A 60,948-nucleotide genomic window follows, 5' to 3' on the forward strand; every position below is an offset into this window, starting at 1 on the left:
TACCTCCTGAGCCACTGCCGCCCCTAATGAAGCAAAAGCGAAAACTTTGGTCTTGCCCCATCACCGTTCTCTGATCATCTTTTCAGAGGCAGTGGTCCTTTCCAGGACCACAGGAGAGACAGTGAGAGAGGGGGAGGTCGGGGGGAGTTGAGCCCACTTGGCTTTAAACGAAGTGAGCAGTGCCAGTGCTATCGCTCTGATACTGGGAGCTGTAAATTGGGAAACACATCTCCCTGTGTGCAGCGGTCTATCCGCCAGCACAGTCATGCAGAACCAGACAGCAAATAATACAGAGAAAACCAACCGGAAATTATTAATTTAATTAAATAATCTGCAAAGTGCCCTTGACAATGATAGTGTCACACATCTGTTTGGAAACACGCCATCTGCAGAATATTAAGCGTAACGATGTTCATGAACAGACAAATGGATATTTATTAGGGAATCATATGCGGTTAATTAATTTTTATAAAGAGTGTGCCTGGCTGAAACAAATTGTTATGTTGGAAATGTGGGCTGAGCATATTTGTTCTGCTTTGAGTGTGACAGTTATTCTATTGAAAATGATGGTTTGTGGAAGTCAATCACCTCAGGACATTAATTTAAAGTTTCAACCCGGTGGACTGAAGGTCAAGATCTACGTTAGGTGAATGGGGGTTGTTTGAGAGAGATATAGGCAAGAAAAATAAGATACTAGCACTATGCCTTTCAAATGTCCTTTTCTTGCCTTTGAACTACTATCTATTATGCAAATCTAAAATCCAGCATCAACAGACAGCGTATGGTCCCGGAATCATCAAATCACAGTGAGGGTCCTACGTCATCATTGTCTCTTTATGCAAAGCACGAATTCAGACAGTTGCAGCAAATGGACTACCATCTGAAAGACTTAGCACAGCCTTATCATCTGACATTCATGTCACCTCTCCTGGCCTGCTATCAAATGACTGATCAGCATGTACTCTAGGTGAGAAGAATAGACAAAGATTTGACAAACATCCCAAAAATGTGAAATGACAAAATCTTCCAAGTTGTAACTTGGAACGAACACACACACACACACACACACACACACACACACACACACACACACACACACACACACACACACACACACACACACACACACACATACACACACACACACACACACACACACACACACACACACACACACACACACAAAAGCGTACAGTATCTGAAAAGCATCATAAAAACAAAAGAATGTCACATGGCTTTCAATGGCAGCGATGTGCTTTCATCTGTCACCTCTGCGACTGAATGGAAATCAGACATAATCTTTTTGACAGTCCCAGTGAAAAACACCAAAGAACTTATTAATGCTATCTGTCTTTCTCCAAAGGCTTTACTTCACCCTCAAGAAGAAGGCAGCCATGATGTCTGTGACTGTCAGCCCATGTGATCTTCCCATTGAATGGAGCCTGGCTGCCCGCACCCTCAAGGACAAACCACTCAAGACTCAGCAGTGTGAGTTAACACAACAACTAAAAGGCCACAGAACTTCTAGCGTGGCATAGCTAGACTGATCACGTGGGAGGGAGCCCGGTCATGCTAGGCTAACAACCTTCACACATTTTTTTTTTTTTGTGTGTGTTTTTTTTTTTATTCTTCATTCTTTATTCATTATAGATGCTCAGCGCCATGTCAAGCTACAGGTGTTGCAAGCTAGCATAACGGAAATATGCAGCAACTCAGGCAAGAAAACACATAGTGGCTCTCGCAATGCCAAATAACTAAGTTGTCAATAAGCAAGTCACATCTAATAAGATTCACTGTGCATCAGTGAAAATAATAAGATTCACAACGCACATTTCTACTGCAGAGCCAGGTATTTGAAAAGCCATTCACTCTAAATATCTTCAACACTCATTTTGAGAAAGGAATCAGTGATAAAATAAGGAATTCCTTCAAAGCAAGGCAGACGCCTTTCTCCCAAATATCATCTGCTATCTATTTGACAGACAAGGAGATGATGACTGCCATTTGAATGAGATTAGCACTGATCCAACCTGAGTCATACTGAGCACTTTTTAGATTTGAATAGTAGTCAAGTCAAGTACCTACTAGACAATGGCAGTGGCATACTGTACATAATAATTTAGCCAAAATGGCTACTTATTCTAGATGTGGATGTTGAAATAAATAAACCATGGAATTTACTATGCCAAAAACAAAGAGTGCACGATAGTCTCTAATTTGTTGTACAGGCAAAATAGTACATTACAATTTGTAGAAGCAAAGTTAAATATTGCCAGACATATCTGAAGTCTATTTAATGTTTGCTTCACACAAACAAAATAATCAGATTTCTGCTACAGATTTTGCAAACCTACTCCTTCTCCAAAGGCACCTTCTGGCTAACTGAACAGGGCATGCTACAATGCAGGGCTGGGAAATTATAATATATAAATATTATATCAATATCGTGATATGAGACTAGATATTGTCTGGGATGTTGTCTTTTCCTGGTTTTAATCACTCAAGTCTTATTTTCTACTTTTAAACATTTTCAGAAATAGTGAAAATATCCGATCTACAAGCTCACAATGTTACATAGATCGGCTATTTTTGCTATTTTAGAAGAAATGCAATAAAAAGAAAATATATTGATATCATCTTCACAGTACAATATTATCATCATCAAGGTATTGATATCGAGGTATTTGGTCTAAAAATATCATGTTTGATTTTGTCCATATCGCCCAGCCCTACAGTACTATGGAAAAACATGGTTATGAAGTTATAAAGTGAAACATAAATCATTCAGACCCTCGGCTCAAGGTTCCCCGTTGCCAGCCTGAATTATTCACTTTGATTGTGTAACATTTGGTCTCATTTGAGGAAGGATTTCTGGGCTTAAGGGAAATGTAATTGGAAATTAATTTAAAAACTTTTTATTTTTTTAAGTAAACTCAAAAACTAGCACTGACAAATGTGCTTGTTTACTTGACCAAACATTGGGCAGAAATTAAGAAGACATTGTTGTTACTTATTAAAATGTAAATTCTGGTGTTTCGTTATGTATTAATGACAATTTGCATAAATGAGTCATACTATTGATATGTTTTTCTTTCCACACAGGGAACACAAAAAAGAGCATGCCAGAGGTTTGGTGGCGAGGACCTGGGAATGAACAAAAGCTACACGCCTACACGGGCAATGCTGTGAACACCTACATGGGTCCTACCTACACCCCTGCTTCCATCTACATCCTGAGGTTGCACTCAAAGGAGCAGGACACCAAAGCTTCAGTGTATCTTCATGAAGGCCCAGGGCCCTCAGGGGCCTTCCCGATGCTCCCAGCGGACCCCAGAGTTCACACCCTGGGTGTGGGGATGACCAGTGTCACCCTCAGTTGGGCGCCTAGTCCCTCCCTAAGCCAGCTCCCACACACCCTTAAAAGTTATGAGTACTGTGTCCTTGTCAACGCGAAGCACAACTACCCGAGTCTCTGCGCGGCCCGAGAGGGCATCAGCAAAAAGAAACAGAAAGATCTCAAACGGGAAAAGAAGGAGAAGCAGAGAAAAGTGACAGCGTGGCCAATTCTTAAGGACTGGTGGTGGAAGCAGTGGGATACGTACTCTGAGCCTCAGGACCCATCGACCCCTGACCCCGTCGACGAGTACACCGACCTGCAATGTGTTTGTCGAGGGACGGAGAGTGTGTGCACCGTCTCTGAGCTGCTCCCAGACACCCAGTACTACTTCGACGTCTTTGTGATCGACAGGCCGAACGGAACCAACGCGGCGTACACGGGGACGTTCGCTCACACCCACGAGGAGGCCCGGCCGGCCGTCACCGCGCTCAGGGAAGGCGAGCTGAGGTGGGTGAACTTCAGCGAGCGCGGCTCTCACTCTGAGCAGTTCTTCAGCTTCCGCCCCCGGGGCTGGCAGCAGAGTGGCCTGCTCACCCTGCAGAGCTGCGGCGGGGGTCGAAAGGTCAAAGTCACTGTGTCCAGTAAAGGTCAGATCGTGACCTCTCAGGCGGTCGGTGAAGAGCTAGCCCAGATCTGGCTCGAGGGCAGCCCTTCCTACCTCATCCACCTTGAGAGAGAAGGAACCGCCGCAGCCGGAGAGCCGGCCTCGCAGGGGTCTCTGAGGGCTTCGGTCAAGATGCAGACCTCCTCGGCCTACCACCGCAGAGGAGTACCCTCGCTGCCCTCCACCCTGCAGATAAAGTCTTTCAACCGGCTGCGGAGCTGCAACAGCGTCACCCTGGCCTGGATGGGTACGGAGGAGCGGAGCCTGTACTGCGTGTACCGCCGTAAAGTAGGGAAGGGTGAAGGAGGCACAGAGGGAGCCGCCACCGCTCCCTGCCTGGGGCCTGAGTCACGCTCCGACACCGAGAGGGTTCTCTGTAAATATTTCCAGGAGCTGAACCCTCGACGGGCCGTCACCACGGCTGTGATCGGGGGCCTGGAGCCTGGTATGGCCTACGTGTTTGATGTCTATCTAATGAGACGCTGGGGGATCCCTATCAAGTATGTCAGCAAGACGGTCAGGACCAGGAAGGATTGCTGAGCTGCTGCCCCCTACAGGAAGCTTTTAGACTGTCCCCAGTGTGGGGTGGACAGGGGGAGTGTGGTCGGGAGGGGGACACCTCAGCCAAGGACATAATATAAAGACTGTTGATTCGCCGAGATGACAAAGCCATTCGAATGATGTGGAGAGACTGTTGAAATAATGAGGTTGGTTATATTCAAACTCTTAGAATGTTACCCACAGAGTGGGCAGGGTGTGGATGGAAAAGCATATAGAGGGACTCGCACACCAGCAAAACCAGCAAACATTTACAATACAACCTGTGCTCTTGTCCTTTTATTTTATTTTTCATTGTTGATCATTATAATGATGTGCCAGTTGTCCAAGTGCTTATATTTTGTGTCTGAGTACAAAGTACAGAAGAGGTTTTTGATGACAGAAAATGAATAACAGAAAAAAACAAAACAAAGACTGTGCCAAATATGCAACAGAAGCAGATGGGGCTGTAATTGGATAAACAGGAGAGTTAGGGGGTCTACAGTGTATCTTTAGCGATGCATATTGTACAAGCTTAAAAACACAGATGGGTGCAATCTACAGACGCTTAGCTCAAAGTCAGTGTGTATCCTTGTGTTCTGCTTTCGCATGAAGCAGTGAAAATGAGTTAGTGACTTGCCTCATTGTCTTTGATGTATTCTTGTGCTGCTTCCAATGCACCAATAAACGCTTAGGGTATCTGTATATCAAAGTCTATAATCAATTAAATGACTGATGCACATATTCTAAATACAATAGCCTGGGGGAATGGAATGGGATCATTATTTTGGTTTGACAGGTTGTCAACATTAAAGCTGTAACAAAACAAAGCCTTACCTGAACATGACCTTGAGCATGGTACGGTCAAAAGATGGTAAGTATTGCAGCAGAGTACTAGCCTACTATTTTACCTAACTGCCTTGGCCTTAGCCTGGCATGGCCAAACTAATATTACAGTTTGGTTTCCATTTTCCAGTGGTGGAAAAAAGTACTCACATGTTTTACTTTGTAAAATTATCAACAGGCTACTGCAATGTAGAAATACTCTGTTACAAGTAAAAGTCCGGAATTAAAAAAAATCTTGAGTAAAACTAAAAGTACAAAGGTGTTGGTATCAAAATGTAATTAAAGTACCAAAAGTAGAAAGTACTCATTATGCAGAATGTCCCATTTCAAATTTCAAAGTTTTCAAATTGCAAATACTCAAGTAAAGTAAAAAATTACCTCAAAGTTGTATTTAGTCACAGTACTTGAGTACATGTACTTAGTTACTTTACATTACACCACTGCTCTTTCCGCCTTTATCTGAGTTTACAACTATCAACCATAACTCTATCAACCAGCAGGGGCGGGGCGACGGGCGTATGCGTAACAACATAACGTAAGCACGTTTCTTTACGTGATCACACGTGACTGACAAGCCAGCGCGCCAAATATTGACAAGGAAAGCTGAGAGGAAAAATCTTGTGTTATTATTCTGTAACATTAAAGTTAGTAGATGTTTTGAGAAGGTTTTTTCGGGACTTAATTGGAACCCCTTACCCTTGGCTTCAACGTGACCTTCACGGTTAGAAGTCGGTACCTTTTAATTTAACTATCTGTTACAATGGGTCTTCTTGCCCGGTGCCAGGAGCTGTTCAGCTCCTCCAGCCTGTACGAGGTGCTCGGCGTCGCCCAGGAATCCACAGACGCAGAGATCCGGAGGAGCTACTACAAGCTGTCTCTGAAGGTTCATCCTGACAGAGCACCAGAAGACCCAAGGGCCACGGAGAAGTTCCAGGTAGACTGTGTGCAGTGGTGGAAAAAATACAAAAATGTTTTACTTAAGTGAAAGTATCAATACTGCAATTAGAAATACTCTGTTACAAGTGAAAGGCCTGTGTTCAAAATCTTACTTGAGAGTAAAAGTACAAATGTGTTGGCATCAAAATATACTTAAAGTACCAAAAGTAAAAGTACTGAAATGTTTGAAAATAGCAGATCTACAAGCTCACAAGTAGTGGTATTGCTACTTTTACTTAAGTAATATATCTGAGGACTGAGTACTTCTTCCACCACTGACAGTGTGTATCTGTCAAACACAAAGCGCTATTACGGTAGTACAGTCTGTTGGAGTACTGTACAGCTTGTTATTGTAGGCGTACCCCTACCACAAGCTGTGTGGGGGTGTGTGTGTGTGTGTGCGCGTAAGCCTACTGTACACTATGCACTTTATAATGTATTGGTACTTGTATGGTCCATTGCAGCACTGCGTCTTTTTTAATGTTTCTTCTTTAAAATGGCTATTGAAATACCAGAATTTCCCCAAGGGGATTAATAAAGTTCAATGTTTAAATCTGTTCAGGTGTTGGGGAAGTTGTACTCTGTTTTGAGTGACAAGGAGCAGAGGAAGGTTTACGATGAACAGGGCGTGGTGGATGAAGAGAGCGACAGAAGCTGGGAGGAGGACTGGAGGCTGCTGTTCCCTAAGGTGATGAACCAGAACCACAGCAAGGATTATTCATTACTGTAGAATAGGCCTGTCACAATTATTACAGAATCTCCAAGTCGCAATTATTTGAGATAATTGAATTTTTCTGTATTTTCAAACATAGTGGAAATAGAAGATCTACACATTCAAAACGCGCCACTATGTGACACGTTTTGAGATTGTAGATCGGCTATTTGCATTGCCGATTATATTATTCATATAAGGTATAAAGTTATTAAATTATGTAAGTTATTTGTCATATCTGCCCTGTGCACCTTTTGTTTACGAAGCCTAAAACCGAAACCGAAATGTAATTATTAGTCATAATGTTCCAATAATGTTCAATGACAGAAACACAATTAAATCGTTAATCGCAATTATTTGAGCGACAGTTAATTGTCATGTAAAATGACATTATCGTGACAGCCCTACTGTACAATGATCCATCACTGAGTCCCACATGAGTCAGATGCTGTACGTTCGATCTCTTTGTTAATGTTTACACATCCTCGCATTGTTGTCATCGCAGTGTTGTCACCTGAACACGCGGTCATTCTTTTCCTGGAATTAAACTATGTATGACATCAGGGTTTAGAGAGACCCAAGGTCATTGTGCATTGTGTACACTTCCAGGCTGGGTTAAATTCTCTCACACCGGATTTTACTGTGTATGGTGCCTGGCAGTAAATAACTAGGAAAGAAACGGTGTGGCTCCAAAGCAGTAGGCCTTGGCTCCAATGTGGATCTCAGACTTCATGTGACCAGCCTGTGACATCATCAGTCATCTATGACATATAATTCCAAATTTGCGCAATCACTGCCCCATTGACTTCCATTATTATACTGTACAACTAAAGTTAAATATTTGAAAAGGTATAAAACACGTGGGGGGAAAAAACATGTTGCCTACTGGCAGTGTGCATACAAAGTTTGGTGCTGACTGCTGGTTTACAGGTTTAGCTCTCGACACACACACACACACACACACACACTAGTCTGAGGCTGAGCTAATAGTTAAAAAAAGAAACAAACATGCATACTTGAGAACCTAGTACCGCGTGTCATCTGTGTCAATCTATTCTCTCTCTATCACACCAAATAAACATAAAGCAGTCACCTTCTAACATTATTAACGCATGTGTTCTCAGATCACAGTGCAGGACATCCTGGAGTTTGAACAGAAGTACAAGGGCTCGGACGAGGAGAACCAGGACGTCATCCAGCTCTACGTCCAGCACCAGGGGAACATGGATATCATCATGGACTCGGCGCTGTGCTGCTCCCAAGAGGACGAGCCCAGGCTCCGTAGCGTCATCTCTGATGCCATCCAGACGGGCGAGGTCACTCCCTTCCCTGCCTTCACGCAGGAGAGTGAAAAAAAGAAAAAAGCACGGAAGAATAGGGTGAGGGATGTCTGTGTTGTCTGTGTCGATTAGAGTTAAATACCCAGGGGACTGTTATTCCACACATTTATATGATAGAGATAAATGTGAGCACGTATTGTATTTGACTTGACACAGTTGTGTTTCTCCTCCCAGTTTGAAAAAGAGAGACAGGAAGCTGAGGAGATGCAGAGAGAGATGGGACTCGGTGAACAGGACGACAGTCTTGCGATGATGCTAAAGGTAAAACACGCATAGCTGCATATGATGGTTATCAAAACAAGAAAATAGTTTTGTTTTTGTATTTTTTACAAAGCGGATATTTTATATATGTGTGTGTCTTTTTACTCCTCACAGCAAAGGCAAAAATCAAGGGAGCAGAACTTTAACAGTTTCCTGTCTGACCTGGAAGCAAAATACTCCAAAAAAGGAGGAAACTCTCACAAAGTAAGAGGAAAAAAGTTAACACTTTGATTTTGATGACAGTAAACTAGTAGTTTACAACTGAAGTTGTGTCATGTTGGCAGACAAGCTTTTCTTGGTTCAGAATAGGCCTTAGAGCAATAGGAGCGCTTAAAATAGATTGAGATGTATTATTAATGTGCTATATGCTTACATCCAAAGCTGTTCACAGCTTGGCCTATACCCAACCTCTAATATGTGAATATGTAATAGCATTGGTATAGCATTGTATGTCATATTATTATATCAAAATGTTGCCTATATTTCTTTTATTCTCTTTGAATATCAGCATTTATTCCACAACTTCAGAGAAGACAAACTCATTTATATGTATATTTTTTTGTACGCATCTCTTTATTCTTTTGTATAAAATACAGTGTTAAACTTCAAAGGAAATACATTAAAGAACAACTTTGCATTTCAAGCTTTGTTTTTCGTGTTTGTACCAAGGCTGCCTGATGTAACAACTGAATGAAGGGAGAAACACCTTTTCTGCAGGTAGCTTGATGTTACTGTTCCAGTTCCAAGTAAGAGCATAGAATCTTCTGCCTGAAGGGACTGAGTGTCACAGGCTTCATTAAACAACCAAAGTCAACACGAGTTCTCCTTTGCAGATGAGAATAGTTTCAAATGTACCATAGTACATACAGTGCATCACACACTTGACTCTGTGCACACTGCACAGAGTGGAACTCTGTGGAATCCCTTTCCCTTAAGTACAAGGAACATAAAACATTAACTAAACAGTGTAATAACTGTCTATATTGAATCCAAACTTTACATTGTCTGACTGAAGACCTGCTGCAATGAATACAGCACCATGGCTTGTGCTACAGTGCAGTGTCCTGTCAGTCTGTCACTGGGTAATGCAGCATCAATATTCCTTCTCATGCCTCCAAGGGCTTAAACTAAGCCATGATCACTGACGGACAGGGAGTGCATGTGGGAAAGGCAACTGGAAGCTTTCCATTTAGATGGTGTCTAATCCCACTCGTGCAACGGTACGGGATGAGAGGTTCTGTCTATGCGTCCGTGCTTGTCTTTGAAACACAGAGGCATTGAAAGTTGTCCTTTTATGAAAAAGACAGCCTGATGAAGCATTGTCAGTATTTAAAAACGGCTTTTGTTGTCCTTTTCTGTCCCTGTTTGTTGAGGTGTGTCAATTACTGCTATGGAGATGAACCACAGAGGACAGTGCGCATCATACAGTATGTTCAAATATAAATACGAAAATATACACCATTCTAAGCCATACACGCATACAAATTCACACACATCCAGCATATACTTAAAGTGAGAAGTTAACCGGACAGTTACCGTCTTTGGCAGCTGCGTAAGCTGAATTTCCAACATAAAAAAATAGGCCTCTAGAAAACAAAATGGTAATCGATTAATTACAGTATAATACAAAAAAAGTATTCTGCTACTGCTGAAAAACAAATCTGAGGGCACAGGTGGGTGTAGCAGAGTTGTGCTTAATTTGTGCTGTGTTAAAATGGGGCCTGGAGGTGGAGGGGTGAAGCTACACACCAGGTCTGCTGCCTCTTGATGAAATACCCCCGCGCGTGTACGCCCGTGGTGGGACTGACACGGGCACCAGTCGAGCTAAAGAGGATCAGAGGTGTGAGAAAGACATGTTGTGAGTTAATGGACTCGTCGCACTGCACATGGCGCCATGCCTCGTGAGTTGTGTGTATTCTGAGTTGTAATTAGAGATAATGTATTCAGATCTCAAAATAACAGCAATACATTCAGTGGGAAACCATCAGCTCGGTTCCTCTCCAATAAAGCCTACTCCACAGCCAGGAAATGATATTGGGAATCATGCTTCAACTCTACTTACCTGGGATCGGAGCTTGTGGGTTTGGCTCCTCTTCATCCTCAATGGGTGAGTGGCCCAGGGGGTGATGGGAGAATGAATCCAGGAAAGAAGAACTACTGATGCCCAGACTGATGCCTGTCACACCAATGCCAAGAGAGTCTGAAGTAATACACACAATGGAACACATGTATTGGTGCACTGAGAAATGTCACATGTACAGAAATATTTTTACCAGCTTGTGGAGCAAGTCGCTGCACTAGTAGTGATTTCTTCGTGACTTTCTCCTCATTGGCTGTCCTTTAAGCCAATGGGGAGTCCACAATGCCATCCCATACTCTGAACGGGCGTAAGAGCTCTGGTCACCAAATTCAGTGCAACACTTGCTGATTTACTGTCGTGACAAGACCAAATGCTAAATGAACAAGTGAAACTTAGAACTACGCTACTAGGCTTATAATAAAAACAGCTGAATAAAATATAATCCTGAGCGCCTTCTCACTAGTGGATGTATTAATGCGCTCTTCCAGGCACAAACAATCCAACATCTAACTCAAACTCAACTCTAAACATACAAAAATAACAACTACTAGGCTTCTACTAGACATAGCAAATTTCATTCTTATTTATCTATTCATTCTTATCTCTCACAATCCTGACCTGAGCGCCTCATTGCGGCTGCATAGTTTTTTCAAGGGGTTTAGCTTGGCACAAGCTGGTATAATATGACTGTGTCATCCTTGTTTTGTTTTGTTTAGCCTGTCTTAACAACTCAAAGCATTCAAACTGGGCTTGCATGACTGCTGCCTTATGTGTTATATTCTCTCCACGTGGCAGACTTTCTATAAGTGATATCTAGATGGAGTAAATGAAGGGTAGATACATCAGAGCTGAAATGCTGACCTGTGGCCACAGAAGCCCTGCCTGGCCGCCCCTGGCCGATGTTGTCCAGCACAGTGAAGGAGCGACGGTATGGGGTGTCTGACTGGAAACAGAGGTTTACAGTTCAAACTCACTGCCTTTTTGCAAGGCAAACGTATACATATTTTTATAGTACATTTCATACACAAAGAATAAAAAAATACATTACATAAATTGATTAAACATTTATCAAAACTATTAATTAAAGCCTACCAGGCAGAAAAAAGATACTCAGCATAACAATGATATCAGTATCTAAATGTATGTAGAACTCGTTGGTGATCATTCAGGTCAAAATGTTGCCTCAACCTCCAAGCTGTTACTGGTTTGTTTAACTGAAGCTTTCCAGCTATATACGTAGAAGGGTACATTACCATTGCCTTTCCTCTGTGCAGTATCAGTGCCATTATACAGCATCCTACCCTGTATGTATGTGTGGTGTTGGGACGGGAGAAGACGTCGAATACATGGTGACGATCCCTTGGGAGTGTGTTGCCCGCTTCATCTGTTACGGCACTGTGGGCACGGCTGGATGAGCCTTTCTGACGCTACACAGAAACACACAGACAAAGCACCTCATGCTTCTGATTGTTGTATACAAAGAATCTGTTTTTAGCAATGACAAGATTTTATAAGATGCCAACTGCAGATAGTTACACAACTTTGCTCAGTCTAAAATCCTAGATCCTAATGACATATCTCATGGCCTAAACAGTGAATGCATTAACCACAAAACAGCAATGTCTTAGGTTCAATTCCCACTTCAGGATAGTATTGCATGTCATTCATCCTCTCTATGCACTTTTCAGTCACTCCAGTCACTGCCCTATCCAAACAAAAAGCAACAATGCCATTAATGACAGTTTGTCATTCCTTTACTTTTCCTGCGCTTTAACAGTGCTTATCAATGTGTTTTACTGTAAATATAGTTTAGCTGAGTTGTGCTGTACCTGCATGGGTCTCAAATGCTGGCCTGAGTGGGAGGACTCTATCTCTAATGTACTAATGGGGGGTAGGAGAATGTTCCTGCTAAGAGGCATCAACGGAGAGGTCATGCGGTCATTGGCCGTGGGTCTGCGGAAATGGACAGACAAATACACACATTTCACACCATGTACACCCCACTAAAGAGCAAAAACATTAATTGCTTTTCAACTTGTAAAATATGCGATCGTACATTCAATACATCTAACATTAATAATTTCAACAACCACTGGATTTTGGGCCACAATTACCACGGTAATCACATGAAAACTGACATACTTTTTCCTGTTACTCGTTCACCTGTGGTTCATGACAAGTTCACATCCTACTGTATCAGTACCCCCCCACCCCCCCCCCAACACACACAGACACACAGTCTCTCTGCTTCTGAGCAGAGTGCCACCAGGCACAAGTTGAAAGGCAAACTTCTGTCAAAGTAATCTCTCTCTGGCACTTCAGAGACCACAGGGGAACGAGAGCTAGGATGAGAAGAAGGGGGTGGGGGGAGTGGGTTAGTGGAGGTTAAAACCGAGGAGAACCGGGTGCTCCGGTGACGTAGCACTCACAGACGTGTCCCGCGGACGACCTCATCCATGGATCCCGCTGCACTGGACTGAATCAGGCTAGGACCCAGCGGCAGCAGCGTGCGGGGCGGAGGGTTTCTACGTCGCGCCGACTGGGCCGGACGGGACAGCGAGGAGGAGCTCTGCTCCAGGGCCCGGCGGGGGCGTGGTTTGCTGGAAGGGACCACGCTGGAGCCCGGTCTATGGGAAACCCTCTCCTCTGGCTCCCTGCCGTGTGGAAAGGTCACACATAATGGACAACAAGGGATAAAAAATGGATAACTGGTGCCCTCACTCCTGCTGCCAACTGGCTGTAGTACCCCTATGAATGACAAGGTATTTTTACAATGCGCGTGACATTGGGAGAAGCAATGTCCCTTTCTTTTTTCCCCTTTTGTTTTCAAATTAAACGGTAGCTATGCAATGTGTTATTGCCTTGGTTTCAGCCAATAAACCACTGTGTTAAACATTTCCCGACTACTACCGGTACAGTTTACAATTTAGAAATTTAGCAGACATTCTTATCCAGAGCAACTCACAAAGTGCAAGATGGGAAAGTGAACCCTAGTCAACCAACAACAGGGTAAAGCAGTCAAGTAATTAGAGTGCTAAGAAAACAATTAGGCTAAGTACCACAAAGTAACTAGGACAGCATCAAACCTAGCAGCATCAGTCTAAACAACATCTAAAAAACAACTTAGCATCTCTAGCTAAATAGCTAAATAACATGCATGTGAACAAGTACACAACATACATATGAATAACATACAATAATATACATCTAAATAGGCAACACGTACAGATACATAAGGCTAGGGGCTTAAGGGGAGTCTTGAAGAGGTGAGTTTTCAGACTGTGGTGGGAGAGTAAATACTGAGAGTGATCTACTGTAGCCTGGTAAACCCTCCCTCCGGAAATCTCATGTCCATTTGATTTCAGGAGTGAGTCTGGCCTGATCGCCCATTGTGGGAGTTTCTAGTGGAATTCCCAACTAACCGAGCCTATCAGCGTCGTTGCTCATCGTTCTGTGATTGACAGCGACAGTTGGCCAATCAGGTGGCGAGTACGAGTGAGCCCGACCAAGTGCAGCCGACAAAAATGGAACGATCCGCCATTGTTTCTGTGGCCAGTTACACGTTTTACTTTCGGTTTTAAAACGCTCTCAAACTTCTTTTTTGAGGCACGGAATTTACTTATAAGATATCGTTTGGATAGAATTTAGTTGTTTAACTTCATATATGTGGTCAATTAATCATGACAGAGCCTATTTAAAAATACAAATTTAGAGAACCGGGAGGGGCGGGTAGTGCCACGCATGTATCCGAATAAGGCAACCTATTTTGGGCATGGCCGTCTCAAAAGTCCCGTTGCGTCACATTAGTCTGGAGGTCTGCTGATTGGCTGGAGGGGAACAACGATCATTGGCTGAAGGGGTTGTCAGCCAACGGTATTACTCCCGCCCAACTCCAGCCCACAGCCAATATTGCAGAATGGGCGATCAGGCCAGACTCACTCCTGAAATCAAATGGAAATGAGATTTCCGGAGGAAGGGTTTACCAGGCTCGATCTACTGTACATTGCATTTGGGTTTTTCTTCCCCCCTACCCATTACGAGGTTAAAATAACACTATTTCTGGTATGTATTTCTACGACTGTGTGTTACGTGTACGGTTTGTACAACAGACGTCATAATACACAGTTAAAACCCCATTAAAACCAGGAAAGCATCTGTGTCATTTTAGATGTTTTGCGTTGGCTATTCAAAAATAGCAGATTTACAAGCTCACAGTCACGAAACATCTGCTATTGTTGAACATTTTTGAAAAATCTTGAAATTGTGAGAAATACTCATTTAGAAGGCATATGTAGAATCGGCCTCAGGTCTTAATGGGTTATGTACAGCACTATAAAAACCCTTGCTCATGTGGTGTGTTCCGTACTGGGCTCTGTCCAGCATCCCCAGGTTCCTCTGCTGTAGCGGGATGCCGTGGATCATGATGAGGTCGTTGAAGTTGTGGTGGGTCACCACTGCTCCAGTGCCTGGTGCCCTGCTGCCCTGCTGGGGGACGAAGGGAGAGCCAGTGGGGGGATGGAGAGAAAGTTGAGAGGGACAGAAAGAGGGTGTGTGTGGGGGGTGGGGGGGGGGGGGGGGGGGGCAAAAAGATCCAGAGTTAGACAGGTACAACAAAGGGCCAGTGACCAAAGTTTTGTCTCGCATAGCCAAAAGATCGGAGAGCTCTACCTACCGATATGATCTAAATTCAATGTAGTTACTAAAACTGTGTGGAAAGAAATGTGGAGATCGGAAAAAAAGAAAAAAAAAACTAAACTGCATTGCAGCACCAATACAAAGACTTTAGGCCGGTCCTTCATATTGCAGGTTTGTTACTGGCTATTCTTACCACTGTTCTGGCAACTACATTGAATTTTAGATGTCAAAAGTCTCGTCTGGCTACGGAAGACTAACCCAATTTAACCGTACTTCCAAGTGTGAAGTCGGGAGTGCTACCACACCACCAGCCAACACTGACAATAAGAAGACATGATCAAGAAAATATATTCCAACATTGTTGTTGAGAGATGTAATTAAGACAAAGTACTTAAAATCAGAAAAGAACATGTAGAGTAAACTGATTAATACCTTAATGACACCTTTATACCTTAAAGGCACATTTATACAAGCAGATTCAGACGGTGTGCATACACTGCACTGCCATTTGGGCTCTAAGTGAGGGAGTTACAGTACATACAGTGGGTGGCTTTTTCTGCTTTTTCGATTTCCGCCTGGACTTGTGCTTTGAGCCCCTTGACTTTGTGCTCTTTGAGAGGGAAGAAAGTATGACCACAAGACAGGAGACAGGAGAAAGACGATATGAAAGGAAGAAAAACAAATGAGAGAGAGAGTGTGAGAGAGAGAGCGAGAGAGAGAGAGAGAGAGAGAGAGAGAGAGAGAGAGAGAGAGAGAGAGAGAGAGAGAGAGAGAGAGAGAGAGAATAAGATTGGTTGAGAGAAAGAAAGAAACTTGAGAGGGTCAGAGAAAGTGACAGAAAACGACCAGATAAAGGGAGGGAAAGACAACAGTGATACAGGTTAATGATTTGGCAGCACTGAAAAAGAAAGAAAAGACTATAGACAGGAGTGAAAAAATGTTGGCCATCAAGAGTGTGGATTGTGGAAACGTGATTTGTGAGCAGGTGCTAACAGACTGCATCGCCAATGGCACTATGAGGTGCTTTATATATATGCAACAGCTATCAACACCAAAAAGACAACTTTCATTTACATATCAGCAGTGCTGTAGTCTAGGTTTTTTCAGACGGTATACCATAATTATTCCCTCCCGCGCGGCACATGCAAGCGTACAGTACATATAAGCGAGCGGTCACAGAATGAGTTATTCATATCAGTGACTACGGTATGATACTATTTCCAGGTCTTTGATTAATAATAGATTGGAACAATACAGGAACAGCTTTCATTAATCTGGTCTAGTGCTTGCCTAAAGAGAGACTGTAAGTGCAATGTAATGTTTATGTGTCCCCCAAGATTGGTGTTCATTCACTTGAACACAGTCTTCTTCAGGAATCACTATTAATAAATGTCTAAATCACTCCTGAATTACAGCCGGCTTAGGTAGTCCATTGACTCCACTGAAGATGAACTGACCCTCACACTCACAAACTTAACAGGACCACTGGCCCGTCCACTGACCTGGGACTGCAGGCCGGCTGTAAGCTGAGGTACCCTGCCCTGGCCCAGCTTGGGCAGCAGTGTAGGCAGGGTGGACAGAAACATGAAGGGGTTCTGTGCATCCGGCTGGGCGAGGCTGAAGGTCACTGAGTTTTTCTCATCATCTGTAGATTACACTACAGTTAGAACTACTATGCATCAATGAAAAGCTCACCATAGAAATGTGTGTAGGTAATCAAGGGAATTTGACATAAATTAAAAATAACTCGAAAAATGGTTCTGCTCTAGCCTCCAGGGAGTGTGTGTGCAGTTTCAAGTTGATTGGGCCAACGGTGCCGGAGATCTTATAAATAATGTTCAACCCTAAGATCCAACTTGGCAACCAAACAGAAGATACTAAATACAATCCGGTTCAACACATCCCTGTACCTGAGACGCAGCCTTCCCAGTACCGTTGCACCAGCTCTTCCATCCAACCAACCAGTTGTCTCCACACGTCATCAAACAGCAGGTCCAGGACGGCCTGACGCCGGCAGCGGTACGGTGAGACAGGAGGCAGACAGTGGCGCCTCGGGCCCGACTCCGAACGTTCCCTCTCCGATTCATCATCTCTGCACACAACAGCAATGAGGGAGGGTCAGTAATCACTAGAAAGGAGTTTACAAGTTATCTACTGTATATATAAATGCACATAATCTATCCTTTTATATGTATACATATTTTGTATTAATTTTGTATCTTTAATTTTATGTCTTCATCTCTTGGGGTGATAATGTCATCCGTATTGAGCTTTTTTATTTTATTGGCTGCTTTAAAAAGCTTTTCTGTACCTTGTTATATGCATTTAATGCTGAAAACTGCTATGGAAAAACCCAATAAACAAAGTTTAAAATAAATAAATAAATGCACATAATCTCTGTGTATTTGTCTGTGAGTGTGTCCCCACATATCACGAGAACCACCTGACCGATCGACTTCAATCATGGCGTGTGTATCGCCTAGGACCTGTGGGAGTGCAGTGCTGAGAGGATCAGCAGTTTTCCAGAAATATCTATAAATCCACACGTCTCTGTATCTGGGGATATGGAGATCCCTGATCACATCACATTCACGATACTGGCCTCCAAGAACTATGATAATGTCTGTGTGTGTGTGTGTGTGTGTGTGTGTGTGTGTGTGTGTGTGTGTGTGTGTGTGTGTGTGTGTGTGTGTGTGTGTGTGTGTGTGTGTGTGTGTGTGTGTGTGTGTGTGTGTGTGCGTGCGTGCGTGTGTGTGTGTGCGCAACAATATGAAAATGCGCTGGCAGTCTGGTGTTTTCCCCAGTTCCTCCTTTTGAGGAAGCCATTGGATTCCATTTATGTAAATAAGGTATGAAAATCAACTTGCAGAGACTTGCTGGAGACAGGTAATCCGAGACTAAATTTGAATGTGCACTTACTTAAGCACAGACTGATTTGAAAAGTCTTGACTAAATTATTCATGTATGTTCAGTAACGCTCAGTATGTTTTCATGACTTTGGACAAAATGAAGACATAAACAAATTCTAATTAAACTACTAATACTAATTCCAAGTATTGTGATGATATTCAGTGACTCACAGGTCCCTGAAGTCAAAGGCCAGGTATTCCTCCATCAAGCCCTCTGCTTCAATCACTTTGGGCCTGTCATGACTCTTAATGCCACCAGGGGCGCCAGGTGTAGCATCTGACTCCACTGATGATGATTGGACCATTACAGCTCTCCTTCCCTGCACATTCAACCTAACCCAAGACACGGACACGCACAGATAAGTAAGCTATATTGTTCACTGGTACACTTCTGTCGAGATTACACACACAAAAGTCACCAATTAAGACACATACAGATATAAAACACAGAAACAACAAAATAAGACCAAAGCTAAAAATGTGTAAGTTAAAAACAGTTACATAGTGAGGTAGGGAGATTTAAGCGCAGGTTATTAAATTGTCCATAGGATATTGGGGCATTCATTTTTAGCGTGAGTTGTAGATTCTTCTGGAGCATCATGGAAGAAAGCAGATTTTCCCAGTTCAGACTGAACACTTGAAGGGATATGGTCAGAAAACAAAACATGAAAATCTGTTTGACATTAGTATAAATTCTAATATACAAATGATCAATTGTGCATGTATGTCACCATATAATATGCTTGTACTGCAAGGTGAAACTATGCAATAATTAGTTTTATAGACTGAAATGCCACTGGCCAGTGGCCACGTCATCTGATTAGAAGTTTTTAGTCGGTGGCATTGACTGCTGTGCTTCAAGCAAACGAGGGAGTCCCAGAAACCATTTATCACAGCCAACCCACAGGAGGTACTTTGGCTAACTGACTTGATCCTTTGACAAGCCACGGTATCTAGGTCACAAAACCACAGAGCCAACCAGCGGACATCCATAATTGATGTGCTAACAGCAGTCAGCTGTCACAGCAGCCAGTAAGACAGTCAGGGTAGAAAGATGTTGCAAGATTTGTTGTGACTTTCATGAACTAATTAAATGCCCTAGCTGTCACACCCACCAGCCATTTCAGTATGCCCTGAGTATATGAAATTAACATGAATAAAGTTTTGCACTTTATGTATTTGTACTTTTTACTGAAAAGGTTTCCCTATCTAATCCCCATTAAGCAGTCCAGAATATTTGATAAGATCAAAGACTGTGTACAGTTTGAGCAAATGCTTCAACATTGAAGTTGAACTTCCAATTTCAGTCAGTCAGTCAGTCAGTCAGTGGTAGTGCTGCTTACTCTGTGCCACCGCCATCTTTCTCCTGGGCTTTGACACCGCTGTCCTTGGGCGTTGATGGTGGACCAACGGAGGGGTCCATCCCTGAGGTGGCATACCACTGGAAGCCTTCATCACTGGAACACACCAGCTGAGTCCCAAGGATCCTGGAGAACAAAGATGGAAATACACATACATCTTTACTTAATTACATCCAATAATAATCTAAATAATAATAATAATATCATTATTATCAACATCATTATACATTTTTATTATTGCTATTATTATTATTATTATTATTATTATTATTATTATCATCTTGTTATATTGTTATAGTGTATTGTTGTGTTAGTATGAATGAGTGACAAATAAACCCCTCTTGATTTTTGATGACGCCCAAAATCAGTGTTACCTGTAAAAATGTTACTCTCCTGTGTTTGTGACTTTTGGACACAGACATCCAGTTGTCTAGAACCACCCATCCGACCAACATGCCCATATACATATTGCATAACAGGCTGGGTCATGCATTCCCAGCTTGCATCGTTCCCACATTGCATCTTTGCTAGTAGGCCGGTGCCATTCTAGTAGATATTCAAATGTATAATAGTGGGAGGTTCTGAGGGCAGATCAATATGCAGTAAAGTAATCACAGGGCTTTGCATATCTGAAAACAAATATACTGTATTTACACTTCTAAACAATAGTCTGGCCTTTCTGGCCTTTGCCTCTTAACTCATTCCCTGCCTAGAACGACTTAAACGACTTCTGTCCCTAAGCCATGCCTGCCTAGAACGACTAAAACGACTTTAAAAAAAATAAAAAAAAAAATAAATATTATTATTTTTTTACATTTTTCTTTTATTTCACCCAAGGAGATATGATTTTTCGAAGATCTAGACTCCCATCCACTTCCTTGTTAACTTAAAACTTAAAAATGCTGTATCTCGGCTCCTGAGTACTTTTTTTTTCAATGAAAAATCTTGGCAGTGGGCAAACGCGGCCAGAAATAATTCTGGCAGTGAATGAGTTAAGGATAAGGAGGGAGAAGTGGATTCATAGTGACCTACCGGAGGTGTGGGAACCTGGAAGCCCATTGCTGACACTCATCTTGCAGCCCGCGAAGCTGCCCTCCTCCTCCCTCACTACACGTCCCCTCGTACAGCTCTCTGTCGATCTCCTCAAACATCTGCTGCACCTGCCGTGATGCTGCCTTGTCAAACTCCTGTGGGACACAAGAAAAGATTGGGGGAATAGGGGAATAAGAGAGACAGAGAGACACTAGTCATTACTGCACTCAGTGTCACATTGTGGTGAGCCTTTTATTATTCGAGCTGTCGTCAATTGTTGGCACCCCACTGCTGAGCTGTGTTTATCTTACTGCAGGCTATAACATGCATAATGATGAGCTCTAGCGATATAAAAAGTGGAAGAAGATGACGAACGAGAGAGAAAGAGAGAGACCGACAGACAGAGAGAGGGGTAGATTGGGACTGCGAGTGTGTGTGTGTGTGTGTGTGTGTGTGTGTGTGTGTGTGTGTGTGTGTGTGTGTGTGTGTGTGTGTGTGTGTGTGTGTGTGTGTGTGTGTGCGCGCGTGCGTACGTGTGTGTATGTGTGTGTGTGTGTGTGTGTGTGTGTGATAGGAAGTCTCTTGTTTTGCAATGGCAGTCTGGAACTACATATAGCAAAATAAATAATTTTAGAGTTGTAGAAGGTGGACAGTACTGTACATAGGTGCATTAAAGCGATACGAGTTCAACTTAACATTGCCTACAGGTCTGAACAAAGAGGGAACATACAGAGTGAGACATTCTCAAACTTTCCCATCAGGTTAGTAACAGATGGTTAGCCAATGGATCTGAATCTAAATGTCGGCATTAAGCATTGTTCTAGGCAGAGACTGAGGGACTGGTTTTTAAATGTTCCAAATTTTGAGATATTTATTTGCATTTTTGCCATCTATGAGCATCTGAACTTGATTTATTGTGAGAGAAGGATACTGGAAGTAGGAAAAAATAGCAGCTAGCCAGTAGCATTTCAAAGAAATGTCACATTGATATAGCGTCAACATAAACTTGACTGTACCAGCTGTGGTAAGATGGCGCAACTCAAGCCTCTAAGCAAGCTGAAGATGACGGCCAACATTCATGATAATAGGAACATGTTGAAGCAACAAAATGTTGTTGTGGTGAAATTCACCCCATGTATGGACGAGTACAAGACAATACATTTTATATATTGTGTACTGTATGTTAGAAGACCATTCTTTTCTTTCTTTTGGTCTACACAGGATGTGCATACATACTGTATTTACAGTATATGTGTTCTAGTTCTGCGATGCTGGAAATACTTTATGGTAAAAAGTTTATACTCTCAAAGTTAAATTAGCACTCGTGATTTGACTTTGTATGTGTTCAACCCGTTAAAACCGGGAAAGCATTTGTGTCATTTTAGATTTTAACTACATACTGTATATAGCACATTAACATTGGTTCTCAAAGTTGTACTTTATACTTTGGCTTTTAAAAAATAGCAGATATACAAGCTCATAGCGCGTCACTTCGTGCAGGGCTATGAGCTTGTAGATCTGCTATTTTTTAAAGCAAACATTTTTGACTCAAATCTTTGCTTTTGGGGGTCCCTGGAACACAAATGTTTTGAGATGGGGGTCTGCGGCCAAATACATTTTGGGGGTCCTTGACATGACAACGTTTTGAGCACCACTGATATAGCAACATACGTTTTTCAGAAAACTGTTCAGAAGACATTTGTAGAATGGTTAATTAATGGTTTAATCCCATGGGGGATCATTCAGTGAGGGAACGGGCTGAGAGGGACACTCACATCATATCCCCAGGAGAACTCAGAGCTTCTCTCTGTGGAGATTCCGGTGCCAGTATAGCTGTGGATGCCCGACCAGGACTGGGTGGTGTCTCCTGTGATGACAGTGGGACAGTCAGACCGGCCTGAGGCAGCTGATGTCTCCGAACTGAAGGAGAAGGGGACAGGAAAAGTCATGCAAGGCATTTAGAAGTTTATATTAAAATCAGCTGCGTGACCATGGGGAGGGTGCCTTTACCTCAGTGGTGAAAAAGTACTCAAATTCTTTGCTTAATAAAAGTACCAATACTGCAATGTAGAAATACTCTGTTACAAGTAAAAGTCAAGAATTCATAATTTACTTCAGTAAAAGTACAAAAGTATTGGCATCAAAATGTAATTAAAGTACCAAAAGTAAAATGACTAAAATATTTGAAAATAGCAGATCTACAAGCTCACAACGCGTCGCGATGCGACGCGTTGTGAGCTTGTAGATCGGCTATTTTCAAATATCCTATGTATAAAATAGGGCTGAAGTGGTTAATGTATGTTTCATAATATCATAATTTATATCTGAAAAGTAACTAGTAACTCAAGTTTTTCAAATGATTGTAGTGGCGTAAAAGTACAATATTTGCCTCTGAGATGTAGTGGAGTAGAAGTAAAAGTATTGGAAATTGGAAATACTCAAATCAACCCCACACTGTATGTTTCAATGACAATAACAGATGGTATCATGAAGGAAAGGCAATTATGTATAAGAACATTTGCCATGTGGCTACTGGCTTCATCTCGGTTTATCTAAAGAACGAGAGCATGATGTTATTTTCACACTCGATTTGATGGGCGACAGCCAGGGCATCTGGGTAGCGAGGGGTAAAACACTCGTTTTTCTGTAAATACACTTTTACTGCTCCTAGTATTGATGATTTATTGTATAGTATTATATGCCTTGATGAATTGAATACATAGGACCACAATGGAAACAAGCTCTCAGGGCTTTTTGTGTTATCCTTTTAGCATTATTGTATAACTGTACCTCTGTACTTTTTGAAAACTGTTAATAAAGTATTCAATCAATCAATCAAAAGACCACTGTCTACAATCTGAATCGCTTCCAATGAATACTGTTGGCATGCAGTGTTTGCTGATGGGAAGCCAGGTTGGAAGCATTGACGCTGCACTAGGGACTCCTGCTGGTTGTTAGAAGTTCAAGGAGAAGATGGTGTGAACCTCTGTGCGTGTTACACTCTCCCTTGTGAAACTCCATGCTGTCTGGTGAAAAGAAGCAGCTGCCGACTCCATGTTTATCTGAAGAGGCATGTGGTTTTATACACCCTCCCCAGATCAACAGTGGGATTTGAAAGTGACGAGGACCACGGTATAGATGGGGAGAACTGGGAGTAAAAGTGAAAAATAAGTAGTTGCTCAACACAAAACATTTGCGATGATAAAGGCATGCGTCTTCCAAGTGGAAATCAAAAGGCAAAGGTAAAAGTAATTGAATATTCTAACAGGCTGACTCATTAAATATTCTTTTAACTACACATACGAGCGTCTGAAGAAGGCAATGTGATATCAATTAATCCACTGCTCTTAGGCATCTGGTTTCACATGTTCAGAGCTTTGAGAATCATTGGCCTCTTCCAAAAGGTGTTTAGTTACAGAACACCCAGATAAGAGCCAGCTGCACAGAGAGAATGCATCTATTGTCTATCCTTGGTTGAGAGTAATTTCAGCTCTTAGGTTTAAAATCAAGCAAGGCTACAATTGTGTTTAGAACAATTGTGAATGTTTTACTCAGCTAAATGGGCCTAAGCATTCTCTCTAGTCAGCCTGTTTGAACAATACAGCCAGTTGTAGACAGTTCTGTGCCTTTATTGTCCCAAGGGAACTTCGATTAAAAATATCTAAAACAACAACAAACAATTCACATTAACCACTTGAACCCCAGCATCCATATTCTGGGGGAGACATTCCCCAATGCGTCGCATTGTGAGCTTGTAGATCGGCTATTTTTGGCAAAGAGATTTGGTGTAGATGGAAACAAATTGGTCAAAGTACACGTGTAAATCAAGTCCGATTCTCAAAGACTAGAGGGCTCAAGTGGTTAATACCCACACACCTACTTCAAAGTTCAAAACTTCAAAATAATAATTTGCACACTGAAAAGTGTGCAAATCACTTTTCATCAAGAATTTCATCATGTCTCCGACCGTTTGTCTCCACAGCAGTCCGGGCGTGGTGGTCTGTCTGTCTATCTGTCTCTATATATGATCCACGTCTTCATCTGCCAAGCTCTGCTGGCTAGTCCGTGTATATAAGTTACCTGGATTTGGTATATCTAGTGGACTGCCTGTACAAAGAGCTCTTGTCCCAGTTACCTGGGAGCGGAGACAGCTTCTTGGAGATCATGGAGGAAATGCTGAGGGACCTGGTTATCATCTGCTTCCTCTGGGAGAGGGTGGTGGTCAAGACTGCTTCGGGACAAACCACGGCTGCCCAATAAAGAGATTGGGGACATTGATGAAACAATGAGAAGCAGGTATGTGATCGCAAACCTTTAGGCAAGGATCAATGTGAATTGTTTGATATAAAAGTAGTATTAAATAAACTTCAAACTGAAAAAGCCAACACTGCACACCAAAAATTTATGTTTACAAGGAGATTAATTATTTATTTTCAGTGCTGAAAATATATTGCCATCACACTGTACGGTGTGCTTGTGTGTAAAGCCCATCGACTGACCTAAGTATGACAGATGGACTATACTAACACTAATGGAATCAATACAATTCTCCTTTTACACTGACACACGATAGTGGTCGCCAGTGTTGTCACCATAGACTGTATAAGGTTGTCACTCATCATCTCACTTTCTCCCACCAGTGAGCGACAACAATCAGTCAGACAATGCAGCATCCACTTGTTTTTACAGAACATGTCCATGTGTTACTAAATGGTAACAGGATAGGTGGGCACCACCAAGGGAGAGTGGGCACCTCGGTGTTAAATTGGTTATTTTTTCCAAAATGTTAAAAAATGTAATATTTGGAAAATGTTTTTAAGTAAAGTAAAGTATACACGATTAGAACGGTCTCATATTTCTACAATTGCTACAAATTGCTTCAAAACCCGTATATCCAGTCATTATGGGGCGTTAACAAGATGTTGAAGGATGAAATTAAGTCTGATAATGACGTACTGTGCATGTTCACATCATGAATACTTTACATTCAGTGGTGGACTCACATTTTTTACTTAAGTAAAAGTATCAATACTGCAAATGTAGATATACTCTGTTACAAGTAGAAGTCCCGTAAAAGTGCAAAAGTATTGGCATCAAAATTACTTAAAGTACCAAAAGTGAAAGTATTCATTGTGCAGAATGTCCCAATTCACAAGTTCAATATGTATAAAAAAACCTTTTGAAAATAGCCGATCTACAAGCTTACAATGGCTGAAATATACTGTATATACGGCTTAAGTGGTTAATGTATGTTTTGTAATAATAATCAAAATCTAGAAAGTAACTAGTAACTAAAGTTTTCTAATAATTGTAGTGGATATAATATTTGCCCCTGAGATGTAGTGGAGTAGAAGTAAAAGTACTGAAAATTGGAGATACTCCAGTAAAGTAAAACTACCTCAAAGCTGTACTTAAGTACAGTACATTTACTTAGTTATCTTACACCACTGCTTAAGACAATATTTTCAAATATTAATTTTGGTTGACAATTTGGACAAAATAGCCAATTCTACATTGAGGTGCCCAGATATCCCTATGCCACCTATCCTGACCTGGCTGTATCCCCATAAAACACTGTTCTAAACAGCTCTCTACTCACATCTCGAGTTTGTGCGAAACAGGCCGTCTGTTGTATCTAGAAATCATCCTCTGTCTGGGGGTTTAGAGCCACAAGCCCTCCGCTCTCATCCCACTGGCCTCCTCCAGGTCCACGACACAGAGGACGGACATCTCCTCTTCTACACCCCGACACCATTCATCCCCTGTAGCCTGCTTTGAGCTACGATGCTGTTAATTATGGCAGGTAATGTTATAATGAAGCGTATTATGATGATGTGCTATTCTACCATTAGCTAGCTAGCTGACCGTAAGATTATATAGAGATGTATAGCCATATAGGGGATTTTTTCATTTCTCCTCATCAATTCGTCCTATAAAGTATCTTTAAAAAACGTCATGTTTTCCATTGTTCCAGTTCATTGAGTACATGAGAATATCTATGGTCTATCACCACTTCACTTCAGAGGAGAAAAGGCACCACAACAACACCAATCAAAACGGCTGTCATGGATACCAGTGTTGCCACATTCCGCGAGAGGAATAAGCACCCAGGTCTACGAAAACAAGCCCAAACGAAGCTGCCTACGGCTATTTGAAAATAGCCAATCTACAAGTGAGATCTGCTATTTTCAAAAATATTTTCTGGGAATTTTTGGAATATTTTTGAAACATTTTCAACAACGCAAATCTGATACGGGAGTCCCTGGGCTGGCACAACATATTTTTTTAGAAGGGGGGGGGGCACGGCACGGACAAATACATGTTAATCTTGGGGCCCTTGCCAAAATATTTAAGAACCACTTGTTTAAGCAGCATTAAGATTATAAGCAAAATAACAAAGTCGCTTATAATAAGTGGACATGGCAACACTGATGGATACCTTACTTAGTTTTCGCATTGCTTCATGGGAAATGAAGTTCAAACCACAATTGAGGGCCCTTTGTTTTGTTGCAATATTGACTACAACTCCCTACTTCAGTCGCGACTGGTTGCGCTTCTGAAATCTAACCGTCCATTCCCGGGAAACGTCTATCAGTGATAAACGTTCCTCTCCGCCGCACAAACATATTCAATTCATTAATAAATGTCATTAAAATAGTGAAAATCCGAGACGTATTCTAAACACATATTTTCATAATGTGTCGTGTGTTTTCTAACCAAGCAGATCTGATCTACACATATAGAGTAAACATCAAACCTAGGAACTAATATTTCTCATGTTGGTTGCTAGTCGAAAGGATTTCATGAACGAACGAAAACAAAGTAGAGCGGCGTGTTAAAGACGTTTTGACACACTTCATTGTTCGGTGTTATTAATCCTCGTTCTGTAATAATCTATATGCATTAAATTCAAATCTTTCGAACTGAAAAACAAGTCCAGGTATGACAGACTATTATTACGTATATGAGCATTCACTTGATACACCTAGCCTTGGATCAAGACTATCAAAATGTATTTTATCGAGTCTGACTTTTGCTTTCATATCTACGATAGTCTTGGCTAGCACCCCACCAGGGCGTCCTGCACTTTCACCAGTAAAGCCCGTACTTCAAAATCAATAAAATACATATATGATAGTCTTGATACCTTGTGTGTGTGTGTGTGTGTGTGTGTGTGTGTGTGTGTGTGTGTGTGTGTGTGTGTGTGTGTGTGTGTGTGTGTTATTTATTACTGTTGAATGTGGACAATGACAAGTGATTGTTGGACATAGAATATATTATATCAACAGTCGTGTTAATTTAACTCTCATATGATAGTTAAAAATTCACAAATGAACACAGGATTTTTACTGTGTTCCATGTTCACCAATATTTTTCTTATTTTGGACTATATGACAGATCATTTGGTTGAGTGCCACCATGGATCTATTATCAAGAAGAATGGTGCAGGAGGATGTGGTCCAGTACAAACTCTTTTTAATCCAACCCGATGGTTCAGATTCCAAAACCATCAAACAACGTCTAACACATTTAGTCGAGGAGATTCTCGCCAAGGTTGCCCCGCTCTTGGTGAATTACATCTGGCAGCATCAATCGTTCAACCTCAAATACAAGCCAGAGAAAGGTGAAGGAGTTAAACTATAAAATTGTGACCTTACTTTGGCTTGCATTTTTTTTGCATTCTGCTGGCAACTTTGCCAGGGAACCAAACGGATAGTAAAGCACAATGACACTTTGGTAGAGGTTTAAGTTGTGTAATTACCTTGTCATGTTGTAATAATAGTCCAATTGGTGAGATATCTTGCACTAGTGCTCCACTGATTAGAAATTGATATTCCCAAAATATTCAATATTTGAATTGCACAGTGTAACAGCTCTCAAAGTCATTATTTTAGCCCACAAATGAACACAAACAAAGCAGATTCTGACAATATTTAACATTACAAAACCTGGTAAGGTCATCTTTTAACATAAAAATTACAACTTCCTGTTGATTGTAATATTTGAAGATCCGGATCTGCGGATCCAGTCCCGGTCTTCTACCTAATATAAATAGCTAAATCAACATTACGTCTAAATCTTCATTTTATTTGAATGCTGTACTGCGTTTTGTGATGTTATATCATATCACATATTTGACATCATCTGCTTTATATGTGTTTGTACATGAGCTAAAAGAGTGACTTTGAGATCTGTTTCACCATATTGCAATTTAAGTCAATGAGGAGAGTCAGGAGACTATTCAAAATATCTAACTATTTGGAATATCAATTCCTAATCAACGGAGCAAGATATCTTGCCAATTGGACTAGTTAAATCATTACAAGGTAACTACTCTCTCCCAAAGTGTTACTGCGCTTTAAGTCAATCATTTTCCAAATGTGGCAAATGCATGGGGGAAAAACAAGATTCCTGTCATGCACAGCCAGCGTCCTCTGGGTTTGATTGATTATACTGATGATGAAGTGTTCTTTATTGACAGGAGATGTTCCCGCTCACATTGAAGGCAACACTCAATTTGGGGACAACGTTGAGGATGAGTGGTTCATCGTTTATCTCCTCCAACAGATCACAGAGGCGTTCCCTGAATTAGCAGCCAGGTGAAACTGAATTCTCTGGGGGTTTTGTATTTTTATTTTGTCACCTGCAGGTCATATTATGGGGATATTTGTTAATCTGTTTAGTTTTCCTTTGTTTCTAGCTCATACGTGATCTTTTTGTGCACAGGGTTGAGGACACTGATGGAGAGTTTCTTTTGATTGAGGCAGCAGACTATCTTCCCAAGTGGCTGAATCCAGAGACCAGTATGAACAGGGTGAGATTTCTATTTAGGTGGTAAAGAAAATTGTGATGATCATCAGTGTTCCCATATGTTGTTTGTCAATCTGTCCATTTGTCTGTCAATTTAGCAATTGTTGTGCCCTCTTGTCAACAGCTGCATGTCAGTCTAAGTATATTTCCCCCTTTGAATGTCTCTTGTCAATTTCCCGTTCAGGTGTTCATTCATAAAGGAGACCTGCACATCCTGCCATGCCCATCTGGGTCCAATACAATGGGCCTTCCTAGGGGTGTGGTCCCCAGCATGGCCCAGGCTTTAACCATGCTGTCTTCTTACACTGAGGCCTGCCGTGCAAGCCCCAAAATTAGCTCGGCCCTGAAGAAACGGCTTGATGGGTGAGGGGAATACTCATCATCATAGGCCTCAGATCACTGGAGGACAAGATGGATAATGAAGTCAAATCCAAATTAATCGTGTGACTCATTTTTATAGACAATGCTGTCTTTAAAAATTTAAAGAGTATCATCTCGTGTATTTGTTATTTATTTCATCCTCTCAGGTACCCAGAGAAGATTACTGTTAGCCTTCACCACGCCCGCTGCTTCTTACCGGCAGGCATTGTCACGGTGTTGGCACAGAGACCAGACCTGGTGGCACCGGCGGTGTCAGCCTTCTACCTTCGGGATCCAGTGGATCTCCAAGCCTGTAGGAGCTTCAAGACCTTTCCCCCTGATTCGCGAGTCCTCACCACGGTACTCCCTCACAGATCATTATGTCCCCTGTACAACATAGTAATCACATTCATTGTAGGGTTGGGCTGATAATCTAATGATTAGATTATATATAAGAAGATATATAATCACAATTGTCAGTGACCTGTTTAAAACAACATCAGTCAGATTATAAAACGGAATATCCACTGAATGATCGTAACCCCTTATGCTACATCAATTTACAGGTGAAGTTTACCCGTTGTCTGTACGCCCAGCTACAGCAGCAACCCTTCACCCCAGACCGGAGGAGTGGCTTCACCCTGCCTGCTCGCTCTGACCCCCAGCACAAAGCCCACGAGCTGGGTATGAAACTGGTGAGCCAAGCGATGCTATGCACTTCTAGCATTGACTTACAGTAAAAGTGATTAGAGAATTCCTGTACTAAATTCACTGTATATTTCAGTATACTAACCTATATATTAATATATATCCTATAAGCTATTGGTGTGAAGCCGCTCTTTTAGATAATGAAACAAATGCAACTAACCAGTGCATTCATCTATTTATGTATCTCTTCACACCCACAGGCCCATGGCTTTGAGATCCTGTGCTCTAAGTGCAGAATGCCATCTTCAGAGCCTGATGACCCAGTCACCTGTAACCCTGAGTGGAAAGGCTTCCTGGAGAGCCTGAAGAGAAATGAATACTTCCGGGTGAGTCACCTAATTAGTCACACATTCACAATTAGCACATCTGATAGATTGGATTAACCCTACAAGGGCAGGTCAGCATAAATGTTAAATGTCTGGAACTTGACTAAAGTATTCTAACTTCTTGTGGTTAATGAAGGGATTAGAATTAGATTGTGTTTGTCTGTGTTAAATATCGCTGAGCTTGACGAGCTGAATGTTGTGGTTGTTGTGGAACCCAGGGGGAGCTTGAAGGCTCAGTGAGCTATAGAGAGCTGATGAGGGCAGCAGAAAACTTCTTCAAACAGTCAGTCTCCCCATCACACAGGTGAGGGTGTGTGTGTGTGTGTACATTGTATGATTGATGTGTCCGTGTGTATTTTGTGTGCATGCATGCGTGCGTGCGTGCATGTATGTACTGTATGTGTGTTTGTTTGTAGTTCCAGCAGCAGGTCGACAGGTGAGGATATTCTTCAGCTACTGCAGAGCTCTCCTTCATTCAACCTGGATGAATTGAGGAAGCAAGAGTCACAACTCCCCCCAGAGGATAGTAAGTGGAAGTGCACATGCCTTGCATAACTTCACCTATTTCACCCCAGTTCAAGTAAAATACACCAGGCCAGGGCTTCCTATATTATAATTAGTTGTCTCCACCAGGCTGGATGGCCTAAGGCCGGAGACTAGGTTTTCGCTCCTGTGTGTGTGGTTGTGTTTGTGTGACAAACAGAGAATAGAATACATATTATTACTGATTTACAGAGTCTAAAGTTGATTGTTCTGATATGAATAGAAATGAATTTACCTGTCTCTCTCTCTCTGCTGCCTGCTATTTTCTCTGCCCTCTGATTTCCATCCTCTCACTGTCTGACCCTTTTATTCTTTCGATCACATTACACTCTCTTCTTTATGCCTCTTTCTGTCTCTTGTCTGTCTCCAGGCGACAACTGGTTGGATATTACAGCTCAGGAGTTGGACCGCATGTTAGAGCAGAGAATTGGGGGAGGCGCGAGTGGCGACAGCCAAACGTCAACGTCCACCAAGCAGGCCAGGGGTGCAGATGAGAGGAGGAAGGAGACGGAGGAAGATAAAGAAGAAGAGGAGGCTGGCTACAGCTTGGTAGCTGTGAGCCAGAGCATGAAGAAGTTCCTCAATGCCATGTCTTCACATGAGGGGGCAGAGTTACCCTGGTGAGTCAGACTCACCGGCCAGTTCAGTCAATAATTCACATACAATGTGTGCAAGGTGTTTTATCAAAGGATAAAAGTGGATGATCCTGTGCATGGTACTAAATGGTTATGAAAATAACTCACTCTATCACTCTGGTGCAAAATGGATGTGTACACTATAGTCTATCTATTTAGCAGACCAGAGACAGGGCATTTCTCCATTAACACTTTTAACTCTGTCCACTCTTTAGTCTTTATAATAATATGCTTTTGTTATTCAAATATTGAAAGTCTTGGTGGTTCTACATTTTTGCACATACATTAAATAGCACATATCCACACAAACTGAGAGACGTTTTCTTCTTCTGAATGTTTGCCCAGCAATGCTCTGTTTACTCAGTCACTACTGCCACCTACATGGGAGGAATGTATTACAGCTGCTGGTGTATTTATTTTAGCAGAGCTTCAAGAGTACACATACTATATTAATTAACTATGGCAAATTATCTCTTTAGAAAACATATTTAGAGATAATTCACTAACGCCCTGGACCAGAGCTAGATAATTGAAATACTCCTGCCACATTAGACATACTCATATGCCAAATATTTGGTTACTTGGTAACTTGCTTAAAGGTAATGTGTACTGGTAAATGTGGCAGTGAAGACATCTCTATTCCCTTGAAGACATAAATATTCCACCTTGTTTTTCCCCTGTATTCCAGGGTCCACTCAAATGAGCCTTTCAGGTTAGATCCAGACTCCATGGCCAGTGCCCTGGACAGACTACTAGGTATGTAGACAATAGAATGGGATTGTGAAAGTAATGTTACTATCACAAATTAAAATACCAAAGTTACCAAAACGTACAGTCCATGCCTCTATGCACTGAACATGCCCTTCACTTGTTTCAGGAAGTAACGAAGACGGGCTTGATTCAGATGATCTTGAGGATGATGATGATGATGATGATGATGATGATAATGATAGCAATGACGAGGGAGAGGTAGAAGGCGGTTCCTCTGGTTCTGGGGGGCAGAAGGGGGCTGAAACTCTGGACAGTCTCAAAAGATACATGGACCAAATGGACCAAGAACTGATGGGCACTAACATAGGACAAAGCTTTACTCAAAAGGTAAGATTAGAATTCCTTCAAAGTCACTGTGTGTCTGTCTATCCTGCTTTCCTTTTCTTTTCTTTTTTAGAGTGAGGCACTTCGGGAGCAAGCCATCTAGATGTCGAGTCTGTGTATCGTCCAATGGCTAATCTCGCAAAGAGCTGGACCGATCAGCTGCAAATTTAATGATAATTAGACCTATTTGATAAGAGTTCAGTTCATTTTTATTTTTGGATATTGGACATATAACATAAAAAATTTACAAAAAAATTGTAATCAAACCACCACGTCCATTTGGAGATTCACATCTGCTACTGCAGACCAATTGTCCAAGTGCCCGAAAAAGGGATAGGGAGAAGCATTGAGCTTGTCGGGCACTATCCCTGGAAGATAATAAGACTGTTATTGATCCCGCAAGGGAAATTCAGTCAACAAAAGCAGCACAGCAGCTTAAGATACAGTTACAGGGCAACAAACGTACTGCAGGGAAAAATGCATACTGTACACCACCAGGGCATGCCTTCTGGTGGACATTCGCACTCTTAGTATTTTGAAATAAAGTCACTACAAGATGAGAAAGATTTATGCTTTGGATTTTCTTTTTAATCATCCATGACATAAGTAGTAGACGTATTTTTCAAACTTGCTCTTCCTTCCAGGAAAAGAGTGACGGGGCAGGCTTAGTCAATGGTTCCCCCCTGAACAGTGAGGGCGTCTCGAGGGAGGGAGAGGCAGAGGACCCAGAGATCCAGCCTCTGGACGTGGACCTCAACCTGATCTCCAACCTGCTGGAGTCCCTTAGCTCTCAGGATGGACTGGCTGGCCCGGCCTCCAGCCTGCTGCAAAGCTTGGGCCTCCACCTGCCCCCCAACGCCGACCGCTCTTAAGGGAGGAGGCTGAGGAGATGACTCCGCTAACGAGGACTGACAGATATTTACCGAGCATCTTTTCTTCGCCGGAGGGGATGAAGAATAGTTGGCCAAAGTGAATAAGTTCATTAAACAGAAGCTTTCATCAGACTTATCAGAATAATGGTCTAAGTGTGCTGATCTAAGATAATGTTTCAAGTCAGCTTTGTTCTTGACCTGAAAGAGACCTGAAACATGCTGAGAGTCTAAAATGATCTTGGTTTTGGAGATGGCATAGATTTGTGATGTTTTAGTGCTGAAGGAGAATGAACGTTGACCGGATGAGGCCTAGACTTATAGGTTAGAAGAGACAGTTTTGTTATGTGTTTATTGTGCACAACAGTTAAAGACCCACTCCACCAAAGATTTTGTGGGGTTAATGTTTTTTTGGAACTTAACCATGGTTCTTACACTCTCCATATCTTAATTAATATGTTTATTTTACAACCAAAATGTGTTTTTCAGACACTCACTGACAACAGGTTTGACTCGGGGCACACAAGCCCTGAGTCAAAGGGAATCAGGTCCTTGTACCCTTTCCATCTCTCACTGAGCAGCCAGCTCCACATGATACACTTTGTCTTACCATCTTCTCACCTTCTCTGGTTCTCTCACAGAAGGTGTTTGCATGGTGTGATGTGATGTCACACAGTCAAAGCCTCATCAAAGACGAGCAAATAACCTGGTATGCGTGCATATTACTAGGTCTCTGATTGGACAACAGACCCATGTGGGACAGACACATACCAGGTGTATTTGCTTGGCTTTGATGAGGCTTTGATTGTGTGATATCACACCACGCAAACACCCTCTGTTCCCTGAGTCAAACCAGTTGTCAGTGAGTGGTTTTGGTTGTAAAAGAAACCAACACATTAATGCTTAAGATATATGCAGAGTGCAAGAAACCACCAGGGGTTTTATAGTTAAGCTTCAAAAACACATTAACCACACAAAAACATGATTTTTGGTGGAGTGGGTCCTTTTGGAAGCTAATTAATATCTTAAAATAAAATGGTATTTCATGTATTAATGTGGATGTTATTTGAATTTCTGGTTCCTGCAGTTTGAATTTTTCGTTGGGCAACTGTTTCTCACAGCTGGGCAAAGAAATATTTTAATATTGAATCAACACTTAACATGAAACTCTGTGTAACTTTTCAATCCACAATCTATGCGACTACATTGCTAACTGTCAATTAGTTTCATAGGCTGTACACAGGTTGCATTGAAATCAAGGGAACACATTTGCAGCATGCAAATATGTGCATGGTAATGCCAACACTTGGTTAATGATCATAGCGTCATGGGACCTTGACTAACCTTAGCAGTCGGAGTCATCCAGGGGCATTCACAATATGAATTCATTGTCTAGAATACTGTTATTGAAATCTTCAGGTGCACTGTACACACACTCACACAACTAAACCTAGTGTAATATCAGTCATGTTACATTGCATTTGAAGTGTAATGCAGGTACTCTACAGCATTAACCATTTAAAAGTAAAATTATAAAACATTCCCTGCTGAATGTTGTCAGCCCAGTTTTGACAGCATCCCTTGGCAGCAAGTGCAATGTGAACATGTTTGTGAAAGTAATGTAACAAATACATATTCAGAGAGGATTAATTGTAATTTATCACATGCCCAGAACATATTTTACCTGGTTAGAGGAGAGGACCAAAAAGGACCAAAAAGGTAATAATAACCTTATCGTTACTAGGCTAATCAATGCATTCTAAAGCTATATCTTATCTATGGGTTATATGGCAGCTGACCACTCTCAACTATGGACAACCATGGACTATGGACATGTAAAATGGCAACAAGGGTAGGTCCGTCAACAAGAATATTCCAGAAGCAGATTTGAGCAGCTGCTAGTATTCCATTTCCTCAGTGTTGTTAGGCATTGTTATTGACACAAATGGCAAAGCCTTTCGACTCTGGTGAGTAATGTAAATCTAATAACAGCAACTTCATTCATCATCCCTTGGGCCCCGGTAGGCCCTTTCGGTAATCTATTCATGCTTTTAGAGGTAATTTATCCAGAGCTGCCATGGACAACAGGTGTCTGTAAAAAAATATCTCTGTCCTTTAAAAATAATACAGCAGCTTGAGAAGTGGTTGTGTCAGCTCCCGTGCCGAGTGGAGGAGTGCAGCAGCAATTGGTGAGACACATAATGCGCTCATGCCAACCAGGAAATTCAGCAGCATCCCCAACAAGAGAATAGCCAACAGGTAGCCATGGAACAGCAGCGTATGCCAGCTGCCCTGACTCAGAGCTCGCCACAGGCCGTCCGGGTGCATTAGGCAGAGGAGGCCCAGCACCCAGCTCTGGTTGACCAGCTGGGTATAGTAGATGTCAAAAACAGACATCTGGGAATCAGGGGAGTGGTGGAGCTCTGCCTCAGAGACTTTGGCCAGCCAGGTCAGGGAGAAAGCATGGAGAATAAGGCTCAGGAGAGCATACAGGCACTCCAGAGGTTCTACACCAGGCATTCTCTGGGAGGCTGAGGAGAGAGTGGAGGTCATTCAGTTTTTTTTCTCCCTCCCCCAAGTAAAGTGACTTTCAGTACTTAGAAAAGCACTATATACATTTGAAATAGTATTATAATTATTAGTACTATAATGATAATAATTATTGTTATTATTATTCAGTTACAATCCCTGGCACTGACAGGAGGGTGTATTCAAGATGTAAAGTTCTGACTGGAGGGTGGGTGGTATTACATCTACGGTGCACACCAACTCTGCCAAAGTGCTATAGAGCAAGGCACTGAACCCCAAAAATTCTCCAGGGGTGCTGCACTGCAGCTAAACCTGTCCTTTCTCACCTCTGATGTAATGCATATGTGTAAGGAACTGTTTATGTGTATCTAGGAGGGGATATGCAAAAACACATGACAAATTCTTCCTCTTTCAGGTTGAATTGCCGGATGTAGTGGAGATATCAGCCTAATACAAAACACAGTAGCCCTGGAATGTAGGTGGAGTGGTGGACGTTGTAAAAAAATGAGACAATTTGTCTCAATTAGCACCATATTTTCTGAACAGATCAGCATATCATTCTAACACTGTGGGTTTACCTGTGATGATGACTGATGTTCCACTAAGGATGGAAATCAGAACACTAATGTGGATGGAAGGGGGCACTGCCAGCTTCAGGCTGTAACTCCAGCTCACGGTTAGCAGTGGCAGCAGGCGAATGGTGAGGGGGTACAGGCCAGAGTATGAACAGCTGGCCTTGGCCCACATGCCCAGCACAGCCTGGGCGCTCTCACAGATGGCAGGGGGCAGTAACCTCTCACCTAGGGACTTGGAGTACGACTTCAGAGGCACCAGATCTAGGGCATGGAGTAGATTTAAGGCTAGCAGCGAGATGAGCACCTGGAGAAGACAAGATATTGACTTTAGAGACAAATTAATGTAAATCTGTCATGTAAAGCAGCTTCATCTAAAGCCTGTATAGTTCAAAACTAACTAAAACGAACTACATGAATAAAGAATATAGTATGTTGAGTATGAAATAACATGATTCAATCTTGTCACTGAAAGCAATATACAATGTTCATGAAGCTTGTCACAAATGTCGGGTGTATATTGCACAGTGAATTTAGTCTAGAATGACGAAAGAACATAATTTTTGAACACCTTTCCCTGAACATTGAGTTTCATGCAAAACAGAAGTCCTAATCAAATATTAACCCACCAACACAGGTTACCCCATTACTACTAGTTTTAACCGTGGGACAAGGTCACATTTAGCTCAGGGTCATTCAGCCACTCAGACATTTACATCCATTATGCTCACATGTTGACTACCACAGTTAGTTTTCCAGCAAAGCCCCACCCACGACTACTAAGATGAATAGGCTACGGCTGAACATTAAGCTATTTAAAGATTGTAGGCTATTGTAAGCATAAATTGTATATTCTTTGTTGTTAGCCTGTATATTCTGTATATTCATTCAGTTACATGCATATACCATGTGATAATGTAAGGTTTTTGAGGCCTACCCTATTTTTAAAATAATATCTTATTCTCATGAAAGCACAGAGTAATTTCCCAAAACAATAAGACACAGACAGCCATGGGTGTATAAAAATGACTCTATTGAGAGAACCAGACGGTTACAGTACAGTGGTAAAATATTCTCAAAGTGTTCTCTCTCCCGAAGTACAGAAGGGAGAGTGTTTTAAAGCATTCTTATCAATATTGGTAACCAAGGCAACATATCAAGGTTTCACAGATATGACACAATTTGTTTACATATTAGCGGCTCCACGTTATCTTCTTGGCTGGGGGGAAATTCTTCATTTGGGTGAATAGTTCTTTAGACCTATCACCACCATGCTTCCTTCATATACAGCAGACATAGTATGTTCATTCATATTCATCGTCTCCATACATGGGCATGTGACGTCATTCCCTGTAGAAACCGTTGCCTAACAATGCCGTTTTTGCGCTGATGTCAGGCATGTCCATATTACGGCATAATCCACTCAATTTGTGCAAGGTGATTGGCACTGTTCCATGTGTTGCCTAGCAACGTCAATTAGCGTGGCTGTTGGGCCTGGGCATGTCCATATTTAGGCCTAATTCAGCTTCCCGCCGGCCCCAGACAGCAGCCGCCACACACAGCGAAACAATTTGAACTTTATATAATATAGTAGATGCAATTGCTATTACCAGTACACCAATATTTGCACTAGTGCACTGCTCTTTCCACTAGGTTGCAGAAAGAGAAGAGCACTAAGCAGCAGGTACCAACCTGTGCAAAGCAGAGAGCCACTGCATATGGGTAATGGTACTGGGGGATGAAGATGATGGCCACAAAGTTGCGGAGCTTGTCAACAAGGCCATAGATTACCAGCACCGCTATACAGAGGGTGGGCACTATTAGGGGCTTCCATGCATCGTGAGCGGAAATGCTCTTCAGAACTGTGGAACCCCACCTCCTCCATCTGGCACTGCACCGCACACAGGTGGAGGCCAAAATGGAGTCATCATAGAAATGAGGAAGGAGAAAAAAAGACAAGTCAGTTGTACACCTTTGAATGATGTTCATAAGATATATTAAAATGTACAGGGAAAGTGATGAAATAGGTGAAATAGGATTTGGGGATTTTATTGTATTTATTTGGCATTCAATTGATAACAATACACATTAAATCATTATGGAATCAAAAAGAATGCCTGGATAACCTATTTATATTCCCCATGGGTCCATAGAAAGTATAGAAAGAGTATAATATTTGACAGTGCAGGAAAGGAAATTGAGACAAATCGTCTACATTTTTTACAACGTCCACCACTCCACCTACATTCCAGGGCTACTGTGTTTTGTTAATAGGTAACTGATGGAAAGTGACAATAACAATGGACAATTGGTATAGATCCAGAACGGGAAGAATTTCCAAAGATGCAACATTTTTTTAAAGAAAGAAAAACGTGAAAAGGGCAGATGTACCGTAACCTTTTGAAAATACTTTACAGTGTAAAATATTGCTTAAGTTGTTCTTGCATACTACACTCTATACTGTAGCTTACTTTCTCATCGTATTAGTTGGCAGTATAAATGTAAACATATGGAATCCACTCCAGTATGACTCTTACATAAAATTAAGAAAATATGATTTTGTGCTGGGGTGGCTGCTGTGAGTAACGTGTCTATCCCAGGGAATACATTTCCAATTATATTTGATGTAAATAAGCATGAGTGCCTATTGTCGGTGATAGTAAAGCATAAACAATTGTAAATGGCTTCCTGTACCAGTGAGGTTAGAAAATGTTAGTGGCACAACAGCGCTGTAGATTGAAATATAAACAAAACCATGAAATTGATGTCAGAAGAAGAAAAAACTAAAATAAAGAAAATAAAGAAATGCAAAGTTACTCACCATCTAGTCATATTTTATCCCCAGCCCTTCATGCCACAATCTCTACGATCCTCTTAAACATTCCCACTCATACCACCGATACTCTTACTACAGTACTACTACAAATACTACTACTACTACTACTACTACTACTACTACTACTTATAATAACAATAATAATAATAATATGAAAGATCCCTTTTTTCTAAATAAGAATCTATCTCTCTTAGGTTTGTTACCTAACCCTCTGAGCTGGAGACACTGAGCTCATTTGCCTCCCACTCTGATGTACAGACGGACTTTGCACTCAGTGTGTTTGTCTAACCATAATTAGAAAGGGACATTAGAAAAGGGTCAATGCAGATCTGGACATGTGCACTTCAGGGGTGTATATAACTTGAGGATTCCTTTATGACATGCTGTAATCACAGAACAGCACATTTTTATTGTACAGTAAGTGTGATAGGGTCATAACAGTCCTTATTACAATAGGTTACAAGCAGATCATGAGCTATCAAGCTGTAAAGCTTATCTTTACTCACAGTAATAGGTTGATAAGGCTCAAGTACAGTAGCTATCTTGAGTGGGTACTGGAAGGTAATAAGGCCACAGATCCCTCTGGTTCTAGCATCTGCTTGTAACATTCCTGACAGTTGCTCCCCTAGTTCTCTTAACCTCTAACCACCCTCATGGTCTCTCACTCTGCTTTCATAGCAACTACAGTGGTTGGTAGCCACATGGTCTTATGGGCGAAGCCACTTAAGTACACAGATTTGTTTTAGTTGAGAAGGTGGGGGGGGGGGGGGGGGTTGTTGTTGTCCGTTGAAGCTCAAACACATTTGCAGGGGTAGGGCCTCATTCATTGATCGAGCTCACAGGACTCTGACCTGAATACAGACACCCACTGATTAAAGGTGGTGTCACCCAGTCTGGCTAATAAGTATCCAATACAGGGGTGCCTGGTGGCACAGCCAGTTAGTTACTGCATGGATCACAGAGAATGAACAAATCCGACCAAATGGGTTACATTTGTACACACTCTCAGAGTTAAATTAACAATCAGGATTATGAGTATGCTCCTTGTGAGTTGCTGCAAGGACCCGAGTTGGAATCTGACTTCTGTCGTGTTTTGCCTGTTAACGTTTGGCACGAAGACACGCTCGCCTGCCAGCTCGCTCAGTGGTGCCTCTCGTGGCTGAAGTCCACTTCAGACGGTGCACCTCTGTCGTTTTAACAGTTGTTTTGCCTACCGTAACTACGTCCTAACTTAACATTAGGGGCTTGTTATGGAAATAATATATATCCAGTCGAGGTGAAGCTGATAAGAAATATGTTTATTTGTCGAGTCCAACTGCATCAAAAACAAGCATGTTTCTCTTAAATGTCCCCCCATAACCCAAGAGGGCCGGTGCCCTGAGTTCCCTCTAATGCTCCTTCCCGCGTGGTGTCCCCTCCAAGCTCTCTTAAAAGAACTCCCCCTCATATCTTTTCTCAGTGTCTTTATACCTCTCTCCCAAGAAACAACAATAGGTGTGGCAGGGCCTTTTACATACGTAATAGCTTGATCAAAAGGGTTGCAGGCTTGGTCTGCATCTCTAATGTCTTCTAAGTTCTCACTCAGCCCATCTCCTCAAAAAGCCCCCCCCCCCATTTCTCTGTCAGTCACTCTTATATCTTAATATCTAAGCAGGAATAAACACATAAAACAAGGAGGTGTCTTACCTTTGTGTTACTCTTGGCTAGGGCCAGGGGGTATCAGGTGGGGTGTGGCTTTCTCCTTATCAAAGGAGAGACAGTGGGTGTGAAGCAAATGGAAAATCTGGAATACATACAATCATGAAATAATAGATAAATATTTGACAGTCCAATAGTGCCATAACAGGCTGTAGTCTGTTCTCACCAAGTAGGCCGAATGTTCCGGGGCTGATCGAGGGCGAGCGTTCCGCGGCAAGCAGGGAGAGTGGGTGCTTGGGTACGAGGCTACCATTTACCTGAACAAGATATATTACATGTATCCAACTACATATATTTTGAATTATTATTTAGATAATTGCACTATAGCGTAAATATTTCATATTTACTGCACAAACCAATTTCATCCTCTTCCTGTTTTGTTTGATATACCACAAATAATATTGTTTTTTATTTGCTACCTCCTCTAATGTGATGTTTTTACAGTTTTACTGAGTGGCTCTGCAGGAGTCTATCTGTCTAGAAAAGGATGTGTTTGTGTGTCTGTGTGTGTGCACGTGTGTATGTGTGTCTGTGTATGTCAGGAGCTAATCTTGCAAACCACTGGACGATCAGTGCAAAAACATGTGTGCACGCTGCGAGTATGCCACAGACCTAACTCCATAATATTTGTTCCCTTTTCTCTTACATCCTAAAACGTTTTGAATGCAAATAACACATATTTTTTATCCAATAAACTAGAACAGGTTCTTACAGTAGGGATAGGTTCAGGGTTAGGCATAGTTTTACTAAGGTTTAGTTTAGGAATAAGTTTAGATTTGGCCATAGTTTTACTGAGGTTATGTTTAGAAATAAGGTTAGGTTTAGGCATAGTTTTACTGTTTAGGAATATCTGGTCGCGACCGTTACGAGGGCGCCAGATTTGACCCAGGGCGAGTGTTTTGGGGCGAGCGTTCTTGTGTTCATAATTAGCATCCATTGGACTGTGTAATGTGGTCTACTTTGCAACTGTGGGCCTACAGGGCTGAGAAACACCTGTATGTCATCTGGGCTTTTGAGTTAATAGCATTGTTTACTCCCATCAGCACCTCCCCCAGAGAACCCACATACTACCAATGCTAAATTTTTCACCTACTGTAGGAGGCCCAGGTGAAGAGCTGGAGAGGCTTCACCAAGTTAAAGTATGTATCTGTTACATACAGTATGCATGAGGAGGGGGAGGGTAAGGTGGTCAGGAGCTGAAATGTGGATTGGGACAGGACAGTAACTGGGACTGGCACAGGTTTAACAGCGCAACCCAGTGGCAACCCCACACACACACACACACACACACACACAACTTTGCAGTTCTACAAATCTACAAACCTTGCGTCTCCCTTTTTACACGTGCAAACTGCAAACTCTACTCTCAAGACTGATTCTGCCCTAATAAACAAACTAACTATCAATCTGGTTCCCAGATTGCATGCAAACAAACACGCAGGGCTTTGGATTTCCCACACTCCCATACAGTCACAGTACCTTGATGCACACCATGACATGATGTGCAGCATTGGACTGATCTAAACTATCAGACCACAAAAAAAAGCAGTGAAGAACATAGCATGTTGGTACATGCAATGCACGGCGGCGACGGCGCTATGCGTGGGTCAGAGCCTACGGCTATCTGGCGTGCGTTAACTAACCAAAATAAGCATGCATGGTCGGGTCGCTCCCATACACACCTCCCCCATGGCCGGGCGCAAGTCCCGAAAACTATCTGGTATAGGCTCCAACTCCTCCTTCTCCGCCAGGCCAGACAGAGTGTGTGAGATTCCGCACGTAGCATTTTTAACTTGTGGATAAAAACCAGCCCAAACCGCCAGATGGCGAACAGTTGCACCGAACCGGAGGTGAACCCGACCGGTCCCGACGTAAACGTTTAGTCTCGTATCGATCCATCCATCCATTCAGAGGGAATCGGGATCATCATCGAGCGCACAGTCACACATACGAACACACCAGTGGACAGGTTTCACAGCGTCTGCAACTTCATGATTCCATAATCACTGCTGCCTTTACAAACCCTGATCACTGGAGTGGAGAGGATCCTGTACCGGGCCATCATCATCAGACATCAGAGACCCAACATGCTCTCGTTTCGGTAAATGTCGATTCACAACGTATTCGGGGATGGATTAAATAGCATGCTGGTGACGTTAACGGGCTGTTTGGGTCAATTTAGCCACATGTTCGAGTGTTTATTTAACGTCCTAAACCAAGTTAAAAGACGTTTGAAGCCGTGCTTTGACTTGTTTTGGTGCTTTGGGACTGCAGTCTGGAATTCCGATGCAGCGTGTGGGCATTGCTGCTGTATAACAGTAGCCTACTGTTGTGTGGAATGTTAACTTTTTTTTAAAAGTTTTAGTCTCGTATTATTAATTACACAAGGCTGTAGGCCTACTTATACTTAAAGAACACTACTAATGTTGCAGCAGTCGTTTGAGTTGTGGTTCTTAGGGATAGCTCGTGGTATTTAGTTTAAGCAAGTTAAAAACAAACAATTAAGAGTTAGGGCTGTTACAAGTTACGACTTCTACACACTAGTTGTTAGTAAGTCAAACTACTTATTTTGTATATTGTCTCATATTATACAAGGCTGTGGGCCTACTTATACTCATACTAAAGAACGATACTGAAATGTTGCAGTAGTCGTGACTTGTAGTTTGAGTTGTGGTTCTTTTAGGGATAGCTCATGGTATTAAGTTTAAGCAGAACAAACGATTCATTCTGTTAGGACTCGAGTTACGAGTTAGGACTTATACAAGCTAGTTGTTAGTAAGTCAAACGAGCCCCTTTCCTGATGTTTACCCCTCTGTTCGGGTTCGGGTCGGGATAATGATTAGTGATCAGTGAGTTAACCGGGGATCGACAGTCTCCATCATGGATGGATGTATTGCAGTGTTGCCAGATTTTGTGAGAGAAATAAGCAACCAAGTATATGCATCGGCTATTTAAAAAATCCACATTATATTGCAAGAGTTTTTGAAAATAGCAGATCTACAAGCTCACAAAGCGTCGCAATGCGACTTGTAGATCTGCTACAAGCGACTTGTAGATCTGCTATTTTCAATAAAATGTGGAATAATTTTGAAACATTCTTTAACAACACAAATGCTCCCTGGGCACAAAACACTCATGAAAATATTTGAGACACTGGTTTAAATAATAATTTAAAAAATTGGAAGCAAGTCTAAATAAGCAAGTACACTTTAGAAACAAGCCCAAATAACCGCAACTACCAATATTTACAAGCAACTTTACAGAAAAACAAGCCCAAAGTCGCTATAATAAGCGGACATGGCAACCCTTGATGTATTGGTCTTCATGCGTAGCATAGTTTCCCCTGCAAGGGAGGGGCGAAGACGTGGCAAGTTCTATCCAGCCACATCCTCCTCTCTGGAACTCTCTTATTCTAGAACTGTCACTCCCACAAACTTTCTTTCCTTTTATTTTCCTTTTGATAATTTTCCAGCAGTGTGACACACACACACACACACACACACACACACACACACACACACACACACACACACACACACACACACACACACACACACACACACACACACACACACACACACACACACACACACACACACACACACACACACATCAGAGCTCAGCCAGAGTTGAAGAGCATCTTTGGCTCAGCCAGAGGCCTTCAGGACAGGAGTTAGTAGGCATAAAGTTGCCAGTGCTTTATTAGTAGGGTTTGAATTTGTGTGTGCCTCAGTTTAGTTGACAGTTATGGTGATAATAGGTTGTAGTATGACTTCTATATGTGGAGAAATGTGTTTGGAGAAATACAGCAATCTATCCCTAAACGTTTTGTTTTCCTGAAAATCTTAAGCTCCTGACTGACTCCTGCAGTTTACTTCTTTCAGATTCTGCACAATTATGGCATTGGCTTCCTTAATCAGCAATGCAGCTACATTGGCAGATTAAGATCAACATTTTGGGCATTAGTGGCTGTCCCCCAAAACCCCAAAACCCAGCTGTATTATAGGGTTCCATGTGTTTGATGATCGAGTACAAGTTGGTACAACATACATTGACTATAAGTCATGTCTAGTTGTAGTTAGTGATCAAACTAAACCCAGCGGTGTAGTTTCTGTGCTGTCTGTCAGATGACAGCTGGGAGCACTACATTAGTTCCGCAGTAGTTCACCTCAGGCCAAGGGGTAAAAAGACGACTGAACGGAATCCCCCTATATGAGGTTCAATTATCACAATTATTATGACAGGTCCAAGCCTACCGCAGCCCTGTTTTTTCACTGCTGGAAAAGGTCAGGGAGAGAACTAGTTTAGGCAAATCTTGTGAAAAATATGTTCTCTAAAAGGGGGGGGGGTTACACAAGCATGCAAATACACGCATGCATGAATGCAGCCAGTCAGACTGATACATTAATGCATGTACACACATACACTTGCTGACTCGCTCCCAATTTACTGACTGTTACGAATGTGGTATAACAACAGCCACCTCAATGGTAATCCTTACACATAGTGACAATGTAGCTGTCGGTAATCACATGTTATAACTCAATAATAACATCATCGTCTACGTGGCTTAGGCTATGACAATGTTCTTGCCTATTGGGACAGATGATCTTGGCATATGAACAAGCCAATGCTATTGTGTCACATCCTGCACTGTAATGTAATATTCATTTTTGCAATTTTAAATAGAATTCAGATTGAATTAACTGAATTGATTTAAAATGTTGTGTATCTGAGAGTTTAGTTTTCTAAAAGTGCTCTCCATGTCTTCACTCTCTGTGACCTGAATGGAAGTGCCATATGCTGTTTTTTTTCCTTCATTTTCATCAAATGTGGGTCTGGCCTTGAGGCCAACTCCATCACGCAATTATTTATACAGTTGGCATAACCATTCCACTGTTCGCTGTGCTTGTTGAATTATTTGCTCACCTCAAATAACTCTATTCACTACAGAAAAGATATGTTGAAAATACAGGGTGAAGTGTATTATCAAACTGCATTCTACTGAATATCATCTATATATCACTTGACCACAATATCCTTTCAAGCCTCCTGACTAATAAGCTGTTTGTTTTCAGTCCAGAGATAATTTCTATTTGTGAATGAAGCCTCCTCCGCCCAGACGTTAACCCTGCCATTTCCTGCCCTCCTGTTTTCTGCCCTTCATGCAACCCCAAACCCCCCCCTTCTCTCAAACCGGGTTGTAATAAATACAGCTGTGTTTCTCGAAGCAAGTCAGGCTACCTACTGCCCACTGTGCGTAACATATGAACCTATGCATGTACACACGATGTGTGCACTTAGCCATCCACACACACACACACACACACACACACACACACACACACACACACACGCATGTACGCGCGCGCACACACACACACACACAGTGAATTGAGGTATTGTAGCCATATCTTGGTCAGTCACTACTAGCATCAATCGAAAGAGAAGATGGCAAGAAGGAGTCTGCAGTTCTGACTGCAATAGGGTGTTTTTCCCACAATTTGGGAGCCAGGGGGGAGAAGAGTCTAGGACTTGTGGAGCGTTGTCCAGTGTATTTTAGGGAAGGCTCAGTCAGCATTCCTGTGTTAGCTGATCGAAGTGAACGGGAGGGGTTAACACACGCACCTCTTTCTGTCTGTCTGTCTGTCTGTCTGTCTGTCTGTCTGTCTGTCTACTCTCTGTGCCTCTCTGTGTATCTCTCTCTCTCTCTCTCTGTCTCTCTCTCTCTCTCTCTTTCTCTCGCTTTCTCTCTCTCTCTCTGTTAGCATAATAATGCTACACTTCACTGTACAGAAGCCCAGTGACAGGGCATGGCTGTGCCTGTCCTATAGACTCAAACCAGGCACAGTGGTCACCACCAACAAGTTATATTTGGCCTAGTATGGTGGGTGGAAGCTTGTGGTTCTTTACGGATTATGGATAGCATCACATTTTGGGTTAGGGTTAGGGTTTGGGTTAGGGTTAGGGTCTTTTCCCCCCCTAAATGTTTACTATTTTCCCTCTGCTTTCTGTGGAAGCTTCTAGCTGTCTCACATACGTACATTGACATGGCTTCTGCTGCCTTGTGTGGTAGTCTTCCTTCATCTACACATCTACATGTTTCAACTTGCTTCCTCAGAATGGACAAAGCAGAGGACAGAAGCAGCTTAGGGCTGAGAGGTCAGACACTTGGTAGAGAGAGCCACATCAGACAGACTAGGGCTAGGCCTCAGTGACTGTCTTTGCCTGTTTGTCTGATTCTGACAATAACATAAACCTGTTTAGGGGTCCTGGGGGGGGGGTTCTAGGGGTTCCCCAGGAAAATTAGTTAATAGCGTCAAAATAAGTTTAACCACTTTGTCCATATTCTACTATATATAGTATAATAGCGTACATTTTTTTAAATAATTTTGAATTTTGTAACAAGTCTTCTATTCTGGAGGTCCCTGGCACAAAATATTTTCAGATGGGGGTCCACAGCCTAATACATATTAATTTGGGGGTCCTTGACATGAAAAAGTTTGAGAACCACTGGCAACGTTGCAATGATTTGATCAATGCAGTAAGCATTCACACAAGGTGCACCCAAGGCCTTGATTCTTTTGACCGCTTTCTATCTTTTTGTAACTCCTAGCATTTCCAGGATGGCGTTGCAGTGTTCGTGGTGCTTCCTGTTGCTGAGCTGCCTCCTACAGTCTCTCTTGGCCGACAAAGACTTCTTCACTTCCATCGGTAAGACTGCATGAAGACCTGTGAAATATGTGACTTGTTTGTCTGTCATCATCATCTCTGTTTTGAATTCTAGCCACATTCTTCCTCAAAGCTACGATCTTAAAATAATCAACTCCTCTAATGATCCTATACAGCTTGTGAAAAATAAGATAGATGGAAATAGAAAACCTATTAGCTATTTAGCCTTTATTTTATCGCCATATCTTGTCTTCACACAATCTTGGATCTGTGGATCTGTGGATCTTGGGATCGGCCTTGAAACGGTGTTGCTCCAAGGTGGATCTCAGACTTGTTGAGATCCACTTGAGGGATGTTGTCCCTGTTGCAATTATCATTATTAATTATATATATAACAAACAAAAAACACTTCATACATGATGTCCTATACTGTGTTCTCTTGTTTTTGAGTACCCTATATATATGATGTATTAGTCTCGGGATACTTTAAATGTAAATATTTGTATTGCTATTTGGATTCAGGGATGGGTCCACACTGTTTATATTTATTTTTATTTTATGCAAATTCAGCCAATTGATGAGTTGAGTTGACTGTTGTGACCTCACTTGCCCTATTGGGGTTAGCCCATCAGTGTGTAGATGATGACCTACTGTATATAAAAGTATTTGTTTGCCCATTCCCATGTATATGAATATATAAAAAACAAGATATGACAAGTCATAATATAGCCGCCAGCGGCAGGCTTTTTTTGCCCCAATACAGTCTATCACAGTAGAACCGAAATAGCAGAAAATGACTACATTACCCATGAGGCATTCTGAACGTACAACGCGTCCCCCTCTACCATTAAGTTACAGTGTCCAAGTTACAATACACAAAATACACCAAAATAATACTTTTCAATGGACTACTTGGGTAGCACTGATAACATTAACCACAGTAAGGTTCATAAAGTTTGTAGATGAGATGTTTACATTGTTAGTTCAGTCACGGTGACGACGTTAGCATTAACGTTAGCCGCATGCTAACGCTAAACGTCCGTTAGCTTAGAAACACGCTAACGGCTCATATTAAGTTGGTTTGGCTAATAATCATTAATCCCAACTAATGCCAACACTGTAATGGATGTAAACGTTCACAGACATGCTTTGGACATTATTATCAGGTTGCATTATGAACCAGCAGTTACACAATACAAGTAGCAGGCCATGCTAGCAGCTAACAACATACCAAGGCGGGTGCTGTAAACGACGGCCGTCCATTGGCTAGGACGGCCGTCCATTGGCTTTAAAGTAGTGTCTCCCCATTGGCTGTGAAGTAGTGAAGGACAGCCAGGACAGCCAATAGCAAAAAAGTGTTGAATACATGTCGGAAATCTGTCGGGTCAGAGTCAGAGTGAATACAGAGCTTTCAGAGCTTTCAGCTGGCGGCTAAAAATCACACCCAGTGTGAAGTGGGTGGTGTGTGGTCATCACAACATGACTCACTTAAAAAAAAGGACAATGACTTTTTCCATACTGCTATTCATAGGGCTGCACATGTGTCATGTGTTTCGCTAGCCAATCACAGTCCTGAATTTGCAAAGTCAGCCAATCACATTACAGTTAGTCGTGATGACACTAGCTGTAATGTGATTGGCTGGAAGGATGGAAGGGTTAGGGGGTGTACACATTTTTTGGTCGGTGTCCAAAACTCACTTATAGGGGGCGGCTACACCGCCCCAAAAAGAATACAACAGAGCTTTTTCAACATCACCAGTGTGCTGACTCTATTCTCTTTTGTGATATTCCCTCCCTCAGGTCAGATGACTGATCTGCTATACACTGAAAAGGACCTGGTCACCTCATTGAAGGACTACATCAGAGCAGAAGAGAGCAAACTGGAGCAGATTAAACGGTCAGTTCACACACGCACGCACTTATACGCACTCATACGCACACACTCATACGCACGCGGGCTGCACACACACACACACACACACACACACACACACACACACACACACACACACACACACACACACACACACACACACACACACACACACACGCACTCACGCATTCACAGATAAAGGAGCTAAATTGCTTCAGGATTTATTAAGCAAATTCAAGCATTGGCACTGACTGTGTTTCCCCTGTTGTCTGTCAGGTGGGCTGACAAGCTGGATTCGCTATCAGCCACTGCCACACATGACCCAGAGGGCTTCCTGGGGCACCCGGTCAACGCCTTCAAGCTGATGAAGAGGCTGAACACAGAGTGGGGTGACCTGGAGAGCCTGGTACTCAAAGACACCACAGACGGTAAAGATGTGTGACAGGGGCACACCTGGATCAGATAGGAACCCTGAGCTTTTGTTCAACCACTTTCAACCTTGTGTCCCTAACAAAACATTCTATAAGCTCACAACTCGTTGCATAAATCGGCTATTTTCGCTATTTGTCGTACGACAAAGCACATAGGGTTTAAGTGATTAACCTGAATGGGGTACCATGTGGGTTGGGCGGCCATAGCGGAGAGTGCGATTATTTCCAGGAAGTTTAAAGAATCACAGGAAAGTATCTCACTCAAAGTCGGTTTATAATGGTTTTCTGTGTTTGACTTTACTTGATGCTATAAGAATTGTCCTGATGCAGGAAACCCCATCTACTCTAGTACACCAAGGAGATTAAAGTAAACCCAGGTTTAGCCCCAACAATCTATGTCATAAAATACTCTGAAATGGAATGATGTTGGGATTGTGGAACACATCTCATTGACACTCAAGCACAATCTATTGCTAGTGCTTGTACTCGTAAGGGAAAATCTCTATATATATTTCTTGTAGTTGTCTCAGTAGTGAAAGTGTGAGAATGTATAATCCTCATATCAAGGTACATTTATTGTCTACTTGTCATCATGGTTGAATGTTGCTCACAATTAATTTATACTTTGTTTGTTTCATTACCATGTCAAGTGTCGTTTAATAAAGAGCTTTATTTAATACACCACTTTTTAAAGTTCAAGCTAACCTTTTGTTTAGCGAAATGGTCATGTGATGATGTTTAAATTACTTACTGTTTCTCTGTCACTTCCTAAAATGTTCTCATCTCTCTTTCACTTCCAGGTTTCATTTCCAATCTGACCGTTCAGAGACAGCACTTCCCCACAGAAGATGACCAGACGGGGGCTGCCAAGGCTTTGCTCCGTCTGCAGGATACTTACAGATTGGACACTAACACAATCTCCACTGGAGACCTGCCTGGTGAGGAGCCAACTTGTTTCCACATTTATCGTTTTTTATGAATAAAAACACAATTTGACAGGATTTGTAAAAAGCCAGCTCTATAAATGAAGTTTTGTACACAAGCTACGGGCAGCCATAGGGGAGTCAGTGGCGAGGCCGTCTGGGAATACATTAGACACATAGACACATAGACGGAATAGGGGAGGCAAACCGGCGAGCTAAGTGTCCCTGAGCAAGACACTTAACACCTAACTGCTCCCAAGGTATCGTATTAATACCAAATATTTATTGATAGTTACTAATTAATGCAAGCTGATAATTGCGGCGCGCCACTTTCACTCCTTATTATTATAAGTTCCAGTTTCTTTGATATTGCCACCTAAAATAAAACTTTGCTGTAGTGTTTTTGGACAATAATATTTCTATTATATTCTCTTACCCCTCCTGTATAATGTTTCACTCTAGGAGCGACATACAAAAGCCCCATGACCGTGGAGGACTGCTATGAGCTGGGTAAGATCGCCTACACGGAGGTGGATTACTACCACACAGAGCTGTGGATGACTCAGGCCTTGAGGCAACTGGACCAAGGGGAGGAGTCCACCACAGACAAGGTCACAGTGTTGGACTACCTCAGCTACTCCATCTACCAGCAGGGGGACATAGATCGGGCCTTAGAATACACCAAGAGACTCCTCATACTTGGTGAGTAACTTGGTAACTATACTGTAACAAATGCAATCTAAAAAGATCTTTATCAGTATCTGTCCTGATTTTGTTCTGCTGAACTCAGAACTTTGCATGAGTGGAGACTGGGAGGTCTTTATCTTCCAGGTGCATGTAGAAAATACTGTCCCTACCCCACACATATGTTAGTGCATTGCAGGGCTACTCTGGGAGATTCTGTTTGGTATAGCCCCATTCCATATTCTAACATTATCAGGGTAAAATTGGTTGTGCATCGATAGTGAGTTTAACCCTTTAAGACCTGGAACGCATCAGTGTCACTTTAGATGTCTTTGGCTATTCAAAAATAGCAGATATACAAGCTCATAGCGCGGCACCGAGTGCCGCGCTATGAGCTTGTAGATCTGCTATTTTAGAAAAATCTTGACTTTTTTTTTTTTTTTTTTCAAGAACTGTTAGGATTTAGATTTTTTTTTATTATCGCCTCAGGTCTTAAAGGGTTAATGCATCCTGTCGCAGGAAGCGTACCTTGCAACATCAATGCTAAGAGAGTGTCTCTCACAGTTGTTCTCTTTATTAAGAGAATCACTTTGTGCTTGCTTGTTTAGGAGCCTTTTGTATTCAATCAAACATTTTGTTTCACTTCTTCTATATAACTGCTTGTCTCTCTAGACCCAGAGCACCAGCGCGCCCAGGGCAACCTGAAGTACTTTGAGTTCCAGCTGGAGAAGCAGATGAAGGACGAAACTCCAAAGGAAAAAGAGGAGCGACAGAAGAGAGAAATAAGTGAGAAGAAGCCTAAAAAGAAGGCCTTCAAGGAACCCCTTCCGGAAAGGAAGAAGTACGAGATGCTTTGTCGAGGAGAGGGAATCAAAATGGTGAGGACTGCAGGCAGATTCACTTAGATACACAGGGTCAATTAGTTAAATCAACACCCCAGATTTTACTATGCATACAACTGCACACTTGCATGAGATGCTGGCTTGCTTCCATTCAGTACATAGTCCATAGTCAGTCAGTTTGGTCCTAAACCGACATAAACATCGCACAGATGCTGCCACAGGTTATCGGCTACTAAATAGCTATTTCCCCCAGACAGTCAGTCTTATGAATGACCAGATCAGGAAAAAACGTAACAAACTCCGGAATTTTAACTCTTGGTTGGTAATCCCCACAGACCCCCCGCAGACAGAGCCGGCTGTTCTGCCGTTACCATGACAACAACCGCAACCCCCAGTACGTGCTGTCGCCGGTCAAACAGGAAGATGAGTGGGATCGTCCCTACATTGTCCGCTACCATGACATTATCTCTCACAGTGAGATACAGAGGGTCAAGGAGCTGGCCCTGCCTAGAGTAAGGAACCCCCTTACTCCCAGACCTTTAAATATATACATACATTTTATATGCATGTATTATATTATATGTCTGCAGTGTTTCCAACATGGTTATTATAGTTTTAACTTTGTTTTAATTTTTGTTTCAATTACACTTAATCTTTTTGTGTACTTTTAGTTATTTCTCATAGTGTTTTCTCAGTTTTGTTGTCTTATAGTCTGGTTTTAGTTACTTTACATCTAGTACTGTTTTACAATGCTATAAATGATAATTTACATACTCAAAGTACTGCCAGACACAACTTATGATAATAACTAGATAGACCGTGGAAGTTATGCAACTTTCACAAATTGGCATTTCAGTCTCAAGCCATGGCTTGTGACGGCGAATTGCATGCCTGCAAGATTAGCTGCAGACTGAAACACAGCCACACAGGGCGGAAAACATGAATCTCCTGGCAGAGATCCGTCCACTCAACTTAATTTAAATAATAATCCCAGATCATATACATTTTATTTGACCTAATTTTGTGGTAGAGAAATATAGTTTTGGTTTAGTTAGACGCTCCATTCATAAACAAGTGGAATTAGAAGTGGTATTTCAAAATAAGCCATGCTGGTTAAGCTGATCCTGCTGGTTTGGATTGCTACCACACATGCACACACACATGCACACACACATACACAGACATAGCCATGTCTGTGCGGGTATGTGTGTGGGTATAAATCATGTCCCTGGCTCCACAGCTGCGCAGGGCGACCATCTCCAACCCTATAACTGGTGTGCTGGAGACTGCCCCATATCGGATCAGCAAGAGGTAAACCACAAGCCAGGAAACACTGTGGAGGTAGCAGGGGGGAGGAGGGAGGAGAGGAGAGGAAATGCGCGCCGGTGTCGCACAGCACCAATAGTAGATGGTCTATTTTTGGTGTGTGACACGGGTGCACATCTATGTATAAAACAGGCATAAGACCATCTCCTTTTTCCTTCCTCCATTCACCTGTCTCACCTGTTCCTGGCCTTCGCAGTCCTTCCACCATCCCTCCATCCGTCTCTACCTTCGTCATATCATTTAGTCCTGAAGACTACTGAGCAGAAACACAAAACACAAAACTGGGATGCAAATTACAAGTTGGTGCCACAAGAGTATTCGTAATCAAGGGCTCATACACCTACATTTAATGGAGATTGATTATGTGCACCCATTGTGCCGTAATTCTGATGACATTCATACCTTATCGGCACAACTGTTTACAGTTTTTGCTCAGAAGTCAGTGGAAAGGTAACACTACAAAGGGTGAAGGGTGGTGGAAGAAGAGGTGTTCATTTTTCTGCTGCTAGTAATTAACATAGTTTCTTTTAGTCCTGGATTTCATCGAGGATCTCGCCTTTAGAAACGCTCTCCTCCTTGACATTAACATTGAACACAAGTGACCAGATCTGCTTCTTTTTTCTCTCTCCTCTCTTTCTCTCACTTCTCCTCCCCTCACTTTCATTTCCTTCATTTTTGTTCTTGTTCTCACCGTCTGTGTCCTTGTGCCGCGGGGGGATAGTTAAGGCGTGCCACGGTGCATGATCCACAAACTGGAAAACTCACCACAGCCCATTACAGAGTCTCCAAGAGGTAAGGGGTCAAATGTCACTCTCTGTGTCTGACTTCAAGGCCTTCCCATCCTCGTCCATCCATCCTTGTATTTCCTGGTCATACCTGTAACCGCCAAACACCGTGGAAAAATGAACATTTCAGTGCGCACATGGAAAACCAACACAATGGGTTGCATAAAACTGAGTTTAAACCGATGTTAATAACCTTTTCTCTAGAACCCTGGATACACCCAGGACATAGTTTAAACTGAAGCGTTGTAGCGGGGGTTCCATGTGCAGCTGAAAGTTTTCACTCTTCCATTGTAACCGTATGACTCGAGGATTTTAATTCAAGGTCATGAGTTGAAGGTCTCTTTTCCTCTCTCCAAAAGCCTGGCCCAAGTTATGTGGGAGTCACAATAAAAGGATCTTCAGGGTCCTTTCCTCTGTGCTGTTCCCTGGAATGAATATGTCCATCGCCTAGGCTCATATCTGATGGATGAGCGCATTGTGGCTGCTCTGGTTCTACTCTATGCTTCTGCCACTTCCCTGAACATGGATCCGTGTGCTTTCGGGGACACACCTATGCACGCTACTGACTGGCACATGTGCATATGAACGCTGAGGCACACAAGTGCCACAAGAGTGTGTGTGCCACGTTTTCTATCCAATCTGTTCTTCTTTATCTAAAGAAGGCACCCCCTTGTGGAAGCTATCTATTACTACTTAAATCTCCTAACAGCTTCACATAGACATGTTAAACCTAAATAACATTGTCTTGCATCCAAACGCCCCTTTGGTTTTAGCATCCCTGCTTATTACTCTGAGTATGTGTAGCATCCCTGAGCAATTTAGCTCCTTTATCTGTGAATGCGTGTGTGTGTGTGTGTGTGTGTGTGTGTGTGTGTGTGTGTGTGTGTGTGCGTGTGCGTGTGTGTGTGTGTATGTGAAACATTGAACATTGTTTTTTTAGAGTCAATGGTTGTGGGTGTTGTACAATATGTGTCAGCTGATAGGCTGTGTGCGTAGGTGAGATGAACTCGGAAGGGAAGGAAGGTTTCTGACTGACTCAACAGTCAATGTAGGAGCCCAATTATTGTTGTGGGAATTTCAGGATTGGTGAACTATTTTGCCACATTTAGCCCCTTAATCCCTTTTGATTTATGTTTGACACTCTCCCAATATTCTTTTTTGTATAAATCAGATTGACAAAAGACAAACATAGTCACTTATCTCGGGAAGTTAATAATAATCTTGTAACACAAATAGGAGTCATCTGATTGGCTGAGACTGTCTTAAAAGGCAAGAATGTAGCCAGTTAAAAGAACAGATGCTCGGAATTGATTCCACAGAGGTAAAGCTGAGCTTTTCTTGAGCCATGACTTCTGCTCGATTTAGCCCTAATACTATTCTCCATTTTATGTAGTGTAGCCTAGGAATCTTATGATGTGGTCTGAATCTGCAGAAGCAAAGACTTGACACCTTTTAATAGATTATATGACTGAATTCATTGCCATGCATTGTCATCGCCTGGCCAAGAGAGAGCCGCCCTGTTTTATGGGGGTGTTGCAGAGTCAGAGTGGGTGAGCTAAACTTGATGAAAGGCTGTAGTGTGCATAGAGGTCAATTCACAAAAAAACACGTTTATTACATTCACTGCTTTAGTCCTCAACAAGACCCTTGTGACCTGGCTAACGTCCTGGGAAGCATTCGTAGACTCAAATGCACACGTGGAGAAACAACTTAACTTCCTTAGCCAACCTCTACCTCCCTGAGCTGATTGGAGATTCTGAATCTTGGGCTATCTTGTTAATATTCTCTCTTAAAGTGTTTTCACCTCTTCTCCTTATTATCTTTGTCACCTGATCCTAAGGTATGAATGTTCCTTGCTACTGAGCTACTTGCTAAAAAAGAGCTTTCAGTTAAACTATTTTCAGCATGAAATTCCCTTGACTGACTCTTAAGTAATCCTTGCAAGTCTGTACTGCCATCTTGTGGACATGTAGTCACATCACACTGACTTCTCAACTGATGTCTGCAGTGCTTGGCTGACCACCTATGAGGATCCATTGATTGAAAAAATTAACCAAAGAATTGAGGACCTGACAGGACTGGAGATGGACACAGCAGAGGAACTTCAGGTTTGTATGAAGATCATGTTTATGTGCTATGTTTTGGTTGTTGAACCTATATAACTTGTTTATGGTGTGTGTCAGGCATGTCTTGTTCATCTTTAAAGGTTTAGTTTATTCCTACAAATCCCTTATTTGAATATCATGTCATCACCATCAAGGTTGTCATTCAGTATGACGGTTATGTCATCACTCATCACATAATTGTATTCTGTTAATGCACTCAAGCAAGCAAGCACAGTTTGATTGAAACACATTACAACAGCCTGGATCATTTGACCAATCTCTGGTGTGTGTGTGATTTGTGTTGTGAATTGTACCATTTATTTTCATCCTACCCTCTTTTGCAGGTTGCAAATTACGGTGTTGGAGGTCAATACGAACCTCACTTTGACTTCGGAAGGGTAAGACCTTTGAAATGCCACACAGGAATTGTCTTGGTAACATTACTCATGAGACTTAAAGTATGACATTTTCCTGTTGTTGCCTCTGTCTCCACAGAAAGATGAGCCAGATGCTTTTAAAGAACTGGGCACTGGGAACCGCATAGCAACATGGCTCTTCTATGTGAGTGCTTTGTGCATTCCCTCAGTTAATGTCACTTTATCATTTTTTTAAATTAATTTCTGTTTTGACTGAGATTCACAGTCATGCTAATTAACATGCTAATTAGTAATATATAGTTTTGGGACATCATAAATATCTGTAAAACTTTGGAAGAGTCCTGGAAATGTTGAAAAGACCTGAAATGATCACACACATTCTTCAAGCTGTAACCATTATCTTTCCATTATTATAGCATTTGTGATTCATACATGCAGAAATAGAATCTTTCAGTCAAAAGGAGTCTGAATCCTGGTAATACTTTCCTGAAGACAAAGAATGTGATGGTAACGATGGAAACACTGGTGTGATATCCCTGTCTCACTTTTTGCATCTCTGTCCCCGTGTCGTAGATGAGTGACGTAGCAGCAGGTGGCGCCACAGTATTCCCAGATGTAGGAGCTGCAGTATGGCCCAAAAAGGTAGGCTACCTGCTGCTGATGTTACAGTGTACCATCTATTACCATGTATATATATATTTCTTTTGATTCATTAATTTTCCCTTTGGGCGTAAACCCTTTTGGAGAATGTCACAAGCCGACACACACACACACACACACACACACACACACACACACAGTACATATATGGCTATTTGGGGGTTCTTGTCATGGCAAAGTTTGGGATCGCCTGAAAAATTGCCCCACTAACCTCTGTCACTTAATTTTAGGGTACTGCAGTTTTCTGGTACAACCTGTTTCCCAGCGGAGAGGGAGACTACAGCACGCGACATGCAGCCTGCCCAGTGCTGGTGGGAAATAAGTGGGGTGAGTGAGTCTCGCTTGTTTTCTGCTTCTCCATAAAGCAGTGGTCCCTAAACGGTGTGCCGAGGGGTTTTGTGACTACCACACATTATTATTGCAAATGATATACAATAATATAAAAGATTATGAAATGTACTATATCAGTACTTTGTGTGTAGACATGCCCCTATTTGGGGCATGTCATTATAGGTGACAATTTTTAATTACTCAAGTTCTCTTTTTTTTTGGAACATAGCTGACGGCACATCGTGATGTGATGTGTTGTGAGTTATGCACATTTTGGTATAATACATTATGTCGTGGGATTTTGACTTGCCCATTGGTGTGCCATGGGCACGAAAGGTTGGAAAATAACTGAGAACCCCAATAAAATGTGTTTGAATGGACCTAGGTAAAACTACCTTTAGGTACAGCTTCATAAGCCAGGTATCTTTCACAGCACAGATGTTGCTATTAGTCTCTCTAAAACCTCATGGTCAAGGTATTTTATAGTGTCATGAATGTTTAAGCGATTGTCAATCCTGGCTTTGGGTTTATGTCAAATCTGATGATTTGCCATTACAGGTAATAATACATAACTCAATGGCTAGAATAGGATTCTAATAATGACCTTGTTAGATGAGCCGTGCAAAGTGAGTGCCAAACTATACGTAAATGAGTCTGTCTGTCTGTGTATGTCACTCTGTCTGCAAATGTGTCCACCAGAGGTTGCTGGAAACACAGCTAAACTATGCACGCCTCTAGTTTTAAAATGTCTGTTTGCTTTCAGTATCAAACAAGTGGATCCACGAACGAGGCCAGGAATGGAGACGACCTTGTAGCCTGAGCGAGTCTGACTGATAAAAGGGGATTCCCCTGTTCCTTCACACACTCCTGTTGTACAACTCTTCCTTCCCTGTGAAGCAAAGAACACTGCTGAAGACAAATCATTTATGGGGTCCAAATGGCTTTCCACAGCAAATCCATTGCCTGTTCCATTCCCAATGCGTGTGTTCTGAGCCCAGAGACTGTTGGGGTTGATGTCTAGCCTCTGGACAGTATTAATATTGCTCTGATTGATAGTTTGTTCTTAATGTTGTTGGAGGAATGCCATGCATAAACTTTTGATCGCCCCTCCCTCAAGTCTTTATTATTTGCACTCCGTATGAACTTTTGCTCAGTGCTAAAGTAACCAAGAAGTACCCTAACGAACCATAAAAGGATTGCTCAGTTTGTCAGATTCACGATATGCCAGGGTTCCTTTCAATCAATCCAATTAGCATTTAGCGTAGATTTAGGAAAAGTTGCTAGTATCTTTTAGCAATGCTAGTGAAGGATATTGATGCTGAAAATCAATGTATGTCAAATTACATGCAGCATCTTCAAACCAGCTCACCAATGTTTCCCCTAGAGCTAACTATTCAGACAAATGCAAATATGTCTTTTGGGAAAGTTGTGCTCATTGACTTTCACTCACTTTGCTAACAATTGCAGAGAAATCCTGAGCTATCTGTTTAGTCATTGGTAGCCTGGTATGGGTATAGCAAAATTTAGCTACAATCTTATAATTCACTTTGGCTGTTACTAAAATGTTCATTGGAAAAGGTAAGGTTTCATTATTTTTGATTAATAGGTGATCACCAAAGTTTAGATCTATGTAATACATTGTTAAATGTTGGTCTGCCTCAAAGCTATAACTCACAGGAAAACAATGGTTACTAACGTATTCTAATACATATACACTCAAACATGCCTGGGTGCCTGTACACTGGCACTCCTGCATGTCGCATTGACACTCCAGTGTTTTATATTGTCAAATTATTTATCATAACCTTTACCCAGACGTTCATTAGATTTCAAAGAACATACACAAAATGTTTATTTTATTTTTGTATCCTCTGTACAATAACATTATTCAAGCAGTCTTGAAAAAAGTTTTAGTTATTTGGAGCTTGAGTGTTGGCTTAGCTACCAAAGAAACTGTGGAGCCAAATAATGTGTGGTGATTTTTTAAGGGTCCAATGATTAATTTATATTTCAAAAACCCATTTTATGTTGGATTTTGCCTTTTATGAAAGTCTTGAAATGTTTGTTTTCTACAAATAAAGTCTGTTTCATTGATGAGTTAATATGCTTTAGGCTACTTTGCCGCTGTGTGCATACTTCATGTGAGTGTGCTTGTATGTGTGTATGTTGAGTCTAATCTATAGTACACTTCATGCGACCTAGCTATGACATCATAAATTGTTTATATCCCGCATGATTTTGAGGGGGTCCCCAGATGACAGTGAAGTGACAATTTAAGGACTTTTTAGACTTATTTAATACCCCAAAA

At 42.0% G+C, this 60,948-nt stretch overlaps 5 protein-coding genes across 7 annotated transcripts in view; 4 read left to right on the top strand and 1 right to left on the bottom strand.

Annotated features, from left to right (window-relative positions):
* The window catches only part of ndnfl (neuron-derived neurotrophic factor, like), a gene marked incomplete at its 3' end in the record, with an annotated part of 9,560 nt that extends 5,019 nt beyond the window's left edge, over nucleotides 1–4,541 (top strand). The window contains exons 3-4 of the mRNA XM_084076378.1: nucleotides 1,364–1,488; nucleotides 3,103–4,541. Of these exons, the coding sequence (XP_083932504.1) occupies nucleotides 1,364–1,488; nucleotides 3,103–4,541 (1,564 nt within the window). The remainder of the gene's footprint in view (nucleotides 1–1,363; nucleotides 1,489–3,102) is intronic.
* Nucleotides 4,542–5,960: 1,419 nt separating this feature from the next.
* Nucleotides 5,961–10,657, top strand: LOC311058489 (dnaJ homolog subfamily C member 9-like). The gene is made up of 7 exons (XM_084075951.1): nucleotides 5,961–6,318; nucleotides 6,883–7,008; nucleotides 8,157–8,411; nucleotides 8,547–8,633; nucleotides 8,748–8,837; nucleotides 10,007–10,060; nucleotides 10,361–10,657. The coding sequence occupies exons 1-6, from the start codon at nucleotides 6,145–6,147 to the stop codon at nucleotides 10,031–10,033; spliced, it is 759 nt and encodes a 252-aa protein (XP_083932077.1). The 5' UTR covers nucleotides 5,961–6,144; the 3' UTR covers nucleotides 10,034–10,060; nucleotides 10,361–10,657.
* fam149b1 (family with sequence similarity 149 member B1) lies at nucleotides 10,326–26,692 on the bottom strand. 3 transcript variants are annotated; one of them, XM_084075949.1, is made up of 15 exons: nucleotides 26,250–26,692; nucleotides 24,786–24,899; nucleotides 22,426–22,570; nucleotides 20,651–20,805; nucleotides 19,601–19,744; nucleotides 18,429–18,590; nucleotides 17,259–17,440; nucleotides 16,851–16,993; nucleotides 15,080–15,195; nucleotides 13,143–13,367; nucleotides 12,543–12,666; nucleotides 12,015–12,140; nucleotides 11,575–11,656; nucleotides 10,696–10,833; nucleotides 10,326–10,457 (listed from the first exon to the last, which is right to left on the bottom strand). In XM_084075949.1, the coding sequence occupies exons 1-15, from the start codon at nucleotides 26,294–26,296 to the stop codon at nucleotides 10,375–10,377; spliced, it is 1,986 nt and encodes a 661-aa protein (XP_083932075.1). In that variant the 5' UTR covers nucleotides 26,297–26,692; the 3' UTR covers nucleotides 10,326–10,374. The 3 variants fall into 3 exon arrangements, with proteins under 3 accessions (XP_083932075.1, XP_083932074.1, XP_083932076.1); XM_084075948.1 differs by having other exon boundaries at nucleotides 15,080–15,198; XM_084075950.1 differs by lacking the exon at nucleotides 24,786–24,899 and having other exon boundaries at nucleotides 15,080–15,198.
* Nucleotides 26,693–27,468: 776 nt separating this feature from the next.
* Nucleotides 27,469–35,041, top strand: ecd (ecdysoneless homolog). The gene is made up of 14 exons (XM_084076767.1): nucleotides 27,469–27,590; nucleotides 28,049–28,274; nucleotides 29,133–29,250; nucleotides 29,378–29,465; nucleotides 29,646–29,824; nucleotides 29,989–30,181; nucleotides 30,388–30,516; nucleotides 30,730–30,855; nucleotides 31,074–31,159; nucleotides 31,272–31,381; nucleotides 31,769–32,018; nucleotides 32,722–32,789; nucleotides 32,911–33,131; nucleotides 33,773–35,041. Exons 2-14 carry the CDS (start codon nucleotides 28,070–28,072, stop codon nucleotides 33,998–34,000), a joined length of 2,001 nt encoding a protein of 666 aa, XP_083932893.1. The 5' UTR covers nucleotides 27,469–27,590; nucleotides 28,049–28,069; the 3' UTR covers nucleotides 34,001–35,041.
* Nucleotides 35,042–43,368: 8,327 nt separating this feature from the next.
* p4ha1b (prolyl 4-hydroxylase, alpha polypeptide I b) lies at nucleotides 43,369–60,742 on the top strand. The gene is made up of 15 exons (XM_084076496.1): nucleotides 43,369–43,733; nucleotides 48,249–48,346; nucleotides 50,105–50,201; nucleotides 50,454–50,605; nucleotides 51,409–51,546; nucleotides 51,994–52,233; nucleotides 52,888–53,093; nucleotides 53,393–53,569; nucleotides 54,298–54,368; nucleotides 57,177–57,276; nucleotides 57,618–57,671; nucleotides 57,769–57,834; nucleotides 58,224–58,292; nucleotides 58,541–58,637; nucleotides 59,404–60,742. The coding sequence occupies exons 1-15, from the start codon at nucleotides 43,720–43,722 to the stop codon at nucleotides 59,472–59,474; spliced, it is 1,650 nt and encodes a 549-aa protein (XP_083932622.1). The 5' UTR covers nucleotides 43,369–43,719; the 3' UTR covers nucleotides 59,475–60,742.
* Nucleotides 60,743–60,948: the final 206 nt, after the last annotated feature.

This window comes from Gymnoscopelus microlampas (assembly GCF_963454915.1).
Source record: "Gymnoscopelus microlampas genome assembly, chromosome: 13".
Taxonomy (NCBI): domain Eukaryota; kingdom Metazoa; phylum Chordata; class Actinopteri; order Myctophiformes; family Myctophidae; genus Gymnoscopelus; species Gymnoscopelus microlampas.

Coding starts and splice junctions, on each gene's coding strand:
- LOC311058489 (XM_084075951.1), top strand. CDS start 6,145: ATGGGTCTTCTTGCCCGGTGCCAGGAGCTGTTCAGCTCCTCCAGCCTG. Junction 8,412..8,546: donor AAAAAGCACGGAAGAATAGG/GTGAGGGATGTC, acceptor TTCTCCTCCCAG/TTTGAAAAAGAGAGACAGGA. Junction 8,634..8,747: donor GTCTTGCGATGATGCTAAAG/GTAAAACACGCA, acceptor TACTCCTCACAG/CAAAGGCAAAAATCAAGGGA.
- fam149b1 (XM_084075948.1), bottom strand. CDS start 26,296: ATGATTTCTAGATACAACAGACGGCCTGTTTCGCACAAACTCGAGAT. Junction 12,667..13,142: donor GTCGTCCGCGGGACACGTCT/GTGAGTGCTACG, acceptor CCATTTCCGCAG/ACCCACGGCCAATGACCGCA. Junction 10,834..11,574: donor CAGGGCTTCTGTGGCCACAG/GTCAGCATTTCA, acceptor GTATTACTTCAG/ACTCTCTTGGCATTGGTGTG.
- ecd (XM_084076767.1), top strand. CDS start 28,070: ATGGATCTATTATCAAGAAGAATGGTGCAGGAGGATGTGGTCCAGTAC. Junction 32,019..32,721: donor GAGGGGGCAGAGTTACCCTG/GTGAGTCAGACT, acceptor CCTGTATTCCAG/GGTCCACTCAAATGAGCCTT. Junction 32,790..32,910: donor TGCCCTGGACAGACTACTAG/GTATGTAGACAA, acceptor CACTTGTTTCAG/GAAGTAACGAAGACGGGCTT.
- p4ha1b (XM_084076496.1), top strand. Junction 57,835..58,223: donor TAGCAACATGGCTCTTCTAT/GTGAGTGCTTTG, acceptor CCCGTGTCGTAG/ATGAGTGACGTAGCAGCAGG. Junction 58,638..59,403: donor GCTGGTGGGAAATAAGTGGG/GTGAGTGAGTCT, acceptor GTTTGCTTTCAG/TATCAAACAAGTGGATCCAC.